General features: G+C 35.2%; 1 protein-coding gene and 1 pseudogene across 2 annotated transcripts; both read right to left on the bottom strand.

Moving 5' to 3' along the window:
- Positions 1-17,286: 17,286 nt before the first annotated feature.
- On the bottom strand, positions 17,287-47,726 carry Eed (embryonic ectoderm development). Of its 2 annotated transcripts, none has more exons than XM_026382468.2 (12): positions 47,313-47,726; positions 42,499-42,651; positions 40,638-40,730; positions 37,277-37,342; positions 35,764-35,889; positions 34,835-34,916; positions 30,799-30,890; positions 29,502-29,635; positions 27,270-27,375; positions 18,817-18,975; positions 17,998-18,071; positions 17,287-17,622 (listed from the first exon to the last, which is right to left on the bottom strand). In XM_026382468.2, exons 1-12 carry the CDS (start codon positions 47,424-47,426, stop codon positions 17,496-17,498), a joined length of 1,326 nt encoding a protein of 441 aa, XP_026238253.1. In that variant the 5' UTR covers positions 47,427-47,726; the 3' UTR covers positions 17,287-17,495. The 2 variants fall into 2 exon arrangements, with proteins under 2 accessions (XP_026238253.1, XP_026238254.1); XM_026382469.2 differs by having other exon boundaries at positions 17,534-17,622; positions 18,906-18,975; positions 47,313-47,526.
- A 12,967-nt stretch (positions 47,727-60,693) lies between these two features.
- LOC113177991 (mitochondrial import receptor subunit TOM20 homolog pseudogene) lies at positions 60,694-61,110 on the bottom strand (annotated as a pseudogene).
- Positions 61,111-72,089: the final 10,979 nt, after the last annotated feature.

Below are 72,089 nucleotides of genomic sequence, written 5' to 3'. Positions count from 1 at the left end.
ATCACCTGGAAAAGTTTTTTAAAAATTCTTAATTCTAATCTCTCAGGTTGGGATTTAAATATGTCATGTATCTTCCCTAAATGATTCTGATACATTCACTTTTTTTTTCTTTGTACATAAGAATTGAACCCACATATGCTTTATCCCTAATCCTTGCTATGTTTTCAATTTTGATACAGGGTCTAAATTGCCAAGGCTGGCCTTGAACTTGAGATCCTCCTGCCTCAATCACACAAGTTGCTGGGATCACAGGTGCGTGCCCACAAACACAGCTCTTTGCACATTTGAAAACCACTGTACAACAGGGGCCTGGTAATGAAATGTTTTGCACACCTAGCAAATCAGATATATGCTGCTTTGCACTAAATGCTTAAATGTTAAGGCAAAGGTAAGAAAGTATTTTGGAGGGACTTCAATAGAGGGTTTTAACCTCCAAAACTCACAAACTTCTTATTTCAACCATATTTACTCCAGGAATGAGGGAAATAGGAGAACTCTTACAGAGGTTGCTACTCAGAATTGCAGTACTTAAGCCTAACTTTATAAGCAGACTGAGAAAAAATACACCAAACACTTTTATACTAAATTTTACATTTAACATTTTGCCAGGGCTGGGGATGTGGCTCAGCAGTAGAGAGCTCACCTAGCATGTGTGTGGCACTGGGTCCAATCCTCAGCATCACATAAATAAAATAAAATAAAATAAAGATATTGTGTCCATCTATAACTAAAAAAGAAATATTTTTAAAAAGATATATATATAAAATTTTGCAATGAATAAAGAAAATTAGATAATGGCCAATACATAGCACAGGATGTCAATTCAGTACTACATTCAAAATTTAATGGTTTCAGAATTCAACACATGCATTCTCTCACCCATTACAGAGAAATATAACAGAAATCTGCTAAGAGCCACAGCCAAGTAATATGATGCATGGCATTTTTGGTTGAAAGGTGACACCAGCAAGGCATTGAGATGATATGATTATGTTAATATCTGCATTCATATGGATATTGGACTCCTGCTGTCCACCTTGGCCTGCTATGGGACTCCTGGAGAGTTCCCATTGGTTGGGGAAGTGTGGTAGGAGGGAATTCCAGAGGAGGGACTTCCTGTTGGGGTCCGAGAGAACACCAAGTGGGTTGGTCGGAAATCTTCCCGGGAGCCTACAGGGCATTGGCGGCATTTTCAAAAATAAAGTTTGTTCCTGCTTGAGTGGCTCGTGATTTGTGCCCAGGATGAAATCACCCAACATTTTTTGTTCCACATCAGCCTGGGGTAACTAAAGATAGAAAGGTGAAATGAGTCTGCTTTCATTCACTGGTAGTATTCCTCTGCATTTAGAAAAACAGCAACAAAATACCAAAAATCTTTGTAGAACTCCACCAGCTCAATTCCAAAATGATAGTTTCTACAAATCACTACAGGGGAAACCCAGAGGTAATAAATGAAACTAGGGCAAGGTACAAACTTTACAGTGTCAGCTCTCTCGGTATCTGGTTAAAGAGACCATGCGGTATTTTTTATTTATGCTTATATTTCTGACAGCATGGGTTCTGCTCCCAACCCCCTTGTTAGAAGCCATCTAGACCAATTCCCCCCAGATCAGTGTGTTTCAAACTGCTTGGTGGAGATCCATTAGAGGTTGTGAAATCACTTTTTTGAGTCATAATCAGCATTATGAAAAAGAAAAAATTCAGAATGTATCATACATGGGAAGTGCATTGTTTCATGGAACTTTTTGTTTCTTTTGTGCATCTGTGTATGTATGATTGGACTATTATGTCTGTCTTACTGTGGGTTGCATTTAAAAAGAAAAATTTTGAAATTATTATCCTGATGATACCTCATGCAAGTCTGAAGATGCAACTAAGCAGAATGACTGACTACCCCCTTTGCCTCAGGTAAGCATTTAAATCTTTTAAGCATTTCTGGACAAGGAAACCATCAGTTTTTTAGACTTTTATCCTTCTCAGGCATTTGCTTAAAATCACCTTTAATTTCTATGCAACCATTTTTCAACATTCTGTAGTAGGATACCCCCAAAATGCCTTTTTTTTGGTAAAAGCCTGAGATTTCATTCTGTTTGTCATCCTTAAAATAGTAAACATCTCAACACACAGAAATCAATAAATGTAATTTATCACATCAATAGACTCAGAGATGAAAATCATATTATCATCTCAATAGATGCAAAGAAAATATTTGACCAAATATAGCACCTCCACTGCGTCTGATAGAAGAAAAAGTTGGCTACGATCTACATACTGTGGGGTCGGGCTCCAAATTCCTTAATAGGACACCCATAGCCCAAGAGTTAATAACAAGAATAAATAAATGGGACTTACTTAAACTAAAAAGCTTTTTCTCAGCAAGAGAAATAATAAGAGAGGTAAATAGGGAGCCTACATCCTGGGAACAAATTTTTACCCCTCACACTTCAGATAGAGCCCTAATATCCAGAATATACAAAGAACTCAAAAAATTAAACAATAAGATAACAAATAACCCAATCAACAAATGGGCCAAGGACCTGAACAGACACTTCACAGAGGAGGACATACAATCAATCAACAAGTACATGAAAAAATGCTCACCATCTCTAGCAGTCAGAGAAATGCAAATCAAAACCACCCTAAGATACCATCTCACTCCAGTAAGATTGGCAGCCATTATGAAGTCAAACAACAATAAGTGTTGGCGAGGATGTGGGGAAAAGGGTATACTTGTACACTGCTGGTGGGACTGTAAACTGGTTCGGCCAATTTGGAAAGCAGTATGGAGATTCCTGGGAAAGCTGGGAATGGATCCACCATTTGACCCAGCTATCGCCCTCCTCGGACTATTCCCTGAGGATCTTAAAAGAGCGTACTATAGGGATACTGCCACATCGATGATCATAGCGGCACAATTCACAATAGCTAGACTGTGGAATCAACCTAGATGCCCTTCAATAGATTAATGGATAAAAAAAAAAATGTGGCATCTATACACAATGGAGTACTACGCAGCAATGAAAAATGACAAAATCATAGAATTTGCAGGGAAATGGATGGCATTAGAGCAGATTATGCTAAGCAAAGCTAGCCAATCCTTAAAAAACAAATGCCAAATGTCTTCTTTGATATAAAGAGAGCAACTAAGAACAGAACAGGGAGGAAGAGCATGAGAAAAAGATTAACATTAAACAAAGATGAGTGGGGGGAGAGAAAGGGAGAGAGAAGGGAAAGCATATGGAAATGGTAGGAGACCCTCAATGTTACACAAAATTACATAGAAGAGGATGTGAGGGGAAAGGGGGGGAAACAAGGGAGAGAATTGAACAACAGCAGATGAGGTAGAGAGGGATGATGGGAGGGGAGGGGGGATAGTAGGGGATAGGAAAGGTAGCAGAATACAACAGTCACTAATATGCCATTATGTAAAAATGTGAGTGTGTAACCAATGTGATTCTGCAATTTGTATTTGGGGTAAAAATGGGAGTTCAAAACCCAATTGAGTCAAATGTATGAAAGATGATATATCATGAGCTTTGTAATGTCTTGAACAACCAATAAAAAAATATAAAAAAAATATAGCACCTCTTCATGTTCAAAACAGTAGAAAAACTAGGGATATCAGAAACATATCTCAACACTGTAAAAGCTATTCTAAGCCCCAGGCCAACATCATTCTAAATGGAGAAAAATTGAAATCACTCCCTCTAAAAACTGGACCAAGACAGGGATGCCCTCTTTCACTACTTCTATTTAACATAGTTCTTGAAACTTTAGCCTGAGCAATTAGATAGACAAAAGAAATTAAAGGGATACAGATAGGAAAAGAAGAACTCAAATTATCACTATTTGCCAACAATATGATTCTATACACAGAAGACCCAAAGAATTCCACCAGAAATCTTCTAGACCTAGTAAATGATTTCAGCAAAGTAGCAGGATATAAAATCAACACCCATAAATCAAAGTCATTTCTGTACATCAGTGACAAATCCTTGGAAACAGAAACTAGGAAAACCACACCATTTACAATAGCCTCAAAAAGAAAAAAAAACTTGGGAATCAACTTAATCAAAGAGGTGAAAGACTTCTACAATGAAAACTACAGAACGCTAAAGAAAGAAATTAAAGAAGACCTTAGAAGATGGAAATATCTACCTTGCTCTTGGATAGGCAGAATTAATATTGTCAAAATGACTATACTACCAAAAGCACTATACAGATTAATGCAATCCCATTCAAAAATCCCAATGACATTTTTCATAGAAATAGAAAAAGCAAAGCAATCATGAAGTTCATCTGGAAAAATAAGAGACCGAGAATAGCCAAAGTAATCCTTAGCAAGAAGAATGAAGCTGGTGGCATCACTATTCCAGACCTTAAAGTATACTACAGAGCCATAGTAACAAAAACAGCATGGTATTGACACCAAAATAGACCTGTAGACCAATGGTACAGAATGAATAGAGGACACAGAGACAAACCCACATAATTATAGCTATCTAATATTAGACAAAGGTGCCAAAAACATATATTGGAGAACAGATAGCCTCTTCAACACATGGTACTGGGAAAACTGGAAATCTACATGTATCAAAATGAAATTAAACCTCTATCTCTCACCATGATCAGAACTCAACTCAAAGTGGATCAAGGACCTAGGAATTAAACCAGAGACCTTGCGCCTAATGGAAGAAAAAGTAGGCCCAAATCTCCATCATGTCAGATTAGGCCACAACTTCTTTAATAAGACTCCTATAGCATAAGAATTAAAACCAAGAATCAATAAATGGGATGGATTCAAACTAAAAAGCTTCTTCTCAGGAAAAGAAACAATCATTGAGGTGAAGAGAGAGCCTACATAATGGGAGCAAATTTTTACCACTTGCACATCAGATAGAGCACTAATGTCTATGATATATAAAGCACTCAAAAAGCTAAACATCAAAAAAACAAATGACCCAATCAATAAATGGGCCAAGGAGCTTAATAGACACTTCTCAGAAGAGGATATACAATCAAGAAATGTATGAAAAAATATTCAACATCTCTAGCAATTAGAGAAATGCAAATCAAAACTACTCTAAGATTTCATCTCACTCCAGTCAGAATGGCAGCTATTATGAAGACAAGCAACAATAAGTGTTGGCGAGGATGTGGGGAAAAAGGCACACTCATACCTTGCTGGTGGGACTGTAAGTTGATATAGCCAATCTGGAAAGCAGCATGGAGATTCCTTGGAAAACTTGGAATGGAACCACCATTTGACCCAGCTATCCCACTCCTCGGTCTATACCCAAAGGACTTAAAACAGCATACTACAGAGACGCAGCCACATCAATGTTTATAGCAGCACAATTCACAATATCTAAACTGTGGAACCAACCTAGATGCCCTTCAGTGGATGAATGGAAAAAGAAACTGTGGTACATATACACAATGAAATATTAATCAGCAATAGAAGAGAATAAAATCATGGCGTTTGCAGGTAAATGAATAGAGTTGAAGAATATAATGCTAAGTGAAGTTAGCCAATCCCCAAAAACTAAATGCCGAATGTTTTCTCTGATATAAGGAGGCTGATTCATAGTGGGGTTGGGAGGGGGAGCATGGGAGGATTAGATGAACTCTAGATAGGGTAGAGGGGTGGGAGAGGAAGGGAGGGACATGGAGGTAGAAAAGATAGTGGAATGAAATGGACATCATTACCCTAAGTACATGTATGAAGATATGAATGGTGCGAATATACTTTGTATACAACCAGAGATATGAAAATTGTGCTCTACATGTGTAATATGAATTGTAATGCATTCTACTGTTATATATAATAAATTAGAATAAAAAATAAATTAATTTTAAAAATAAAATAGCAACCATCAGCTCTGCCTCATAGATTCTCCAGGTCCAGGTTATTCCCACAGAGCACAATATGGCTCCTGGATTCTCCCCTATTTCCTATTGCTGAAAAAAGGAGGAAATATGGGGTTTGTGTGTGTGTTGCTGGTGTAGGATATTTTTTTTTATTCATTTCACTTAAACTGAACAAAGAAATCCAGAATCAAAAAGAAGTGTTGACAGTTCCAAGAACCTATGAACAGATGTTCGTTCTAGATGGTGCTGTTGGGAAAAGGGAAGCATGGGACCTGGGGGCAGGCAGGGTAGCTTTTGTAGGCACACATGTGATCTAGGCAATACAGGGCACTGAGCTCAGAAAGTCCCTATGCTTGGTTTATTGTTCTGCTGTCCCCATCTAGAAATTCTTAATGATTTTATCTTTGCACTCACATCATATGTGAAATCTAATGGAACAGTGTGGCATTTGTTTACATACAGGGGATACATGCAATATGAAGGTTTCTTGCTCCCCCCATAAATATACAGCACTCATAATTCGCCATGAGCACAGACTTTCAATGGACCCACAATGTGTAGAATTCAGTGAGGCTAAAAACAAGTGCAAGATAAGCAGTTATCTACAACTAAGCAAGAAGAAGTGTTGACAGTTTCAAGAGGCCATGCTTTCAGTTTGAACCAGATCTTAATTTGAATGTAGAAAAAAGATATAGCATTTTAGTACTACTAGAATATATGGTATAAAGTAAAATAAAAACAGTTGAGCTATTTTTGTGCAACACTTCTACTGCACTGGTATGAACAAAATATACATATATACAAACACAAAACAATAACTGTGTGATTTCTATAATTTTTACATAGGAGTTAGATGCTCTTGTGTTTCTCTTTAAAACTGTCATAACAGAATGTGAAGATAGTAAACTGTGTGCTAATAATTTAAAATTTAACTTTATTTAGTGAAGATCTTTTTTTTTTGGCGGGGGGCAGTGGTACCAGGGATTGAACTCAGGGGCACTCAACCACTGAGCCACATCCCCAGCCCTATTTTATATTTTATTTAGAGACAGAGTCTTACTGAGTTGCTTAGCACCTTGCTTTTGCTGAGGCTGGCTTTGAACTCATGATTCTCCTGCCTCAGCTTCCTGAGCCACTGTGATTACAGATGAGCACCACCACACCCGGCTTAACTTTACTTAGAATGGCATTAAATAACAAATTTTTTAAAATGTCTTAAATTGTTGGTTGGCCTTTATTTATTTACTTACACATGGTGCTGAGAATTGAACCCAGGACTTCACACGTGCTAGGCAAGCATTCTACCAACTTCGCTGCAACCCCAGCCCTTAAATATCAAATTATAAGACACCACAAGTTGAGAAAGAAATTGTAGGAGGAAAAATGATCATCTCATTTTTTTTTGTTTTTAAACAAGGGACTTGCACTTTCACTTTGTAACATGCAAATTATGTAACCAGCTGTCTTCAGGACTAAAAACATGACCAGCAGCATCCTCTGTTTCTCTTGAATTGAATTATTCTTTCACAGATGAAGTTCAGGGGGCTCTAGGATGATTGCTTTCTGAAATCAACTGACAAGAGTCTCACTGTGTTCCCTATCCAGGCTTTGGCTCATTTGGGGGCAAAGAACATGCTCTTTCCCTGAAAGGGTATTGACAGTGTAGGGGTCCTTAACACTTCTGTTGAACAGGGTATTTTTCACATTTTTTTTAAAGAGAGAGAGAGAGAGAGAGAGAGAGAGAGAATTTTAATACTTATTTTTTAGTTTTCGGCGGACACAACATCTTTGTTTTTTTTTTTTTTTTTTTTGTATGAGGTGCTGAGGATCGAACCCGGGACTCACGCATGCCAGGCAAGCGAGTTACTGCTTGAGCCACATCCCCAGCCCTCTTTTTCACTTTTAAGTTGAAGTCCAGGTGAACTAGGTTTACACTTTCAGGTGTCCTCATTATGCAAGGTACATTTGTAATCCGGGAAGAAAACAGGCTGCATGATGTAGAAATACATGGCGAGCTGAAGGGTTTCACAGCACTGGTACCTTTTTTTGTAATGCGTGTGTGTGCTAGTAATTAAACCTAGACTCTTGAGCATGCTAAGAATTTGGCTGTGAACCATCTGGTTGACCTTCAACTCTTAACCTTGTTAAGAGTTCTCTTGTTTTAATAACTAGTAACCACCAAAGGGGTTATCAAAAAAATGGCTGGTGGACAGGAAATAGGCCCACTGTCTGTTTTTATCATTGTTTTCTTGGTACATAGCCATGCCCTGTCATTATATGTTGTCTATTGTTATGGGCCAGGCTATATGGGCAATGACCAAACAGACTTCATTTTACTGAGACTCCATGTCATATAAGAAATGCTTCTCGTGGATGGGGTTGTGGCTCAGTGGTAGAGTACTCCCCTAGTGCAGGTGAGGCACTGGGTCAGATTCTCAGCACCACACAAAAATAAGTAAATAAAAATAAAGGCATTGTGTCCACCTACAACTAAAAAATATTTTTAAAAAAGAAAAGAAAGAAATGCTTCTCCTATGGGAAAACTCCACCCCCTGCCATTGTGTTGATCCTGCTTAGCATAGTCTGTTTAGAAACAAAATTGTTTCTGTTCTTCTTATATAATGTAAATTGTCCTCTTTTTAGTTCCCATTTTTCTTGGACAATGTACCCTGTCAGAGAATGATTATCTAGATGTTAGTTACCGTTCTTCAACTTGTACTCAAAATGACCCACTTCCCCTTCTGCCTATGATTTTAGATCTCATGATGTTTGTTTATGGTTTTGATTCATAGCTACAGCCATTTATGTTTAATGTGGTTTTAGACTATAAAGGTGTGCTGTAACCCTTGGAGAAGATTGAAGGGTATAGACTTGTAGCCTGCCCTTTGGCCCGTCAGCTGGTGAATAAAAATGGTTCCATCTCCTGCTTCAAGTTGACTTGGTGATTTATTGAAATTTTGCCATAACACTAAGGCTGCTTTCATGCTATAGGAGCAGACTCAAATAGTTATAACGGAGACTATAAGATCTATATTTCCTATCCAGGTCTCTGTAGAACAAATTTGTTGACCCCTGATCTACAGAGATATAGACTAATAAACAAAAAAAGAAACTGACATAAGCTCTAATATATACTGTTGGGGCAAATATAATTTGCAACAGTAGAGAAAAATGCCCTTTCATTCAATAATTGATTCTGATGAATGAATCTGAGGAATCACAGAGGCACACAAAGATTTGCATGCTGGGCAGTTAATAAAACATTATAAAAGCAAAAAAAAATGGAAGTAATGAACATGTATAACAAGGCAGTCAACAGATAAAACTGTATTAATGGAAATGTATCAAAACATGCAAACAAATAACAAAATAATCTAATATTTGAAATATCAGAAGCAACCTGAAAATAAAGCATATAAACAACATTTTTAGTAATATCATTTGTTTAAAATTATGCACACAAAAAACATCTCATAAATAAAAGCAATCATTTCTGGGAAGTAAATTAAAGGTGGATTTTACCTTTTCTTTTTTTTCTTTTTGTGATGCTGAGGATTGAAACTTAGACCTTTTGCATAATAGGCTATTCTTTATGCTTCTATATAAACAGCACATGTGATTTAGAAATTATTAAATTGGAGCTGGGGATATAGCTCAGTAGTACAGTGCTTGCCTAGCCTTGGATTCAATTCCCAGGCACTATAAAAAAAAAAGTGAGAATGGTATTGATTTTTTTTATCTTAACAAAATGTTTATAGATGAAATGACATGGTGTGCTTCAAAATAATCTGGGGTGGATGTATGGGCAAAACAAGTTTAGCTATGCATAAAAAATCTTCTTTATTTATTTATTTATAGTTGTTGATGAGCTTTATTTTATTCATTTATTTATATGTGGTGCTGAAAATTGAACTCAGTGCCTCACATATGCTGGGCAAGTGCTTTAAACTGAGACATAACCCAGCCCTAAAAAATCTTAGTATTATGACATTGTATAAGAAATATGCTGAACAATTATCAAAGAAGAAATAGGGAATTTTAAAAAAGATATCTTGAATCAAATAAAAATTGAAACATAACATACCAAAACTTATCAGATGCAATAAAGGTAGTTTTAAGAGGGAAATTTATAGCATTAAATGTTTACTTCAAAAGAGATCTCAATCAACCTAACATTATACCTCAAAGAACAAGAAAAATGGCGAAGGTCAATAAAAACAAGAGTTTGTTTTTTAAAACATTTAAAAAGCCAGGTGTGGTGATACATACCTACAATCCCAACAACTCAGGAAGCCGAGGCAGGAAACTTTCAAGTTCTAGGCCAGCCTCCACAACTTAAGACCCTGCCTCAAAATAAAAAAATAAAAAGAACTGGGGATGTAGCTCAGTGGTAGAGAGTCCCTGAATTCAATCCCCAGTACTGAAAACAATAAATAAATAAAAGTAAAAAGCTAAATAAAATAAAAAATCCCTGAGCTAGACTAAGACAAAAGACAGAATACTCATAAATAAAATCAGAAACAAGAGACATTACACCTGAAACACAGAATGCTGAGCATTATGAGAACGCTATGAACAATAATATGCCAACAAATTAGATAACCTCGAACAAATGAATTACTAGAAACCTATAATGTACCAAGACTAAATTATGAAGAAATAAAAAATCTGAACAGACCAGTAATAAGTAAGATTTACTCAGTAACAGAAAGTCTCCCATCAAAGAAAAGCCCAGAATTGAATGGCTTCACACCTGAATTCTACCAGACATTTAAAGAACTAACACCAATTCTTAAACTCTTCCAAAAACATGAGGAGGGACTACTTGCAAACTCAATTTACAAGACTAGCATTAACTCTAACACCAAAGCCAGACAAGACAAAATAAAAAGCTAATATTCCTCATGAACATAGATACAAATATCCTCAACAAGACTAGCAAACCATATTCAACAGAACATTTAAAATATCATAAGCAATTGTCAATCAAAAATAAAAATTAAAAAAATAGTTACCAGGAACAGGTATCACACAGGTGTAATTCCAAGGATTTGGGAGGCTTGAGGAAGGAGGATCTCTAGTTTGAGGTCAGCCTCATCAACTCAGTGATTTCCTAATCAAAAATGAAAATGGGCTGGGTGCACACCTGTAATCCCAGTGACTCAGGAGGCTGAGACAGAAGAATGAAAAGAGCTAAGAAACTCAGTGAGATCCTGTCTATAAATAAAATACAAAATAGGGATCGGGATGTGGTTCAGTTGTCAAATTCTGAGTTCAGTCACCAGTACCCAAAGGGGGAGGGGAGAGAGAGAGAGGGAGAGAGAGAGAGAGAGAGAGAGAGAGAGAGAGAGAGAGAGAGAGAGAGAGAGAGAGAAGGAAAAAAATGGGCTGGAAGTGTGGTCAGTGGTCGAGAGCCTCTCGATTCAATCCCCACTATGGGGACACACATACACAGCCATATGTAGCTCAACAAAGGGCCACATTCTAAAGAATGTCATTGATTTTGTCATTGTGCAAACATCATAGAGTGTGCTTACAGACAGCTATAATGTTACCAGGCTTTATCATAGGGGACCACCATTATATATATATAGTCTGTTGATGTTGGCAAAGTTTTTATGAGGCAAATGATCATTTTTGGTCTTGATCCCCAGTTCCTGACACAAGGTTCTAGAATCATTTTGTATATTGAGATAACTGGCAATTAGGAGTTTGGGGATAGCTTCAGGATGGGAGCTGACCATCAGAAAACCAAGGCATGATTAGAAGGTTTCAGCTCTACCTTGAGACAGAGAGGGCCAGAATATGGCCAGTAATTTAACATGGCTACTAATGGAACCTACTCTCTCTCTCTCTCACACACACACACACACACACACACAAAAACAAAAACAAAAACCTCTAAGCAATATGTTTCAGAAAGATTCTGGGTTGGTGAATGCACCTACATTCCCAAAGAGTGGTGCATTCTACTCCCTGGTATATAATCTCCCCTTTAGACCTCCCCCAATGTACCTCCTTCATGAGGCTGTTGATCTGTAGCCTTAGCTGGTAATACTAAGCAAGCTGTTTTCTGGAGTTCTTTGAGCCATTCTAGCAAACTATTAAAGCTGAGGGGCTTACAGTCAGTCAGAAGTATGGGAGATCTAGACTTAAGGATGGGCATCTAAAATATGTGCAGTCTGGTGGGACTAAATCCCTAACCTGTGGGGTCTGATGCTAACTTCAGATAGTGTTAGAACTGAATTGAATTACTAGAAACCAGTTGATGTCCAGACTGGTTGGTAGTGTGGAAAGCACTCACACATTTGGCATTAGAACTGTTGAAAATAGTTTGGCTATTGTAAATTGTGCTGCTATAAAAATGGTTATGCATATATCACTGTTGTATGACTTTAATTCTTCAGAGTAAATACCAATTGGTATATGTGGGTCTAATGGTGGTTCCATACCTAGTCTTTTGAGGAGACTCCATATTGATTTCCATAGTAGTTGTACTAATTTAGTCCAACCAATAGTGTAAACGTGTTCTTTTCTCCACACCCACTCTAGCATTTATTTCTATTCTTGATGATTGCCATCCTGACTGGTATAAGATGAAATCTCAAGTGTAGATTTGCATTTCCCTAATTGCTAATGATGCTGAACATTTTTTGATGTATTTATTAGCCACTTGTATTTCTTCTTTGAGAAGTGTCTGTTTAATTCTTTTTCCCCTTTATTAACTGGGTATTTTTGGTGAAGTGTTTTTTAGCTCTTTATATTTTCTAGATATTAATCCTCTGCAAGAGTTGCTAACAAGGATTTTTCCCATTCTCTGGGTTCACTCTTCACATTGTTAATTGTTTCCTTTGTGGCACAGAAGCTTTTTAACTTAATGCCATCCCATTTATTAATTCTTGACCTATTGCCTGAGCTTTAGGAATCTTACTGAGAATGTTGTTGCCTGTGCCTAAAATCTGGAGTGTTGACCCTACATTTTCTTCTGCAAGTTGCAATTTCTGGTCTAATTCATAGGTATTTGACCCATTCTGAGTTGACTTTTGTGCAGGGTAAGAGATAAGGGTCTAGTTTCTTTTTTTTTTCCTTTAATTTTTGTTGTTGGTTGTTCAAAACATTACATAGTTCTTGACATATCATATTTCACACTTTGATTCAAGTGGTTTATGAACTCCCATTTTTACCCCGTATACAGATTGCAGCATCACATCAGTTACACATCCACTGTTTTACATATTGCTATACTAGTGTCTGTTGTATTCTGCTGCCTTTCCTATCCTCTACTATCCCCCATCCCCTCCCCTCCCATCTTCTCTCTCTACCCCATCTACTGTAATTCATTTCTCCCCCTTGTTTTTTTCTTCCCCCAAGGGTCTAGTTTCATTCTTCCACATGTGATAACCAGTTGTCCCAGAACCATTTGTTAAAAAGCCTGTCTATCCTTGCATCTCCTAAGTATTTTTTTGGCAACTTTTTCAAGGATTAGATGATTTTATCTGTGTGGATTTGTCTCTTGTGTCTTCTACTCTGTGCCATTGGTCTATGCGTCTGTTTTTATGCCAATATCATGAAGTTTTTGTTACCATAGCTCTGTAGTATAATTTGAAGTAAGGTATTGTGATGCCTCCAACATTGCTTTTTTGGCTTAATATTGCTTTGGCTATTCTGGGTCTTTTATTCTTCCTAATGAATTTTAGGACTGTCTTTTCCTGGTTTTGTGAAGAATATCATTGTTATTTTGATAAGGATTGCATTGTACGTTGCCTGTGGTAGTATGGGCATTTTAATATTCATTCTGCTTATCCAGGAACATGGAGGTCTTTCCATCTTCAAAGCTCTTCAATTTCTTTTAATGTTCTGTAACTTTCATTGTAGAACTCTTTCACCTCTTCAGTTAGATATATTCCTAGGTATTTTATTTTTGTTTGGGCTATTGTAAAACTGTTTTCCTGATTTCTAAGAAGATTCATTGTTGTTATATATTGTTTTATAACCTGCTACTTTGCCAAATTTGTTTATTACCTCTAGGTCTTTTGGTGGAGTTTTTTGTTGTTGTTTTTAATCTTCTAGGTATAGAATCAAATCATCCACAGTGATAATTTCCTTTCATAGTTTTATCCTTTTCATTTGCTTCTCTTGCCTAATGGCTAGAATTTCTAAACTGCATTAAATAGGAGTGGTGAGAGTAGACATATCTTTGTCCTGTAGAGTCTAAAGTAAATGCTTTCAATTTTTCTCCATTTACTATGAGGTTGGCTTTGAATTTTTAACATATAGTTTTATGATGTTGAGGTAGGTCCTTCTATTACTAGTTTCTTCAGTGTTTTTGTTATGAATGGGTGCTGATTTTTTCGGACTTCTCTGCATCTATTGAGATTACTAAGTGATTTTTGACCTTAATTATTTTAATGTGATGAATTATTTATTGATTTATATATATGAAACTATCCTTGCATCTCTGAAATAAACCCAACTTGGTCATGGTGTACAATCTCCTTGAAATGTTGTTGGACTCAATTTGCTAAATTTTATTAAGTATTTTTGCATCTAATTTCATTAGGGATATTGGTCTATAGTTTTCTTTCCTTGATGTATCATTATCTGGTTTTGGTGTGTGATACTGGTTTCATAAAATGAGTTTGGAAGGTTACGTCCTTATTTCATGGAATTATTTCAGGATTATTGACATTAGTTCTTCTGCAAAGGTTTGGTAGAATTTGACTGAGAACCCATCTGGTCCTGGAACATGGAGGTCTTTCCATCTTCAAAGCTCTTCAATGTCTTTTAATGTTCTGTAACTTTCATTAAAGTCTTTTTATTACTGCTTGTATTTCAATACAAGTTATTGACCTGTTTAGGTTTCTGATTCAGCTTTGGCATGTATTCATCTAGAAATGTATCCATTTCTTGTAGGTTTCCCAGTTTTCAAAATAGTCCTAATGATATGCTGGATTTCTAACATCTGTGATGAGTTCTCCTTTTTATCTCTGATTTTCATTAATCTTACTTTTCTCCCTTTTTTAGTTTGGCTAAGGATTTATCAATCTATTTAAAAAGAACTCTACTTCATCCATCCTTTGGATTGTTTTTTTTATTCTCAAGTTCATGGATTTTCAGCTGTGATCTTAAGTCTTTCCTTCCTTTTACGGGTTTTTGGAACTGGTTTGTTCTTCCTTTCAAAGGGCCTTGAAATGCATCATTAGGTCATTTATTTGGGACCTTTCTAATTCTCTTCAGCTATAAACTTTCCTTTCAGATCTACCTTCGAAATGTCCCAGATGTTCTCGTATGTTGCATCACTATTCTTATTTAAGAATTTTTAAATTTCTCAATTTCTTCTATCACCCATTCCTCCTTCAGAATATTGTTCAATCCCCATGCTGTTTATATAGCTTTCACAGGGTTTGGTTGTACTGACTTTTAATTTCATTCCATCATGATCTGATAAGATGCAAGGAATTATATCAAATTTTTTTGGTTAGGTAAGAGTTGCTGTATGGCCTAAAATACGGTCTATCTTGGAAAAGGTTCCATGAGATTCTGAGAAGTATATTGTTATTGTATGAAATACTCTATAGATGCCTGTTAGGTCCATTTGATTTATATTTTTAACATCCACAGTCTTTACTGAGTTTTTGTCCAATTGAGCTATCTAATGGTCAGAGAAATCACCCAGTATTATTGTACTAGCGGTTATCTGGGGCTCCAATTTGAGTAGTGCCTTTTATGTAATCAGTTACGCTCATACTTGGGGCATAAACATTTATTATTGTTATATCTTCTTGTTGGATTGCTCCCTTTACCAATGCAAAGTGACCTTTTTTCCTTTTTCTGATATAATTTTTGTCATATGGGAGTAGCTACTTCTGCTTGTTTTCAGACTCCATTCACATGATCAATTTCCATCCTTTCACTTTCAGGTTGTGGCTGTCTTTGATATGTCTCTTACAGACATATAGTTGGGACTTGTTTTTTAATCCACTCTGCCCACTAACATCTGTTAATTGGAGAGTTGAGACAAGATACCTTCAATGTTGAGATGTTTATTAACTTCTGTCATTTTATTGTTTAGATGAATCAGAAGATCACGAGAGGCAGACATAGCACTATACTCTAGAGATAGTGACAAAGCTGATTGTGTAAGTGAAATTTCAGCCTGTCTTCAGATGACCTACATTGCAGAATTTTCCCTTTCAAGTAGTGAATAATGTTTCTATGAAGGGAACATACTCTCACCCAGTTAGATTGTAACAGGAAGGATTACACCATGCAGTATTTTGCCATAATAAACTGGACCACCTTGCTTTGCTAAAAGGATGTCACAGTACTATCTTTAATGTTTATGCATCAAAATTTATTTGCTTTTGGTTTTCAACTTAAGAAGGATCCACTGGATGCAAAGATGATAAATGTTGATAAAGTTTTCCTGTTTACTAAGAGTTAAAGCACTGTATTATTTCAGGGAGGTAGACCTTGCTTCAGAGACAGGACACTGTCCAATACCATACAAGTATACAATATCAAAACCAAATTTTAAAAATACAAAAAAGAAAATTTTATTAATCCTTTTAAAAACTTGACAAAATTCAGTCTTCCATATTTTACCCTGGCCTGGCTCACCTCACCTTATCTCTACCATAGTTTCATGACTACTCAGGCTTTCTTCATTCTGCTTTAGGTTGGTTAACATTCGACATGTGATTGTGGTCCTCTTTGGAGATTTTGTTGTTGTTGTTCACAAATAAATGCAACATGCTCTATGTCTGAGACCAAAACCCAACTACCTTCCACCCTATGAGATCTACTTAATCTCACTTAGCCTATTGGCTACCATTTTAGAAATGAGGCAATAACTCACTACATGGACATACTCCCTGTATCTTTCATTGTTAGACTGTGCATTTAAACAGTGTGTCCTCTCCTTTGTTCTAATAATAACATTTCCACTAAATTTACTAATGGTCCAATTACAAATCTACTGACAAGAAAACATATGTTCTAATACTACTGAACTTTAAATATAATTACTTGTGGAATCATCACAGAAAAAAAATCACTAAAACTATAAAACCATAAAACATAATAGCCAATAATCATAAAATATACTTAGGGCTTATTATTTGGCAAATAATATTCTAAATGCTCCAAATACATTAAAATAATTTGCTTCTCATTTTTGTGGTAGTATTATTCATTTTACACATGAGCAAACTAAAGCACAGAGATGTTACTTACCCAAAGTTACACAGTGGCAGAGCCAATATTTAATTTCAGCTTAGTTGTAGAGCCTACACTTAATCTCTACATTAAATTGCTTTCTCCAGTTAAGAAAAAAAGATCATCACAAATAGATAAGCTATAATTTTATAACTTTCAACTTGCTTTCATCATAGTGAAAATAAAATAACACACAGCTTACAAAAATAAATTTTTATTAAAAGCAGTAGAGTCTGAGCAGGAAGACAGTACAAAGAATGTAAACAATGTAAACATCACTACATTCAGCTCAGCCTGATTGAAAGCTGAAAAACCAGTCTAAATGCTCTATGTGCTCTTGCTAGCAAGATACATTAATTCTATTTTACACAGACAACACAGTCTAATTTTGAGTAGGAAAAAATATTTTATCGAAGTCGATCCCAACGCCAAATACTGGCATCATCACAAACTGCTATAAGAATGCTGCTATCCCTGCTAAAACTGGTTTGTCGAATAGCAGCACCACATTTATGATGAGTCAGTGTTGTACATCTAGGGAAAAAACATGACAAGAGGTTAAATATTTTACATTATACTACCAATATCTACCTTTAAAATGAATAAGAAAATAAACAGATACCAAGTCTCTTTAAAAAGCATTTAAAACCAGACTATCTTCATTAAAAGTTCAATCTCAAATCTCATAAAATTTGGGTATATTTTAAACTCAAGAGGCACCATATAATTTGTACAAGTATCACCAAGGTGCTCATTATTAAAATAAAAAAATACTTGTAACTCTGAAATTTGTAAATGTTAAAATGTTATTTAAGGATGATATTGCAAATGTCAATATTTCTTCTATATTTGCATAAAACTTTGGGGGGAATAATATTTTTAATATTATAGAAATTTCTCAATACTTACTTGGCTTTATGAGGATCTTCTACTTCTAAATCCCAAACATAAAGTTTGCCAACCTGATTGCCCAATGCAAGCATCTGTGTAAACATTTTTAAAAACATCAAATTAATAAAATCACCATGCTCCAAGGCATTCAACAATCCTAAGACAACTTTCTTACTTCAGAAAAACCTCGGCTCCAGCCTCTGACTGCGCTCTTGACTATTTCTTTGGATCTTATATTCCTGATTTGTAAATAGGAATAAGAGCAATTAATATTTCACAGGTGTCCTGAATAAAATAAGAAGGCACTTCACAATTTTATGAAGGGCTTTACAGTTTACATTGTAATGTGGTACTATTTTTTCTGCCCTGCCTTAAAGAATTATAGCAACAGCTGTGGAAAGCTCTTCCAAAACATGTCTTTTTTTTTTTTTTTAAGAAATGAATACCCAGTTAATTTGTTACCACAGAATCCTAACAACAGATTTCTTTAACATTTTAGGTAACTAGTAACTATTATTTAACCTGTCTTCCATGCTGATTTTCCTAGGAAAAAGCTACAGAAGTAATTTAACACTCCAATCACTAAAATATTAAATGTTAGTAACAGTTATTATGGAATGTAACCCAAATTTAACTACTGATACCAAACTGCCAATTTTATTTATAACAGGTATTGCAAATGGTATACAGAGCCCACAATGGCAGAATATTTTAATCAATACAAAACATCAAGATAGATTCTTAGAGAAAAAAGAACATGGACATAACAGAAAAAGCTAGAATTACAATGGTGTTTTATAAGCCAAATAATTTCAAAATGTAAAAATATGCTGCTACCTTTTGCCAGAAATCCATAGAAAACCTCATGTACCAAATGTCACACTGGCTGTAATCAAATCGCCCAAGAATAGTCACATTAGACTCACTAGGTTTAATTTTATCTATATCATCTTCCATTTTGCCAGGTTTCCAGCATACAATGGCATTTTCACAAGACTAAAAGAGAAAAATGAGAAAAACAAGTATTAATTTTAGAACTGAATTTTAAAAATTTAAAACAAGACTATTATTTTAGAATGACAAGTCAAAGAATGTGGTTAATCCAGTGATACACATTCATTTGTATACAGTCAACGTCCACATTTGAGTATAAGAAATCTGATCAACAAAATTAGACAATACAAAAAAATTATGTTGTTTGGAATATTCATGTTGGAAGTCACAATTTCTCTTCATAATCAAACCACGTTCAGCTCTAGATACTTTGGTACCCAGAGATACTTTGAAATTACATTTCAAAGGTATATTTATAAAAACACTGTATTAGAATACATGGCTTTTCAATATCTGGTCCTTCTTTTTAATCACCAGTTTCCCTAATTTTCCAACTTATTTCTAATCCTTTATTGGATTCTTCAACCACAATGTCTGTACCACCTGACAGGTAACAGATATAAATAATGAACTCATTCAATGTGCCTTGAAGATCAGGTTTGAAGTAGGGCAAAAGGAGGCAATCAAAGCAGTAGTTTAACATCAAGACACCGACATGTGGATGGGCTCAAATGGTATGAAGTTATACTTCTCTTATCATGTAACACTGACTCTTTGTGCACACATTCCTACTTAGGCAGGAACTGGTAAAGAATACAATGAAAAGAAAATTTCAAAACTGTGGGTGCCTTTCATATTATTAATTGGTAGAAGCCAGACATGCTGTCAAAAATCTTCTGATGAATTGGATAGTTCCTCACCAAATTACATTATACAGCACAACCTCAATAACACCAGATTAAGAAACCTTGGTTTAAGTAAACAGTGCTCCCTGGATTTTGCTGTGCAGCTTACACTATCAAAGGTGGCAACCCTGCAGCAAGGGTCACTGGCATTTAAACAGTTTAACCACATGGTCATAAGAAGATCAGAATGGGACAACACTTTTTCTTTTTTTTTAATACCACGGATTGAACCTAGAGAGGCTTAACAACTGAGCCACATCCCCGGCCCTTTTTTATATTTTATTTAGGGACAGGGTGTCACTGAGTCGTGTAGGGCCTTGCTAAATTGCTGAGGCTGGCTTTGAACTAGCAATCCTCCAGAGCCACTGGGATTACAGGCATGCACCACCATACCTGGCAGGACAACACTTTTTTTTTATTCTTTTTCAAATTTTTTCAAACATAATGCTATATGGTATCTGTTACACAAGTTCTTAACTACAAAGTACCCTCAGAGATCACCTTAGCTTGATGACTCTTGAACAAGTGTACAACTAGATCAATAATAACTTGTGGAATTTTCTCAGGAACCTCATCATGACCCCAACCCCAATGAATCAGAATCTCTAAGGGGAAGGCAGAAGCATAAGAATTATAAAATTGTTCTTCATGTACTTCTTACTGTGCTGATAAAGAATATTTTCCCCCCTGTGGTGGGGGATCAATCCCAAGGCCTAAGGCATGCCAGCCAAGCACTCTACCATTGAGCTACATCCCCAGTCAAGAATTTTAATTATTAGAGTCCCGCCTCATGGAAAACTAAAGTAAGGGAAGATAAAAAGAATTTACCAGAGCTGATTCATTACCTTCAAAATCATCTAGGGAGCATTTTAGAATCACAGATTTCTAGGGTTCTTGTGCCAAATTTAGAATGTTTGGGGGATAAAGTATAGGAATCTATTTTTACCATGTTCTTCCAGTGATTTTTAACACAGCCAGATTTGAGATGACCATTAATATTTAGTCCAACCTCCCACCTAAATTCAGAAATCCTGTCCTTAAGTGTGATTACTATTCCCAGTATGGGGAAATGAACCCAGGAGTATGGGTTCATGAACCACTGAATTATATCACTGGTCCTTTTCATTTTTTTGAGACAGTGTCTTACTAAGTTGCTAAGGGACTCAAACTTGTGTTGTTCCTGCCTCAGTCTCCTGTGTTGCTGGGATTATAAGTGTGCACTACTGAACAACTGGCCAGATTAAGTTTAAAGGGTAGAAATTTAAAGCTACTGGCTGTTTATTGCTGCTACAAAAAAAAAAAAAAAGGAGTAGATTCACTATTCTCTATTAATTCCCCTGAATGTAACTTAAAAGACTAAATATCATATATAAAGCAAACAATCTTAAAGGTGAGAAAAGGCAGACAAGTTATGAACTCAGGAATGTGAACCATAAGAGTGTTGAGTTCTCTGGATTTTCTTTATATCCCAGACTGGATGCTAGAGAAGGCAACAAAGCAAGAATACTAACAAGTAAAGACAAGCCTCTCAAAACAGCACAGAAAAACCCATGACTCATCTTCACTTGAACCTACAAAATCCTGGTAAGGAACCATTCTTAAGTCATAACTAAGTACCTTGATTACATATCCACTGGTATCCCATACTCTTAGCATCAATAAGGTGACTTTCTGGCTGGCCTAGTATCAGAGAAGGCCTAACAGAGTCAGGACAGTCACAACCACTCAATGGTAAGGCCACAACTAACTATCCACACAGCAGTGGAGACTATTAGATCAACACTAATGAGGCATCCCAACCCCTCCAACTATGGTTGTATTAACTGAGGCCTAGTAGAAAGTCTGGTAACCACAAGGCTGTGCTCTCCTTCCCCAGCTGAAAAGTATCAAAGAAGCCTACCACAAGGGAAGCTTGAAAGAAGATTTAGAGTCTCATAATACCCCAAATATCCACAAATCAATAAAAAATTACTGGGATACTAAGAATCCGAAAAATCTCAACTTGAAAAAAGAAAAAAAGATACCAATACTGAAGCAATAGATGTCATAATTATCTGATAAGGATTTTAAGGCAGCAATCATATAAACGCTTCAATGAGTACAAATACATTGTATTATAATCAAAATTAAAACTTCAATGGATGGGCTGAATAGCAGAAGACAGAGGAGAGTTAAGAATTTTAAAAAGAGAATAACAGTAATTATCCAATCTGAGTATAAAAAAGAAAACAGAACTTAAAAAAAGAAGAAAAATCCGAGAAACCAAATTGAAGATCTCACATTTCATCAGACTCCAAACTAGGAAGAGTGCAGGGTTAAAAAATAGCTCAAATAATGGTTGAAAGGTTTCCAATCTGAGACAAAAATATGCCCCCAAAACATAAACCTAGGGCTGGGCTTGTGGCTCAGTAGTAGAGTGCTCCTGTAAGCATGTGTAAGTCTCTGGGTTCAATCCTCAGCACTACATAAAAATAAAAAAATAAATAAAATAAAGGTATCATGTCCATCTATGACTAAAATAATAATAATAATAATAATAAAAAATCTATCAAAGATTCAAGAAGGTAGTGAACGCTAACAAAATAAATCTCCACTCAAATTATACTCAAACCCCAAACTACAAATATATTCATGTTCAATCTAAAAACTAAAGACAAAGGAAAAATGGTGAAAGCAGAAACAAAAAGAATGCCTTATCTACAGGAGAAAAATTTCCAGAAGATTCCTCATCAAACCAAAGAGGGGAAAAACACTTTTTCAATAGTTAAAAAAAACAAAACCTAAAAAACTGTGAAGCCAGAAAACTATATTCAGTGACTACATCCTTCAAGAATGAAGAAGAAATAAAGCCATCCTTAGATGAAGGAAAACTAAGAGAATTTTGTCAACAGCAGACCTACCTATAAAAGAAGTTTCCTGAACAGAAGGAAATTATTTAAGGAGTCATCTTGGCATTATGAGTATGGAAGAACAGAAAAAGCAAGATGAGTAGTATGTAATACACTCTCCCTTTTCTTTTGGGTTTTCTAAATTATATTTGATGACTGAAGCAAGATTTTGATGTGGTTCTCAATATAAAGCAAATATTTAAGAGTTATAAATGAAGAATAAAGAATGAAAAGTCATACATTTCACTTGAATTGATAAAATACCAATACAACATGACATGTTACACATATATAGTAAAGCAACCACTGAAAAAAACTACAAAGAAATATACTCGAAGATATAATACATAAATAAAAATGGAATTCTAAAAAATATAATGTACAGGAAGTAAGAGTGAAAAAAACCCAGAGAGAGAAATGAAAATAAAAACATATAAACAAAAATAACCAATCTAGCAGACTAATATAATTACCTATGTTAAGGCTTAAATATAAATGGTCTAAATAAATCAAATAAAATAAACCACCAGAGAGGATTAATAACAAAATGACTCAATGATATGTAATCTATAAGAAACTTACACAACTATAACAAACAGATGTTAAAAAGTAAAATATTACATAACAATAAAAGGGTAAGGCCACCAGGATACAGCAATACCAAATATATATGTACCGAGTAACAGAACTGCAAAACGTGTAATAGAATTGTCAGGAGAAAGAAAAATCTACAATATAGTTGGAGATTTAATCACTTGTCTCTTAGTAAGTGACAAAACAGTATACATAAAATCAATAAGAACTTAACACCATCAACCAATAGTATCTAATTTTCACTTATAGAACATTCCATTCAATATCAAAATACTTTTCAAACTCCCATGAAACATATCTAAAATAAATTCACAGAACTTCTTTAAAAAAAGAAGATACCAATAAAAATTAAAACATAAAGAGCAACAAAATAAAAAGTTCTTTGAAAAGATCAATACTGATAAAGCTCTAGAAAATGACAAAAAACAATACAAATTTCAAGAATAAAACAGGTTTTATCATTAGAGACCCAGTAGATAGTCCCAATTCATTTATATAAAGTCATTATTACTGATACCCAAACCATATTAAAATAACAAGGAAAAAAATTCAGGTAAGTTTAATACTTCATGAATCATCCACAAAAATACTTAGAAAATAGAATTTTATGACATATAAAAGAAATTATACAGCATGACCAAGTAGGGTTTATTCTAGAGAAACAAGGCTGGATCAATACTCAAAAAATAGTACAATCCACTAAATTAACAGGCTACAGAATAAAGAAAAAACATAATTTTAATCAACTTATGAAGAAAAAGCATTTGACAAAAATGAAACCCATTTGTGGAAAAACTCAAAAATTTAGGAAGAGAATACAATTCTCAACTTGACAGAGAATACCTAAAACAAAACAGAACAACAACAACAACAAAACCCAACTAATAATTATGAGACTATAGTCAAAATGTCTGTTCTTAACATGGTTATTCAAAATAGCACCAACAGTTGAGTTCATCAGTGCAATAAGGAAAGAAAGAAAAGGCATACAGATCATATAGGAAAAAGTAAAATTGTCCTATTAATAGATGACAAGATGGTCTACATAGAAAATCCCAAGTAATCACAGAATCAACAAGAACAAAAAAACTTCTTAGAAAAAGCAATTTATTTAGGTTGTAGGATTCAAGATTAATATTCAATCAATTGTATTTCTATAGACTAGTTATGAACTCATGGAAATAGAAATTTTAAATACAATTTATAATAGCTAAAAAAGAGAATAAAGAATACTTAGATGTAAATCCAACAAAGCACAAACAAGGACTTGTATGCTAAAAGGCATAAATGCTGATAAATACAATTTAAAAACTAAATAAATGAAAGACATACAGTATTTATGGATTATAAGACTCAAGATATTAGTGCCCCTCAAAATTACATATAAGTTAAACATAATTTCAATCAAAATCTCCTTCATCCCAAAAAGAAATCCCATTAAGATTTTCTTTTTTTTTTTGGGTAAATGTAGACAAGATTCATTCTAAAACTTATATGTACAGGCAAAAGAACTAGAATAGCTAAAAACAATTTTGAAAAAGAATAAAGCGAGAAATCAACCTATCCAATTTCAAGACTTATCATAGTGCTACAATAATGAAGACCATGTATGTAATGATGGCACAGAGACAGACATACAGTTCAATGGAACAAAGTATGTTCAAATAATTTTTGACAGGTACAAAAGCAATTCAATGGAAGAAGCATAGTCTTTGAAAAAATAATACTGGAGTAACTGGATATGTATAGGGAAAAAACTAACTTCAACTTGAACCTCTTTTTACAGAAATTAACTCAAAAGATCATACATTTGAGGGAAAACATAGCAAGAAAACAAATAAAACAAAAGAGAAAATCTTTAAGGCCTAGGACTTAGTGAAGAGTTCTTAGATACAACATTAAAAGCATTGCCTACAAATTTTTTTTTAAAAATCAAAAATTGAATTTCATAAAAATTGAAGACATTTTAAAGACCCTGTTAAGAGGATGAAAAGCTACAGACTGGAAGAAAATATTTGCAAACTATGTATCTGACATAGGAGTCATATTTAGAATATATTAACAACTCTCAAAACTCAACAGTAAAAACAAAACAAAACCAATCCAATTAGAAAATGAGTAAAGATATGAAGAGACATCACCAAAAAGGATATATGGATGATAAATAAGCACATGAAAAAGATGTTCGACAACACTAGCCATCAGGGAATGCAAATTAAGACCACGATGAGATATCACTACACACCTATCAGAACAGCTAAAATAAAAAATAATGACAATACCAAATGCTGGCGAAGATTCGGAGACACTGGATCTCTCATACATTGCTGGTGAGAATGTAAAATGGCACGGCCACTCTGGAAAATAGTTTTGGCAGTTTCTTAAAAAACTAAACAAACTTAACCATGACCCAGCAATTGCCCTCCTAGGCATTTATCCCAGAGAAATGAAAAACAAGTCCACACCAAATCCTGTACAAAATCATTAATTAGCAGCTTTATTTGTAATAGCCCCAAACTGGAAACAACCAAAACAACCTACAATAGATGGTTAAATAAACTGTGGTGGTATACCCATACAATGAAATGCTACTTATCAATAAAAAGGAGAATTACTGATATAAGCAACAACTTGGATGGATCTCCAGGGCATTACATTGAGTGGGAAAAAACAATCTCAAAAGATTCCAAACTGTTACATTCTTGAAATGACAAAATTCATGTGATTAAAATAACAAGAAACTACACACACATTATAATAACAGTGTCAATATCCTGGGTTTGATATTGTGTTATACTTATGTAAAATATGACCATTAGGGGAAATTGGGAATTGATCACACTGAACCTTTCTGTACTTACTATCTTTGAAATTTCCTCTGAATATAACTATTTCAAGATCAAAAGTGTAAGGGGGGGGGATAAACAAGAGCAGTAAAACTATACCCATAGGAAAAGAAAAAAAATAAATTAGGTTCTGGCCCAAGAATACATGAATATCCTGAAATCCGCATCAAGAAAAGAAACCAAATAGCATTTTTTTCCAAATCTGGCAATCCAAATGTTCAAATAACATCACCAATAACTTCTCTCAATTGCCATCTTAAAATGTGTGTGTGTGAAAATTGAGCCCTCAGTATCTGTAAGAGAATGGTTTCAGGACCCCCCCAAATACCAAGTACTTTATATAAAATGGCACAGTATTTGTATATACCCTACACATATCCTCCCATAGACTCTATTTATCTTTTGGCAAAGGGGATTGAACCCAGGGGTGCTTTACCATTGAGCTACATTCCTATACCCTCCCTTTTTTTTTAAATTTAAGACTCAATCTCACATCTCACTAAGCTGCTGAGGCTGACCTCAAACTTGCCATCCTCCTGCCTTAGCCTCCCAAGTGACTGGGATTACATGGGTATGCCACTACACCCAGCATTCCCATATATTTAAAATCATCTCTAGATTACTTATAACATCTAATGCAATATAAATGCTATGTAAATGACTGTTATATTGCATTGCTTAGAGAATCATGACAAAAAAGTCTGTACATGTGCAGGGTTTTGTTTTTTTTCCAATCAATGGTTGGCTGAATGCAGGATGTGGAACCCATGAATATGGAAGGGTATACCTACATCCATCAACATGTTAGAGCAGGATATGCAGGATGGGGCTATAGCCTATAAACCAACCAACTCCAGCCACCTGTTTTATGAATAAAATGTTATTGAAATAGACACAAACATATCAATAAAAAAAGAAACACTGTTGGTTTTAATGATTGGTTATTTTGCAACATCATCAAATATCAGAAAACACTATCACTTTATAAGCTACATTTCTCTTACTGGAGCACAAATAATTGTATTATTCCTAAAATAAGTTTTCAAATCTACCAAAATATTAGACTTTGAGAGTCTAATATTTTTCCCTTCTAGTATTCATTTTAACCAAATGAATTTGCAAAGTTTCAAACACACACACACACACACACATACACACTCACACACTCGCACTCTCTTTCTTTCTCTCTGAAAGTACAGCTTAACTGCAGTTTCTTTTCATACCTTGGAAAGTATCAAATCGCCTAACCATCGCACACAATCAACATAATTCCTATGTATGTCTCTGGTAGAAAAGTCAGGAAAGTGGATTTTCTGGGAAATAAATGGCCTGAAGGAAAATAGAAATGTAAAAAGTTAAAAGAAAAAAAATATTAGAAATGACACTGGTTTTAATTTTTGAATTTATAAAACTCTTTTTTGTGGTATGGCCAGGGGCCTTTTGCATGCTAGCCAAGTGTTCTACTACTGAGCTACATCTGTAGCCTGACTTATAAAACTTTTAAAAATAAAATGTGACTATCAATCCCTCTGTTTCCAGACAACTTATATTTCAATCTGTTTACTGAAGAGTAAGTCTCCATTTTTCTTTCTCTATTTTCTTCCGTTATCAATTTTCAATCTTATTTTTGTCCAATGATATTTAAAAAATAAAACTGTACTACATATGACCCCAAATTAATCATTCAATTCTGAGTATCCTAACCAATAAAAAAGAAAGAGATCTGATAGCAGGGGTGAAATTTTCCCACAAAAGTACACTAAACTACTTATTCAATCCTTTAAAATTCAGCATTAATGGTCTATGAAAGTTAACATACTTAAGATAGCCATCTTTCTGGAAGCAATGAAACATCATCTCAAAGTCAGCTACAAATAAATTTACAGTCCTGCCTCAAGAAATAATTTCTGAAAAAGCCTTGCTGAAATCTGATAAAGACCTTTCCAAATAATTTCTATATTTCGGAAACTAAAATGTGACTCCATTTCTTCCCTTAAAGACACTTGCAAGAAGACAATGAATAAGATAAGCTGCTACCAATTCTGAAGTTACTGGTTTTAATACTACACCTAATATTTCTAATCTAGTAAATAATTCAGTTTTGTGTGTTATTGTTGTGCTATGTATAGAACCCAGAATTCATATATGCTAGGCAAGTACTTTACCAGTGACTGCTTCCCCAACCCCAAGAGCCGGTTTTTATACTGAAATAATTATAGAATTACACATCATGAATTAATTGTCTTAGTCAATTGACATGTTCTCTTCTTACATTTGCCCTCATATGTAAAAAGAATGTTGGGCTGCATTATCTGGTATAATGCTTCCAATTCAAATTCTGGGAATTTGTTAAAACATTCAAATGTTATTGATGATTTAACATAAATTTTTAACTGTTACACAATTACATTAAATGCCTTTAAGTCAAGTACATATTAAAAGTCTTATGATTAAACTCTTTCAAGGAGAAAACCAACACAACTCAATATTATTTTCTGTAAACTAAGAAATATAATTTGTATTTATTTCAGAAATATACAAAATAATTTCAAAATACAAATTCAACACCATATTAGTCTATGGTCTTTTAAAATAGAATTCTAAAAGTTGTATTTATTCTTAAAAGTCACTAAGGTTTGATAAGTGCACTTAAATGTAGCTTACAAATTTAACTATTATTAATATAGTTTGCAAACCAGAAGATAACCTCCAGCTTTTTGCTTAAACAAAAAGGCAAAATTAGTATATGTAAACATACGTTTAAAATGAAAGTGTTAATGATAGCCTCATGTAATGCTTAAAAAAGTTAGCTGCATTAAGAATTCAGACATTTCCAAAACTGAGACATTTCAAAAACACAAGGAAGTTACAAAATTGCCCACCACACGGTATCATGGAACAAGACTTCTGAATTTAAATTTTCTCTATTTAATGAAGTAAGATTCATTAAAAAAAAAAATGTTATCATTATTCTTTTTAAATACGTTCTATTATCTTGAATTAGAATTTACTGATATGTCTTTTACTTTAGTCTAGTAAAACTGTTAATATGTGGGCCTGGGGTTGTGGTTCAGTGGAACAGCACTTGCCTAGCATGCATGAGGCACTGGGTTAGATTCTCAGCACCACGTACAAATAAATAACAACGTCTAAAAAATATTTTATATGTTATATGTGTAAATTTAAAAGGTCAAGTATATGCATAGCTAAATAAAAATCAGTAAAATATGCTACTAAATGAAGGCAAAAACAGTTCTAAAGGGATTGTAAAAACTGAGCCATAAGCATTAAAAATAAAAGGTTTCCATTTAAAAGGGGTGAATTTTATGGCAGATAAATTATACCTAAAGCTTATTAAAAGACTTCTAAACTTAGTGTTGGGGGTTTATTAAACAATTCAGGGAAAAAGTAAAACACATCTATTCAACAGCACAATAAAGCATATTAACTGTTACCTGTTAGTTTTATTGGGGTTATAATCATAAGATTCCTTAATTGCATTCATCATTCTCTTTGAATTGATTCTCCAAAGTTTAAGGGAGTGATCCATACCACAGGACATTATTTTTTCACCCAAAAGGTCATAATCCTATATGTAAAACAGAAAAGTTTAAATTAAGTATAAAAATTACCATCACAAATTATATTTGTCCAATTTTCACCTAACACAGTGAAAATTGTATTTCAAATCAAAATACTAACTCCATTTTGTTTTTCATCTATGTAATCCATAAATCACAGTTTACTACTTCCAAGATTTAAAGTTTTATTTGGTTTGTCACCAGAGTAAATGAGTTCTTATAATATGGAAGGCCAGAAAGTAAATTATGTGAATTTTACTTTTATCTATTCCATTATATTAAAGTATTCCCTTTGCTTGATTTTCAAAGTATATATTGAGTGCTGAGGTAAAATTATTATGACACAAAAAGCTGAAAAGTTACATTGCTTTTCTTGTCCAACTCCAATCAAGAAATTCAACTGATATCTGAATTTGAACCTATGAGTCCTTAAACAACTCAGATTTTATTTTATACTAGTAAATCAAAATATTTCAAAGTTACATTGGTGTTAGAATTCACTTTTTAAGTGAATAAAGAGAAAAAAACACGAGAGTTGGAAAAAAGTCACCTTAAACTCAGTGTGAGCACAATAAAATGCTTTCTAAAAAGTAGATAACTTACTTCAAAGAAAAAGGGAAAATATATTTTTTTATTTTCTGCAGTACTCTGGATTGGACCCAGAAGCCCCCTATCACTGAGCCATATACCCAGACCTTTTAATTTTGAGACAGGTTCTAAGTTGCCGAGGATGGCCTTGAACTAGCAATCCCATCTCAGCCTCCTTAGTTGCTGGGATTATAGGTGTGCACTACAGTGCCGAACAAGAAAATGTTTCTTAACTAGTGTAATGTGTTCCTTCAGTAATTAAGAAACACGAAAAAGAAAAAAAGTTACCTTTTTTGGGGTGATTTTAGATTAAAGATAGAAAGGAATAAGTTCATATTATTCTTACATGAGAATCTAGGCACTGGTAAGATACACTACAGGTAATTTTTAAAAACAAACACCAAAAAAACTCTTGCTCTATTCCTTCACCAGTAAGATTAAAATCTTACATTTTCAATAAATAAAATGCCTGCCTGGCAGGCTGTATGAAACAAACATATGCTTTCTATTAAGAACAGAGTTCCATGGGGATTGTTCACAGCTTATAAACCTGAACTTTACTGTCCTGTAGCTTTCAACTTACAGCACTTAGGACTTCATCTCTGTGCCCTTCTACACCTCCAAATATTGCCACCAGCGTGTCCGTTTGGATATTCCATAATCGTAAAGCATGATCTAGTGTAAACATACAAAAAATTAAGATGAACTTTTATCATTCATTTACTCTGAACTTTTTCAGCACCTCCTTAGAGAAGCAAACACTATAAAAGTTTAGACTTAAGTTACACACAGTAAAGAGTAATAATGAAATCCATATTATATAGCAACTTAAAATATTTATAACATTTATAGTATTAACTAGACAATTTTTTAAATTATGTAATTTAAAAAATATTTTTAAAATATTTTAAGCTTATTTATGTCAAATAAGATTCTTTAAATAATATCCTAATTTGATGGAGAGATACTTTTGAGATTAAAACAGAGATTTAACATAATTTTATACTACACCACAGAATAAGGTACTAGCTCTTCCCTTCACCACACTCATATTAACAAATCAAAAGGGATTTAACAGATTTATAAGATTTCTACAGAAAGCCAAAAATGACTGAAAATAATATGCATTGTAACACGATTGTATAGTATGACAGTTTTCCTTTGAAAATTACGTAACTGTAATTTGAACTTCTTTTTTTTTTTTTTTTTGCAGCCCTGAGTACCAAACCCAGGGCCTTGCGTATACTAGGCCAGCCTTCTATCACTGAAATATACCACCCCCTGTCCCGTCCCAACTTATTCTATTAAACAATAAAGAATATATAGCAAGCACCAGTGAAACTCCACATCATGTACAACCACAAGACGGGATTCTAATTAGAGAAGTTACACTCCATGTATGTATAATGTCAAAATGCATTCTACTGTCATGTATATATAAAAAGTTTTAAAAATATATAGCAAAAGAATGCCACGTAGAGCTTGAAATATAACAATACTCATATTGTAAATGAGTATTAACATACTATATGATTACCACCAGGAGGCAATAGTACATTGAGAAATTAACATTGCTATAAAACTGATTTCTTGATTCCAATCATGTACAAGTTTTTGAGTATACAAATGTTTTTCACTAGTACAAGTATGTGCACATGCACGAGCAAACCCACACCCCTACCTACAATTCATAATTTTATGTTTAATATTAAGGACCTGCTAGCTTGTTTTACAAAATGGTTACACTTTACATTCCAACCAGCAATGTTTGATCATGTTATAATTTCTCCACATCTCAATCAATACCTATCTGCCTTTTTTATTATAGCTACCCTAACTATCTGTGAAATGGTTCTCATTGTGCTTTTGATTTCAATTTCCTTAGTGATTAATAATGGTGAACATCTTTTAATCTGTTTATTGGTCATTTGTGTGTATTTTCTGGAGACATGTTTATTTGGAAAATTTGTCCATTTTTAACTGGGTTGTCTATTTATTGTTGAGCTGTAAGAGCTCATATGCTCATGACATATATTTTCTCCCATTCATAGGTTGTCTTTTCACTTTCTTAATGGCATCATTTACAGTAAAATTTCTACTCAGCTTGAAAAGGTTGTATGCTTTTTTAAAAAAAGCTATATAGATGAACACGATGCTATTATTTGTTTACTTATTTTATGAGGTACTGAGGATCCAATCCAGTGCCTCACATGTGCTGTGCAAGCACTCTACCACTGAGCCACAACCTCAGCCCAAGGCTGTATGTTTTTTTAAAAACATTCTTGCTCATACAATAGGGAAAGACCAGGGTTAAAATTGTGATATTTAAACAAGGAGAATTAGTCTACTCAGCTGTACAGGAATATTTGAGCTCAATTACTGTCACCAGGGGACAAAAGTAACTTCTTTTCCTAGCGGTAATTTTTCTTTCTTTCTTTTTTTTTTTAATATAGAGGATTGAACTCAGGGGTGGTTAACCACTGAGACAAATCCCCATCCCTTTTTTATATTTCAAGACAGGGTCTTGTTGAATTGCTTATATATTAATATTGCTGTAAAACAGCTAAATTGCTGAGGCTGGCTTTGAACTCATGATCCTCTTGCCTCACTCAGACTCCCGAGCTGCTGGGATTACAGGCTTACACCACCATGCCTGGCCTAGTCATAGTCATTTTAACTTCAGCCTCAATATTTACAGAAAAAATTGACACAATTTTCATATGGGAGTTTTTTTGTTTCTGGGGAATCAAACTCACAGCATTACACATGCTAGGCATGCCCTAATGTTAGGTAGTAGCTACCAATGAGAAGTGAAATGCATGGCAAGGTCACAGTGTTCCTTAAATTACTTTAGGTCCTTCTTTAAACTATTTCAAAGTAGATGAGAAAGAAAAGTGTGGTAGTTAATTTGTAGACAATAAACAGAAGAAAAGGAGCTAATGGGAAATATGTCAAAAGAAAAGGATTAATGGGATGGGACTTGACAGGGTCCATTGATGGTGATGTGAAGCTAGGAATTATGGCTATAGGTGTCTTCATCTGTCTGGGAAGAAAGTTTCCTTTAGTAAAACAGGCGCACTAAGGTAACTTCTGACCAGCTAATGACCCCAGTGCCCACATCAACATGGGATTGACTTGTAGATGAAGCCCCCCTAAATAGGATGGCCACCATGACAGTTCCAGAGATGAGCAACTAAGGTCAAAAACTCCACTGCCTTGGGACTGGGGATGTAGCTTCAGTTGGTAGAGTGCTTGCCTTGCATGCACAAGGCCCTGAGTTAAATCCCCAGCAACACACACACACACACACACAAAAATGTAAACAAAAACAAAAAAACCCCTCCACTACCTGAAAGAAGTTGAACACCTGATTGGCAAAGAGTACAGAATGGTCTCTAATTCTGGTTAACATCAAACACTAATAAATTTGTAGACAGCATTGTCTCCTTTTATCATTCTCTGCTCAGATGCCCTAGTGTCTCATTGTAAGAGTGCTCTCTGCTTTAAGTTTCACTTTGCTTATTTACTTTAATTTCACTTACTTTCTCTTTAAAGTCCTCTTGAATAGCTTTTGGTGTCTGATTTTAAATTTTGTTATGTCAGAACACAAGAACTGAGATTTGGAGTTTCAACTCCTTGCTTTCCTATAACACTACCACTGAGCTACATTCCCAGCCCAAGTTTTAATTTGAGGACTGATATGCCTAAGAAAAAACTTGACTAGAATAAGTAGAAGCATAAGAGAAGGCAATGAAAAATAGAAACAACACAACCTAATTCATTTTGGAAAGCTCAGAAATGATTTAGAATGATTAAGTGGCCTGTTTAGACCCAGAATAAACTTATAATGTCAGCACAAGCATAAGAGCAATACAAAGCTTTATCTTCATAGAAAATATTCTTAAAAGTTTATGCTGGAGAAATAAGAATTTTATGGAATTCTACAAAGAATCCTTTATACAACAATCTTCGAAAATTAAAACAGTGATTGTCATATGCTGTTTTGATTACATGATTAGACAGAGTGATGGTAACTGGTAAAAATGTTTTTAAAACTATCTTTAAAAACTTTTTAAAATGCTATAACTTTGAGCCTGTGTCACTTAAAACCCGACAAAACTATAATTATTCATATGAGGACAAAGTTCTAGAACTACAACAATACCATATGCTAAATGAGAAGGGTAACATATACTTCATTGTCAGTACCAATTATTTTACTAAAGTCTGATGTCAATGCCATAAGTACATTTCACTGTTCCTTTCTTTAATTCTTGGTTTGTGAAATACTAATGTAGCCTAAGATTTTATAAAAATTCACTGTTACAGAATGACCCCGCAGATAGCATAGGTTTTAAATGGGCCATTAAACCTGCTGGTGACCCTGTCCACCTTGGCCACATTCATCTGATGGACACGTGGTCCTGGCACCAATGATGCAGCTACTGGTGAAGCATTTCTGTGGCATGTACAGGTCCACGAACTCACCAGCATCATCCTGCATGTTGAAGCGCACTAGCTGCCTCCACCACAAGTGCAAGCGCAGAAAGGAAGTGACCTACTCTTTAAAATTGTTATTTCCGAAGAAATAAGACTAAAGAAACATTTGCTTCTCTTACCTTTACTTACTGACAGGAGAAGATTTGGATCTCTTGGGTGGAATTTCAGCTCATTGATGGCATTTCCATGACCAACATAGTGCTACAATAAATTTAAAATATTTCAAATTTCATATCTCGAAAATCAGTAATTTTTTTTTTATAAGTCTTAAGAAAATGGAAAAATAGTTTTACTCATTAAAGTAGTGGTTTTCAACCTTAGCTACAAATTAAAATTGTCCTGCAGACTGAAGGGGGAAAAAGATGCTCAAGTCTCACTTGAAGATGTTCTGATAGGACTGGATAGCAAAGACTCATTTAAAAGATCCTTAGGTAATTTAATGTGCCCCCAGGGTTAAAAACAGTTAATTAAACCAGTCTCCATATCATCTTCCTAGGCTTTACCATTCAGTTAATCACAAGGTGTCCTTCAATCTACAACTCCCAGTTTGGGTGTCTTGCAAAACCTGGTATTTGTCCATCAAAAGCCTCTCAAAAGAAAGGCAAGAAGGAAAATTATTTTAAAAGAAAAGCATTACAAGCCTGGTGGTGGCATACCCCTGTAATCACAGTGATTTGGGAGGCAGGAGGATAGCAAGTTCAGATGCCAGACTCAGCAACTTTGTTAGGCCCTAAGCAATTTGACAAGACCCTGTCTCAAAATAAAGCATAAAAAGCAATGGGATGTAGCTCAGGGTTGTCACCCCTAGGTTTAATCTCTGCCAAAGAAGAAAAGAAAGAAAGCATTACAAATATTAACATTTTTCCCACTTATTCCTCAATTTAATTACACAACTTTCACAAAGGACTCAAAAAGATTTGTCTAAAGAAAACAATAAAAATGCACAAATTGTAAATTTTGTAGTCACTGATTAGATTAATTTTACATTGAAAACAGTATGTTTTCACCAATTTACATTCAAAATATGCAATTTAGCCATAAAACCCACCTTTATACATTGCATTGTTATAGGATTAATTATCCTTATTATGCCTCTTGATCCAGCTACTGCCAGCAGAGGATGGCTTGTATTACTATCATAGGTCCATGCACAAGTGTAAAAGTTTTCATCAGCCTAAGAAATGCCACAGTTAAGAAATATATTTTTGAAATAAATGTTAATAATTGTAATATGTAGAATCCTCTCAAAACACTGCTGTATTTTTTTTTTTTTGCGGGGGGTGGGGTGTACCAGGGATTGAACTCAGGGGCACTCAACCACTGAGCCAATCCCCAGCCCTATTTAGTATTTTATTTAGAGAGACAGGGTCTCATTGAGTTGCTTAGCGCCTCACCATCGCTGAGGCTATCTTTGAACTCGTGATCCTCCTGCCTCAGCCTCCTGAGCTGCTGGGATTATAGGCATGCGCCACTGAGCCCGGCAAAACCGGTATAGTTTTTGACATATAAGTTCTGATTTTTTATTATACAACCAAATTTATAAAATGGTAATTTTAGGTCTAAAATCCATGCCAAATGAGTAAACAAAACTAGTCCCTTCACTCAACTGTATTTATTATTTATCTGTTTGTATAATTCTGTTCTTATAGTGTCACTGTAGTGCCAAAACAGCTACAGACAAAATGTTAACAAGTGGGCATGGTTGTGTACCAATAAAATTTTATTTACAAAACTAGGCCAAGATGTAGGCTCTACTTTGCTGACCCTCTATCTTGATAGTTCTGTCCATCTCCAAATAAAAATAAATATTCCACTTTCCACTTTTTCTGTGTGAGATCTTCCCCAACTAGCAATACTTCTTTCCATTATCACCTAGAGAAGACTGTCTTTATCTTGTTTGCATGGTTTTTCAAATGGATCTGGAAGAAGCTTTTACTGCTCCACCTAATCCTCTGCCTTTTAAATTTTTCCTTTTATTCGATAACTCGTGTTTTGTAATATTTTATTTCCTAAGCAGAGCATGTTAATTTTTTCCATCTAAGTTTTTGTTGATCCAATACTTGGAATGACTGACAGTTACAGCTTCTGATCAACTCAAGTTCATTATTAAAACTATGCTGAAATTTAAAAATTCTAGGCAAAGTCAAAGAAACAAGAAGTTTTAGCTAGTCCTAGTCTCAGCTAATATTTTCTATTACCAGATTTTTAACATTCCTTTCTCCAGTTTGATTCTGAGGATCAGGAAAATCAGATACCAAGATTCTATTGGGTGACAATGACAGTGAAGGAATAACACTGGCTAAAGAAAGGACAGTAACTTGGGGCTGGGACTGGGGCTCAGCAGTAGCACACTTGTCAGGCATGTGTGAGGCACTGGGTTCGATTCTCAGCACTGCATATAAACAAATTTTTTTTAAAAAGGCCTATCAACAACTAAAAAAATAAATTTAATTAAAAAAACAAAGGACAGTAATTTAAGGGAATTAATTTAGAAAAGTTTTGGTTTATTTATTGAAAATAAATGTCTTTGACCAAAGATACTAAAACCCAGGAAAGGATACATCAGCATCCACATAAGACTGCAATAACCGGATTTCACCTTGTGAATGACATTCATATAATGTAACCTAATGAAAACAAAAATAAAGTAAATTTCATCTCAAATACAGAAACACACTCTTTAGCTTCTAAACATTCTAATCACAATATTATCTTAAAGACTCTACAGAAACTATTGCCCTAAAAATAGCTCCTTTAAACTTATAAATTTATGAAAATCATTATAAAGCCTAATACGTTTTACATAATATCCAGAGTATATTAAATATTCTAGTAATGTTTCTATTTATTAATTTATAAATTATATTTATAATTTTATAATAGTTTACAAATATTTTATTTCACATCATTTAAATGTATTCTTCATCCTTATAATTGCACCAACCTCTCAAAGTGAATAATGTTGAACACCCAAAGTAATTGTGGTTTATCATCCTTTATTTAAATCCATAACAAAAGTCTTTGGCACCATAAAGAAATAACAAATATTCAGAAACAGATACATTTACCATGATTAAAGAGTATACAATGTATCCATGTACCAACACATCAGCTGATACCCAATAAATATGTATAATTTTTGTGCTTTTTTGTATCAGTTAAAAAAAATTTTAAAAAGACTTTATGTAGTTATAGGCCATTATTAACATAAAAAAGTCTACAATTTGCTAACAATGAATTGCTTTTCCTTGTATGGTAGCCCTTTTCATTTGATTCATATTCCAAAATTTAAAATATAGCAACATATACAACTTTAAATTTGTTTCATTTTTCTTATACCTTAGTCACATTAGCAAAAATCTATTATTAAAATTTAATAGTAGCATATACTATGAAGATCCTATACATCACTTATCACTATTAAATTCATAAAATAATCTCCCCTAGATCATAATCTAAAAACTAATCTTCATGTGGTTGTTAATTATATCTTAAAAGATAATTGTTTTCCCTTTCTTCTTTTAAAGAAATCCCAATGGCAGGACTTTTTAGAATTCAATAAACTATATGTAATACACTTCAATGTCATTTTAAATGATTCTTTTACTTAGAAAGCTTAGAACACTGCAATTAGCATACTTGAGCAGAAATTATACCAATTCTACTACTATCATGGCCAAGTTGAAGAATTATAATGGTAGGTTTATGGGGATATCTTAAAAATGGATTCAAATTTAATTAATGGGCTTCATGCCAGTTAGAAAATCTTTCTTGAAACTACACTTTTCCACAAAGAATATGAGAACTAAACAACTACAGAAAGACTACATATCACACAACCTATGTTTGGCTGAACACTAAGAAAAGCTGTTATCCCATGTTATCAACTTCACTAGTAACTTTCAAGTACTTTAAAAAAATTTTTTAGATGTAGGTGGACACAATACCTTTATTTTATTTATTTTTATGTGGTGCTGAGAATCGAACCCAGGGCCTTGCACATGCAAGGCGAGTGCTCTTACCACTGAGCCACAAGCCCAGCCTAAGCACCAGAGTCTTAATGTAATTAAAACTTTCTCAAGTCAAAATTTATTTTTTAGAAAAAAAGAACTGGAAGGATGCAGCCCAGAATGGCTGATATTTGAATACTGAACGGACAATTTCCCTGTTATCAAGTTAACTTACTAAAACAAAAAAATATTAATAAAAGGAATCAAAAATATAGAAAACAAGTAGTGCACAGTAAAAATTACAACTCTCAATGAATTTTAACACAATTACTAAAGACACATAAGATGTCATTTTACTCAATCAAATGACTAATGAACATCTCAGATTCATTTCTTTCCTTTTTGAGCTAAGGGTAGATAGAGTAAGTGACTTGTCAACAGTCCATATCCAATTAGTCTATTTTCTTCCTATTTCTTTTTCTGAACACATCAATCTATTTCTATGCTATTCATCTTAATTCCCACCACAGTATTAATGGATAACCAAAATGTTAGCTACTTATAGACTTAAAGAGGAAAATTTTTCCTTGAGATGATTTCAATTTTTAAAAGAAAACCTGTGAGGACTCCCTGGAAATTCTAACTAGGGAATTCCTAGTTAGAAATGAATAGAATGAGTACATCTTTGCAACCCAGCTATTTAATTTAGCCCCTTATTTAATTAAAACCTTAGAGGATGCGGCTGTAGCTCAGTGGCAAAGCACATGCTTGGCATATGTGAGGCACTGGGTTTGATCCTTAGCACCACATAAAATAAAGGCATTCTGCCCATCTACAACTATTTAAAAAAAAAAAAAAAGTTGTTGATGCCATGGTGTGTGCCTATAATCCCAGCAGCTTGGGAGGCTGAGGCAGGAGGATTGCAAGTTCAAAGCCAGCCTCAGCAAAAGTGAGGCACTAAGCAACTCAGTGAGATTCTGTCTCTAAATAAAATACAAAATGGGGCTGGGGATGTGGCTCAGTGGTCAAACGCCCCTGAGTTCAATCCACAGTACTTAAAAAACAAAAAAAAAAGTTAAGTGATGGTTTATGTTAATATGTGCCAGCATTGCTCTTCTCACCCATTTCTCTCAATTTAAGATAACTCTGGCTTTCTTAAAAGCAAACTCAATGGTAAAGTACTGCCTAGCATGCTCAACGCTCTGAGCTGGATCCCTAGCACCACAAAATAAATTAGTAAGAAAATAAGTAGCAAACTCAGATATTTATTGCAAATAATTAAAACACTTGCAAAACTGTTATTTAAATCCACTGGCTTTATGCTTTCATTTATAGAGCCATTAATTACTTTATTTTTTTAAAAAATCACAAATTTCTCATCCAATTCAATACATAAATAACAAAATAAATTTAAAAAAAGAGAAAAGTAGTCAAATGTGGTAGCATAGGTCTATAAATTCCACATACACCACAGGCTGAGGCAGGAGGACCAAAAGCCTGAGGCCTGCCTAGGCAACTCAGCAAGACACTGTCTCAAAATTTTAAAACAGAGCTGAAGACATAGTGCAGCAATAGAGTACTTGCCTAGCATGCATGAGGCCCTGGTTTCAATCCCCAGCACCACATCACACACACATACAAATACCCACACCACACATACAAATGCACATGCACACATGGACACACACACACACACACACACACAGAGCAAGAGAGAAGTTAGTTCTTTCAATCACCCAAAATACTTATGAAGAAATATAAAACCTGTTTGATGACCTACTTTAGTAATAAATGTATTTTCCAATAATAAATATTAGTTTTAAATTGACAATTTCTAGAAAGTTTTACTGTTAGATAAAAGAATCATATTGTTAAATCATTGTTAAACACAAAATTTAGTTCAAAATCATTCATTCTATAATAACAAATCCAATAATCTAGCAGAGGGCCAAAAAGACCCCATAACACTCACTCTGTTGCTTCCTACAGTTGCAAAGACTAATGGATCTCCTTCTTTACTGTGCCAGTTAAATTGAACTCCAAACAATGGTTGGTTATGATCTTCCTATAAAATAATCATGAAATAAAAATTCAACAGTGTCTCTTAGAAATAAAAAGATAGTGAACTAACCTTTACCCTTTCTCTAAAATATAATTTGTTATTTTTGTGAATCATACATAAGCTGACTTTTGACTATAAAATTAAAAAATCTTGACTAGACCAGTTTTCACATCTTTATATACTGTATATGATAAAGTTTTATAACAATCAAAGACTTTGATCACTGCCTCAGTAACATTTATTTAGGTTACAATTATTTGTCTATAAAAAAACTTTGATATGTACCTTTCATTTTCTTTAACTCAAATCGTTTTTTCCAGAATCACAATACATTGGATAAATTTTGATAGACATATTTAACATATTGGGTCAAGAGGATAAATTTATTTTTCCAAAAGAGGAAACCAACAAATGGCTTTATAGAGGTAATATAACTTTTTGGCAATCACTAAATTTTACTAGGCTTAAATTTTCCTTTGTAAAGTGAAATATTATCAAAACTCTATTTAAATTACTGCTTTCTATTAACTCTATATAAACAATTTTAAATAATCTTGAATTTGGGTCTTTAAAGAAAAACATTCCAGGAATTTTATAATGAAAAAGAATACCTGAACAGTGAGGGCCGTGGGAATAAATGGACTATACCTTCAGAGACATACAAACAGATAGATCATAAGATTACTCACTTTTGTTTACATGGTTATTTTTCAGTTTTAGGACTTCATTGGCAATCTCCTGGCATTTAACATTAAATTTCAAGTTTACTGGAAGGTACTGTTTTCACTTTAAAATTTAACAACTTTTATTTTCTTATCATTTGAAAAGCCATAGCTTTAGGCTTTTGAATTATTTAAAGGCAGTTAAAAACATCTTCCAGATATAGTAACTAACTCTTAAGCTAATATAATATCATCGTAATATTTTAATAAACACTTTTTTGAGAGGCTGAGATTAATTTCTCTTTTACACACTAAGCACTTAATTTTTGCTAGACAGGAAAACATCATGTAGCCATAGCATCTTAAGCTCTCCTAAGCCTTTACCTAAAAGTATAATTAGTTATCTACATTTAAACACATATATATGAAGTAACATAATGTTTATTTTCCTTCAGGAAAAATAACCCCAAACTTAAAAAATAAAAAACACAAAGTGGAAATACATCAGAAAACATTTAAAATAAACATCAGTAATCCTTTTTATAAAGTAAATGTTACTGAGGCAGTAATTTAAATAACCCTAATCTCTTATTTTCCCCAAATATTGACTACTGAAGTTTTTAAAATTGCACACCTTTTCCTTTTAAGACAAATATAAATAAAGCAAAGGACAAAAAGATTTTTTTTAAAAACTGTACAAAGTAAGACATCTGTTTCAATTTATACTTCTTAGTTAATGGGTAACATTCAGCTCTTTTTAATAACTGGTGCCAGAAGTAGCTCATGATTTTTAAGGTTCACCAGAACATAAAGAGTTACATTTCCTAAAATATTTTATTTGAATTAACAAACAATAAAGCAAAACCACCTGCAATACTCAGTATTACACATTTAAATTAAAATAAAAAACAAAGCCAAAAAGCTGAATGTGGGAGATTGTATTATGGTATTTGAACCTCAAATTTAAAAAAAAAAACAAAAAAAAAAACACCTTAAAAACCCTCTAACATTAAAATATTTTTTAAACTTAAAGGAGTATCTTGTATGTCATTGAGAAATAATTCTAAAGCCTAACATTCAGCCCAAAAAACCTGTCTTTCTGAACATACCTTGAGGCTGTTTACACATTTGAAAGAATATTTGCATTTCTTCGACTTCCATTTTCCCTTTCCCCAACTTTTCCTTCCAGGTGCATTTGGTGTATTTGTAGGTGTATCAGGGCGTTCAGTGTTTGTACCACTTTCTATACTGACAGCATCATCCTATAAGCAGTAAATTAAGAAAAACTACATGAGACAGTGATATTTTCAGGCAAGTGACTTTATACTGGAAAGATCTAATGGACCTAAAGTCTGCAAAAAAAAAAAAAAAAAGAAAGAATGAAAGAAAAAATGTACTTCTGTCTTCAAATAAGGATACAAAACACCAGAATTTTTGTAGGTATTTTTATATTTCAGCAAAAATGAAAACAAAATACTAATCAGATTGATAATGGAAAAGTAATATTGCCTTTACATAATAAGGTACTCTCCTACGCCAGCTACTTTAATGCATGGGATCATTTCATCTTTAGGGCACTTGTTAGATAAGGAGGTGTTGAGAAAGCCTAACTGTTCTCATTAATTAGAGTTGCTGGGATTCCACCCTAAAACTGTGACTACTAAATCTGACTGATCTACATGTCTTTATAATTTCCTTGCTTGTTACTCAATTTGGAGCATAGAGGTAGGTGGCCATTTGAGGCCAAAGTGTTAATGCTTCCACTTTGATGTAGTTTTTACAAGTCCTGATATTCATATGCTGTATATTGACAACAAACTATTCAGAATTTAAAGTCTCAATGGCTTCAAATGGCTATTTGTAAATAAAATGTGCCTCATAGTCCTAACATAATCAGAACTCTGAAGACAATAGTTAAAAGTAAAATCCTTCCAAATACAGAAATGAATGCAGAAATCTTAAAAATTCTTCTAATTTATTTCTTATCTCTGGTACAGAAGACATACTAAAGGCCCTTTAATCTCAAGAGAATTTCACTACCTTCTTGGATTCCAATGTCTCTTTAGGAATAAGATGATTTATTTACATCTATGACCCTAAATTCATTCAAGGGAAAGTTTGTTTTGTTTTGATCTTTCTTTCTTCAAGTGCCTACTAACATCTGCTAGAATAGTCTAAAAAACATTGCCTTTAGGGTCTATTTCTAAATTACTGCTTCCTAAAGCTGGTTTATATTACAGAAGGTTAAAATTAACTGAAGTATCAAAAGGCATAGTAAAAAAAAAATCATATTAACTCACTTGAAAACAACAATATATTTCCTGGGGATTTCAAACTTCATATGACTCCAAAATGAAATGCATTTTTAAAAAATACCCTATTCTGGAAAATACTAATTATCTAGCATAAAAAAAAAATAGATGGAGACAGGTGGCACAAAGTGCTCAACAAATATTTGAACTGTAATTTAATGTGAGTGCAATTAAACATTATGGAAATAGAAAATGTAAAATTTTAAAGTTGGGTTCCTAGCTTGAAATGTTTTTTATGTCTCCCTATTCTCCCCACTTGTCAGTTGTATTTACATAGTTAAAATCCAGGATAGATAAATGTATCAATGAAAAACCATGCTTGTAGTTCCAAATTATCAGATTACAGTCTTCCTCACTTTCTTTTAAGTACTTTTGCAATTCTTTTTAAATTATAGATAACTGCTAGACATGCAAATTTTGTCACCACAGAATAAATTCAGTATAATTCCCTTTCTGTTAGTGTAAAAAATATTTTCTCTCCATTTGCAATTCATCCCTTCATTTCTTTATTTTATATAAATTTGTACTGTTTGGACTTTTTTGGTTTTCAAGTTATAACATTTACCTAATTCCTTCAAGTGAGTAAAATAAAAATGTTAACAATGTTCACACACTTTTTTTCTGAAAAATTACCTTTTAACAGAAGAAAATGAAAGAAAACGAACAAACTCTGGAGTTGGGAATGTGGCTTAGTGGTAGAGTGCTTGCCTAGCATGCATGAGGTCCTGGGTTCAACACCCAGCACCACAGAACAAAATAACACAACTTCTTTTTATTTTGGCTAAACACTGAGCCATTAGCCAAGAGGCCATACAAAAACATTGTCACACTGCATATTTTATCTCTTGATCACTTAATTTACCCATCTATCTCCTCCAAAGGCAAGATGGAATCAAACGGAAACAAAATGCTTTCATTTTGTCTTTAAATTAAAATAAAATCTTTGTTTAATATGTACTCAGGCTGACTCCCACCCTACTCCTTTCTCAAAGTGCAGAATGACAATGCCCAACAAGAAAACAGACTCAGGAATAGTAATTTGTCCCTTAATCTTGTCCCATTACTCTAGCCTTCTGGTATCATTAACCACAATAACCATTAATACTCTTTCAGACACTAACTACTTTACAGTCATCTGATCTTAAAAAGCTTGATAAAATGACAGAAATATATACAATAAATCTCAAATATGTTCTTCAATTCTTTTAATAACTTTTTAAAGAGTGTTAGCTGGGGCTGGGGATGTGGCTCAAGCGGTAGCATGCTCGCCTGGCCTGGGTTCGATCCTCAGCACCACATACAAACAAAGATGTGTGTCCGCCGAAAAACTAAAAAATAAATATTAAAATTCTCTCTCTCAAAAAAAAAAAAAAAAAAAAGAAAAGAAAAGAAAATTAAGATCAATGTAGCTAATTAAAAGAGTGTTAGCTGCTCAGGTTACCTAACTCCAACTCAAAAACACTTTCTTCCCCCACCTGCTTTTGGTCTTATTATTATTCCCTCCCTATAGAGTAAAACCACTGTCCTTGTTAGTTTTTCTGGAACTTATTTTTATAAAATGTTCTCTACTCTGTGTTGTATGGAATTCAGAAGGTCTGTGAATTCAAGTGGGGAAAAAAATTACATCTTAATTTCCACCACTTTGAAATTTTACACTTCCTCTGTTATAATGGAGGTAATATAGATGCCAATGTTAGCATAGTTATGACTCTGTCACTAATAGAAATTAGATATTTCTTTTTTTAATATTTATTTTTTAGTTGTTTTTTTTAGGTGGACACAATATCTTTATTTTACATTTACATGGTGCTGAGGCTCAAATCCAGTGCCTCACTCATGTAGGCGAGTAAATACTCCACCACTGAGCCACAACCCCAGCCCGGAAATTAGATATTTCTACATCACACTGGTTAAGTGTCCTTTATCCAAAATACATAGGACCAAAAGTGTTTCAGATTTTAGAATATTTGCATATACTTTACCATTTGAACATTCCTAACCCAAAAATGTTAAAAGCTCCAAAATTCTAAACATTTTGAGTGCCAACAACAAATTTCAACTCAAAAAACCCATTCCTCCCCTACCTGCTTTTGACCTTATCATTATTCCCTTCCTCTAGAGTAAAATTACTACCCTAGTTGGTTTTTCTGCATTTCAGATTTTGCATTTTCACATCAGGAATGCCAACCTGTATTACAGTTGCTATGGATCTTGAAAAATAAGCCTGTTACTACCCTCAAATCCAATGCTAGATTCTGTTGTTAAAAGAAATACATATTATTAAATCTGATTCCACACCCCCCAATCCCATGGAACCCAGGGCCTCCCACATGCTAGGCAAGTGCTCTACAATTGAGCTATCCCCCTGGTCCTAAAAAAAACTTTAAAAATATATTATACAATTTTATAATTGATCATGTTTTGTAACCCCATATACTGTATTTCGTACATTTAAAAATGTTATTTTGGGAAGACTCCACAGGCTTCATTGAGGGGTCCAAGCATTAACACCAAAAAAAAAAGTTTAAAATCTCTGTCCCCTATTTGGAGGAAACAAAACAAAAAGCTAATCCAATCATTTGGTTTTGAATTGCTTCAGAAGGTACCAAAGAATATATTCCCCTCAGGGGTCTACAAAAAAGAAAATAAGCTTTCACTTTATTTTGTCCCCTGAATTTTTCCTCACTCTAAGTAGGTTTCACATTTTCATTATATTTTGCCCGATTATTAAGCATATGAAATGGGCAGAAATATAACTCTATATGATCACAAAATAAGTAACGGTAATTATTATAAATAATTAACGAACATTTGTGTACTATTTATTATGGGACATATACTCCTTAACCACTTTACTTATATTACCTCATTTAATCCTCACACTCCGTTTAACCTTCATCTAAATAAATCTGTCTTTACCAATGTTGCCTAAAATCTTCCAGGTCGTTCCCTTTACAAACTGCCAAAGGAGAAACTACCCCAACCCATACCTAACTCAAACGTGGTTCCCCTCCTAGTCAGAAGAAGACCCTCTCAATTATGCCTTTACAGAAAAGGCGACACTCGGGCACACCCCACCTCCACGGACAGGGCAGAGGCAGCCACAAGACCTCCTTTAATAAAGTCATCTAAACCCCTATGTCAAAGATCTATACTTTCCATCCTGGAGTTTCTATTGGTATCTAAGGGTGGCACAGACCCTAAACTCCTTGAAAGGGGTGCCTAACAGACTCAGCCTCTTCCTTTCAACTCTTAGGAAAATCTCTAACATGCCTTTTAAACCTACATGAATCTCAGATCCGGAATCTTCTCTATATCCCCCAAAGACTCAAACACTTCTGCATCACATGTAAAAGGAACTCAAAAGAGACCTCTCAGACCCCTGTAACCATTTAAATCCCTCTCCTTCACCAAGTTTCTGCCCGTTCTCAGCCCCAGCTCAAAATCCCCCCAGACAAGTTCAATTTTCTCCAGCACGCCCGCGTTTTCCCGAGTACAGGGTGACACCTCTCCCTCCCCCCACAGTCGCCCGCCCGCCCCCGCGCCTACAGTTTTAAAAGAACTTAAAACTTCTACTCCGGAGTCGCGTGACTGCTAGGGGCTGCACTCACATTCTCATCTCCAGAGAGATCCGGGTTGCTGTTCTCGTCGCTACTCAGCTTCTGTTTCTTTGCCGAAGGCATGTCGGTTCCCGCCGGCGCTGTCGACACTTCCCTCTCGGACATATTCCTCCGCCTCCCTCCAGGTTCCTGCCGCCTCGGGCGGGGCCTCCGCCACACCGCCGTCAAGCAAGCCCGGCCCGAGCTTGCCGCAAAGTTGCCACTGCCGCCGCCACCTCCACCGCTCCCCCCACTGTCGCAAATCGCGCCCAGCCGCCGAGGCGGGCGTGCGTGCGACCCCGCCACACTGCTGAAAAAGGGGCGCGCGCGCGCGCCCTCCTGCGCGGCTTCCTGGCTTCTTCCCTTTACCCACTCCCGTCTTGCTGTTTTCCCGCCGCCCTCCCGGCAGATTGCACGGAGACGTATGATCCGTTGGTTTAAGAGGGCAGTATTTAGTAGGTCCCCTTTCCCCACCACCGCCTCGAAAAGAAAAGGCGGAACTCAAAGGGATGCTCCCTCACCCCTTTCTTCCTTCCAAAGACGTTTCAGCCGCAATTGGCTCAATCCTTCGATCTCCGACCCGCTGCAAGGGAGCGAAAGTCTGTGGAATGGACTAGACCACCAATGTCCCAGAGAAGGGGAAGGAATACAATAAGTCACCTATTGCTTTACCTGTGTATTCCAAGTGTCCTTAATATTGAACTTGGAAGATAATGTTTTCCCTAAATCATGGAAGCATGGACACCCTACTTTTCGCTTGAGGATAGAAATCGAAAAACTGTACACAGTTTCCGAATCGCCACCCCTATCAAGCAAATGGAAGGCACTCACCAGAAGATGCGCATGCGCCCAGGCGTATTCTCGCGCTGCGTTGTCGGGAGCCACCTCCTCCAAGCCCCTCCTCTTTTCGAATTCTTGTTTGCTGAACCAGGTAGTCTATCGGGTGTTCAAAGTCGGGCTGGATTTCGAAATGCTCTTAGATTCAAGTCTGGATGTACCCTAAATTCTTGACGAATATCTTATTCTGATGAATATTTGTTGCAATGAATTAATGATTATCATCACCTAGTTGGTGCCAATATTGGTTAAGGTTCAAGTAGAGATATCTTTAAATTACCTTACTCTAGATTCCAGTGTGTTACAAGCGAAGTGCCCCCTTTAACTTAGAAGATTATCAAGGCCCTGGAAAACGCCAAGACCTGTAAATCATTGCTCGTCGCTAACTGTGTATGCGATTGTGAGACTTGGGCAACGGTCCTTTTTTTTGGTTTTGCACGTCAGATACGATAAAAAATTTTAGAAAAAGGCAACAGAATTGTTTTATGTCGCTGAAATATTTGGCCCTGTTGCATGTATCTGGACTCTTGACCCGTGCCAAATACACCAATGAACCTGTGGATTTCTTGGATGGGTAATTAAACCATATAACTGAATGAGTATCAGGAAGAGGAAAATGATGGCAATAAAATAAAATACAGCATTCCCCTGTTTCAGAACGTAATTGTGATTACTTATCTTTCTGGGTGTCAGTGTCCTCATCTGTAAAATGAGGAAATAGGAAGGGACCTAACATTTCTTGAGCGCCCACTTGATAGTGTATATTTTTTCTCATTTAGATTTCAATGTATCTTCCAGTGGATAACCAGTCTAGAATGCTCCATCCTAATATTCTAGCATACTTAAATTACTTATGCATGCAGATTGCAAGTCACACTTTCTTTTAGATATAAGCAGAGTACTGGTTGAGAATGAGAAAAAAGGAGATAAAGCAATGAAAAAGATTTTTACAATGAAGTCTCAGGAAAATTAAGCGGGAAAAAATTCAAGTTCAGGTCTTAATAATTGCAGTTATTGTTGAGCACTTCTAGTGAGTCAAGCACTGCAAAGATTTCTTCAGTATGTAAGAGAAATGAGACAAATATAGAGCCAGTTACTGAGAAAGTAAGAAGTCTTTGGTGCTATCGCTTTTATGGACAGAAATGCACTCCCATTATTGGGAAGGATATTCGTGAAATATAGCTCTACAGATAAAGGATAATCAACAGAAGCATTTCAGGTACAAATTACTGTGGGAGCTGGGAAGTGGGAATCAACTTCTAGATGAAAAGTGCTGAATATTTGAATAAAGGACACATGGGAAGAAAAGACATTTTCAGCATTTCATGTTACTGTAACAAAGCAAAAATATTTTTAGAGTCTTATTAAGGTTTGGAGGGATTATTTTAAAATTTATTTTCTGATGAATCAGGGTTGATAAATAGAAATTTATCAATGTTTTTTATTAACAATGTTAAAAAAAACTTATTCTGAAAGTTGTTTAAATGGTTAGGAAAATACACTCAGGGCTGTCTTGATAGATGTCAAAATATAATGGAGAAAAGAGATCATGCTCAACTCTAAATACAGCAAAGACAAGTGAAGATGAGATGGGGGAATGTGGTTGAAAATTATGAAAAGGAAGATAGGCATGAGCATTCTAGCTAAGCCAACTTAACAGGATTGTTGCTGAAGGTAGCCACAGTAATGAAACATGAAGGATTGGGAATTCTTTCTGAACTGACTTACCAGAACTCTAGTACAACTGAATTAGACAAGCTGAAGACAAGGTCCAAGGACAAGACCTAGATAAAAAGTGGGTGCAAAGACTCCTAACTAAAGCTAAGGAGAGAGCCTTTGTCACTATTTATTTGTCACTTAATGAATATTTACTGAGTACCCTCTATATGTCAATATCACAGATATTCTATATAAAGTACTACTTTTGTAGTATTAATATGTAGACATCTACCCAGTTTCTCAATACCGAATTCTACCATGAAGGATTTCAGAAACCATCACAGTTGGAGAGATCTTACCTCCTATATTTTACAAATGAGGAAACTGAGGCTTAGGGTAATTAAAAGTTTGAAAATCAAAGATGAAGAGCTCATGTAGCAGAGCTAAAGATTGTATTCATCAAATGAAAAGCCAAAGAAACAACAGCTCTAGACTTATGTAATTATCCTCACAGAGCTTGTTTGGTCTTTAAACCACACAATCTTTTACACACCATCAAAGAACATCAAAAAGTTTTCTCAGCCAGGCACAATAACATAACACCTGTAATCCAAGTAACTTTGGATGCTGAGGCAGAAGGATTGCAAGTTCAAGACTAGCCTCAGCAATTTGGCAAGGCTATAAGCAACTTAGTGGGACCCTGTCTCAAAACAGAAAAATGGCTGCGGACTTAGCTCATTGGTCAAAGCACCCCTAGGTTCAATCCCCCCCCCCAAAAAAAATAGCTATCTCACTTAGGACAGAGGACATAGCTAGACAAACCTGGGAAAATACAAACAAGTCTGGAACATAGTTAATAGTAACATGTATTTTAGTTTCTTAATTTTGACTTGCACACTATGATACTATGTTAACAATGACAGAAACTAGATGAGGAGAGTCCAGGAACTACCATGTTTGCCACTGTTCTGTAAAACTATTCCAAAAAAAATTTTTTTTAAAACTTAAAATAATGCTATCTCAAGTGGCCTATTGAGAACTCAGTAAGAAATACTCTCTGGGTCCACACAATGTCACATGCTTGTAATTCCAGACACTCAGAAGACTGGAAAAGGCAGAAGAATTGATAATTCAAGGCCAGCTTCAGCAAACTTAACAAGACCCTCAGCAACTCAGGGAGATCCTGTTCCAAAATAAAATTAAAAGGACTGGGGATGTAGCTCAGTGGTAAAGCATCCCTACATTCAATTCCCAGTTACCCCTCTTCCCCCCAAAAGAAAGAAATACCCTTTGGCTTCAGATAAATGATTGGTTGATCTTGAAAAACTTTCCAAGATCATTTGGTTATATAAAAAGAAAATTCACATTCTTCTTTGGCATTGTCTTCTGTTATAAGTTTCATATCAGGAAATGAGTTTCAAAAGCTAAATTAAATCCTTCCCATTTCCATTGAAGTTTATTTTTCATTCATACAGTATTTTTGTCTCTTCTGCTTCATAAATAGCAGCTGTTCATCATCATTCATGCAATCTCATATGCTTGCAGATCTAGTATTCTATGAACAGAACATCATATGGCTTCTTTAAACATTTAGAAATGAATGAGGAAAAAAAGGAATGAATGAGGAAAAATTTATTGAATGCCATTTATGTGCAAAGCAGTATATAATTTCAAGTATGGAGGTTCAATAAAAGGGAAAATAGGACACAGGACCTGCCTTTGAAAAGCCTGATATTCTTCCATTATTAAAAAAAAAGTTTCTCATGCACTTAATAAATATTTACTGAGTACCCTCTATATGTCAAGTACTGTTCCAGATGCTGAGGAGACTTGATAATAAGGAAATAAAATAGATTCCTGCTGTCAGAGTTTATTGTCTAGAAAGAGAAACAAACTTAACCAGACAATCACCAAATAGATGTAAAATTACAACTGTAGTAAGTGGTATAAAGAGAAGTAGAAAGTCAGGGCTGTTGTTTGCCCATATGGTGTCTTATTTAAAAAAGGCATTACCATAGGCAAAAAGAGCCCAGAGAAGGTAAACCTTGGCAAGCAGACTGTGCCTTTGGTGAATCAGAAAAAGATGCTCCTTTATACAGTTTGATACAGCCTTGTTCATGAACAGGTCTTTGTGAGTGGAGCACAAACTGGATTTCACCCCCATTCATCACCTCAGGTGAGAACCTAGGATTATATAAATAACCTGCATAAGTGTAAGTAGCAGACCTATAAAAGGTTCTAGATTCATATAGTAAAGGAAGGCTTCAGAGTTTCCCTGAGGAACAGAAAGAAGAGTGGAACTTCAAGAAGAATGAGTTAACCAGGTGAAAGAGAAGAAGGACAACATTCTAAGGAGTGATAACAGCATCTACAAAAGGCCCTGGGGGCAGGAATGAAAGGAACAAAGGTCATTGGTAAGCTTAAACAGTCAGTGCTGGTGAAGGACTGGACAAATGATGAGAATATGATAATATATAAAGCTAGAAAAGTAAGTAAGAAATCAGACCATGCAGGACATTGTAGACCATATTAAGATTGTTGTGTTAAAATGTATATCCAGCTGATAGGACATATACAGAAGGAATTATAATGGCATTACTTTATTTTAATTTTGTTGATATTTCATTTATATATAGTGAAATGCACAGGTCTTAAACATACAGTTTGATGAATATACATCCATGTAATCCATATCAATAAGATGTGGATGGAATTTCTAGCACTTCAGAAATTCTCCTATTGCCTCTTCCCAGGCACACCTTTCTTCTCCCCAAGCAATCCACTGTCTATATTTCCTATATTTGTATATTAATTTTGTTTTATATGAGCTTTTCCTATTCTCAAGTCTCACATAAGTGGAATAATTCAGTATGAGCTCTTTTGTGTCTGATTTGTTTGGTTACACATAATGTTTTTGATATTTATAAAATGACATTAACATATAAAGAAAAATACTGTCTAGGTCACAACTTTCACATTTCAACAAGCATAAGAATCATCTGGACAGCTTGTTAAATGACAATTGTCTGGACCCCATTTCCAGAGATTCTGATGTACTAGGTTGGAGTATAGTTTTTTAGTGTATATCTCTAACAAACTGAGTATTCAAGTATTCAAGAAGCATACTTTGAGAACCTCTGATCTAGACAACAAAAATAGTTCCTAAGAACCTATTTCTTTAAAAAAATTATTTTAAAGGAACTTCTATGTGCCAGGAACTGTCTAGGTTGATGAGATTTAAAAATAACTAAAATGTCATGCCTGTCCTCTAGTAACTTGGAGTCTGGTAAGAGAAGACAAGGGTAAACCAAATAAGTAATTCTAGATCGCTTAGTCTATTCATTAAATAGTGGACACAATATTAAAACCATTAAGAATAAAAACTGTATAATGAATCCCATCCTAGATGGGATTCCTCACTTGGCAGCAGGATTCCTCATTTTGCCAAGCTGACTGCAAAGATTGAGTGTTTTACACATGTTTGCTACTGCACAAAGTGTTTTCTGTGCAACACACCATCTAATCCTCTCAATTACTCTTTGAAGCTGGTACTACATAATCCACATTTTATAGATGAGGGAACTGTAGATTAACAGTAGAGTGATTAACAGACTAGACAAAGACCTCAGTAAGTGGGAGAATCAGAATTCAAACCCAGATTTGGTTGACCCAGGTGCTAGTTCTTTTAAATGCCAGCTCTCAGGAAAAAAGCAACCTTATTTAGTTTTCATGCTGAAATATTACTGAGTAATATTTCATATTAGAAACATTTAACAAGAATACTGTATTATTACAGGATGGGTAGGAGAGTAACTAATTTTAACTTGGTTGAAATAGGAAGAGTCTTAATGAAGATGTAGGAATTAGTTTAGAAGGTAAGTTTTTGTCTGTGTTACCCTAATATAGTCCTAGAGACCAAGACAATCCAATGGGTATACATGCAGTACTAGAAAAACACATTCTATTGCAGATAAGGAAAAATTTATTGGGGTCAAATATAGCTTGAATGAAATCTCTCATGATTACATAATGCTTTTTCTTATCAAGTATAGACCTTATGATTGCTAATTTAGCTTTCTAATTACCTCTACAATAAAGAGGAAGGGTTCTAAGGACTGACTATTCATATCTAGTCACTAGAGAAGTATATTCTGCATAACTTTGGCCTATGGTTCATATAGGTTTCTTTTTAGTTTGGGAGGTGCTAATCAAGAAAAGCCTAAGACTGTTGATCAATAACGTAAAGGTAGCCAAAGAAGAGTTTTTGCTTAGAGTTCTGCAGAAAAAAACTGGAGGCTGGCAGATGAGCTCTGAGACTATTTTAGTACTGCAGACCTGAACTAAGGCAATAACAATGAAGATGGAAAGCAAGAAATTATTTCCAGAGATGTTTAAGAGTACAATCTATAGGATTCCCTAATTCAAGGAATGTGAAGACTAAAGGGAGAGGGGCAAAAAATGACTCAGATTTATAGTTTAGCTGACTTCCTGAATGGTGATATCTCTAACTAAGATAGAAAAAATAGGAGTACATAGAATTATTAACTTTGTTGAAAAAACAGGTACAGTATTATTTAATTTCTCAAATTCAAATAGTCTCAAAAACAAATGCAAAGGATTTGTTCACTAATTTAAGTGAAGAATTAGCTCAAACAATGGAGATAATTTCAATGTCTTAATCTTTCAAAAAAAATTTTTTTGAAGGGTACTGGGTGTTTAACCCAGGGGCATTTTACCACTGAGTTACATCCCCCAAGCCCTTTTAATTTTTTTTTTATTTTGAGACAGGATCTCACTAAGTTAAATTGTTAAATTGCTGAAGCTGGCCTGGAACTTGTGATCCTCCTGCCTCAGTTTCCCAAGTTGCTAGAATTACAGGAGTGAGTCACCAAGTCAGAGAGGTTTGTGTAAGCATTAAATAAGACAATGTGTGTGGAGGAGCTAAAAACATTTATTAAAGGAAAATTTGTTAAAAAATAAATTTTGGTTTTTGAAACAAAATTTGATCCTGCTTTAAAATTGCCATCTTCGATTTTAAGAATGGTAGGATTTTATCTGCAATTTTCCCCTTATACAATAAAGAAAGGATGCAGGAAAATATATTTTAGTTAAAAGTAGCTATCTTTTGAGATACTCAGGGCTCTTTTCAAATGTAAATCAAAACTAGCAATGCTTCCATTTAAAGTGCTAAGACAAAAAGGATTCAGAAAGTTGCACTAAGAAGTAACATTCATTGCAGGCTTGTTATATGCCAGGCACGTTGCACATTTTATCTCATTTAATCTTTATGATATCCTTGCATCTGTTTTTACAGATGAGGAAGCTGAGACAGAGAAGTTAAATTAACTCAGAGTCGCAAAGATGATATGTGGGGTAGCAAGTTTTGAGTCCACATAGCCTAACTCTGGGACGGAGTTCTTCAACCCTGCACTATGTAGCTTTCCACAGAATTGTCAACATGTTCTCTATGTGAATGGACTTATATATTGGTTTTTCTCTTTCCTTCCTTCCTCCCCACCTCCCATTCCTTTCTGATTTTCTGTATTTTTGGTAATATGCATATATTACTTTTGAGTTAAGAGAAAGGATTATTTTAATTTAAAAAGCAATCAGATACATTAATTAATTTTAAATAATCCAGTTCTCCTCTCTACCTAATTTTGATTTTAAGTATTAAGTGCATTGCTGTTTGAAGGCAAAGTCTTCCTGGGTGCATGGTATATATATATATATATATATATATATATATATATATATATATATATATTGATTGTACATTTAATTCCCTGAAGACTACAATTTCTGCCAGATCAATTAACTGTCATTATTTTAGAATCTGGAATATGCAAGTAAATCCCCAATTCTGAAATAAAATTTTAGGAATTAAAGCTAGATAAACAGGGGGCTGGGGATGTGGCTCAAGTGGTAGCTCGCTCGCCTGGCATGTGTGCGGCCCAGGTTCGATCCTCAGCACCACATACAAACAAAGATGTTGTACCAGCTGATAACTAAATAATAAATATTAAAAATTCTCTCTCTCTCTCCCTCTCTCTACCTCTCTCTCTCTTTTTTTTTTTTTTAAAAAAAGCTAGATAAACAGGAGTTTTGTTGTTGCTGTTTATAAACATTTGTAATCTTTATGTCACCTGAAATTTTGTTAATGAACCATAAGAAATTCACTATTATCCATCAGTTAAAGTCAGGGCCCAAACAGTTCTGAGATCTGATATTTAACTTATAACTGTAAGGCTATTCCCTTAGAAGTATAAAACTGTATTTCTAATATATTTGTGAAGATTTGGTCTTCCCTTTTGCTGTGTTCATTCTGGTTTGTTATTATGTGATGTCTCAGGAGAATTAATCTGTTGGATCAGATAGTGCTGTGTGTGCAGGAATAAGTCAACAACGAGAAAGTTTTTGTGTTGAAAGAGTAATTACATAGATCAAATTACATAGACTCCAAAACAACATGAGGCACTTAAAGAAAAAATAAAAAACAAAAATACATCTGCTCTCTATAGCAGGTTGCATTCAGATTCACTGACCTTGATGTCAATTCACCATCAGTGCAAATAACCAAAATAAGAAAAGATATATACTTAATATATTTTATGCAAAAATTACTTGCTGCTTTTGGTTTATAGATACATTTAAAAATATGCCTGGGAGAGAACCCTGAATAGGATCAAAATAAGAGTTTTTCAAATGAAGATTTGATAATAAAAATGAATACTTTAAAAAGAGAGGGAACTAAACTAAATTAGAAATTATACATTTTGAATTTATTCCAACATGGGGTTTTATTTTATTTCTTTGATGGAGCAAAAGGTGACTTGTGGTTCTTCAAACAAAATTTTGATAGAGCTAGTTTAAGCATTCATGAGGTACAGAGTGTCAATGAACAGATTTTGATGAGTCAAGTGTAAATAAATCAGAAACATATGGATTATATTCCTCTAAATGCACATGAGTTTCAAAGTGTAGAGGAAAACCTGCTCAGCAAAATGCTCGGGGACACTTTGAAATCCAAATATTTGGAATGTTGAATTTCAACATTTGAGGTATTCACTAAATGAGGCCATGGCTATTTGTATGGGGTAAATACTGGAGATCAATTTTCCTTAACTTCATTTCTCCTCACTTTTCCTAAATCTTCTGCCCAGGAATAAGAATGTGTATTTTAGTCAGGGTGCTCCAGAGAAAAAGAACTAATAAGACCTGTATATATACATATACAGATTCATTTTAAGGAATTGGCTTATGCAATTATGAAGGTTATAAAGTCCAAAATCTGCAGTTTTAGCCTGAAGGCCATCTGCTGGCAGAATGCTCTCTTGCTCAGGGGAAGGTCAGTCTTTTGTTCTATTCAGGCCTGCAGATGACTGAATGAGGTCCACTCACATTATGGAGAGCAATGTGCTTTGCGCAGTACCCACTCATTTACATGTTAATCTCATCCAAAAACCCTCAAAGAAACATCCAGAGTAACATTTGAACAAATAGCTCAGCACTGTGGCCCTATAAGTTGACTCATAAAAATGAACCATCACAGGGGCTGTGGTTGTGGCTCAGTAGTAGAGTGCTCACCTAGCACGTGCGAGGCCCTGGGTTTGATCCTCAGTACCACATAAAAATATATATATAAAATAAAGGTATTTTGTCCAATTACAACTAAAAAATAAATATCAAAAAAGAAATAAAAATTAACCATCACAGATGCCTAGTTGGTTGATATGGACCATTTGTTAAATTTGATATTTAGAATACTAAAGCAATGCCAGTTCAAAAGAATGAATAAAATTCACTAACAAACTTTTAGAGCTAGAAAGCTATTGGAGACCCTCTAGTAGTATTTCTCAAAAGAGATGCTTTTAGCATTTGGGGTAGAGTAGTTTTTGGATGAGTATCCCAGGTCACTCAGGCTCTCTGACCTCAACCCATAAATGCTAATAGCTCTCTCAAACATTGTGACAATCACAAACTTTTAACTGACTTAACAATGCAATTATTAATTTATACCAGACTGTTTTGCAGTATTAATGAATCTATAATTATACAACCAAAAATAAGATTTAAAATGTCAACTCTGAATGTTATCAAATGTTATAAAAAACTGTAATGTAGAAAGTTGGTAAGGATTTTAGGCATAAAATTACCAGGGTTTTGGTCAACACATAAGTGCAATTTGGGGTGTTAAATCAAAAGCATAGATAAATTACCTCCTATTTTGAAAACTTTTTGAAAAATAGGAAATATTAGTTGGGGAAGCATTAATCCAAAAGAGTAAACATGAACACATTGGATACCATTGTCTATAAGGAAAGGGAGCATTTCTGAAACAGCAATTAGCTTTGGTTTGAAACTCACACCTTTAAGATAAGAGTGTGATTGTCTCTTGCTCCAGGAAGCCTCCCCCAACCATGCAAATGCATTTCATTGATATTCACAGAAGTCATCATCCTAGTTTATAGTTGGTGTTGCTTTGCTGTCCCCCCCCCCCCCTTAAACTATATGCTTTATGAGGTCAGATACATTGTGTTGTTTGTCTGCCTTGAACTCCTAACATTCAGCCAAATACCTGGCATATAATAGGAGTTCAATAAATATTTGTTGGCTAGGGGAATAAGGAGGGAACAGCATAAAGAAAACAAATTCTATCTTTACGGAAACTATGTATAAGAGAGAAACGTCATTGCTTTTCCTCACCCATTGCAGAGTTCATGCCTGACAAATTTGGAAAATCTGGCAAAAAAAACAGTTAAATAAAAGAAAAGAATAGACACTAATTTCATACAAATTTTATGTGACATGGGAGTCATCTAAAATGGATAAAGACCCAAAGGCCAGAGAAAACTGCACTGTAGAAGTGTGATTGGAGAACAAAAGGGAATACTGTAATGGTGATAAACTGAGGGGAGCTGAGCAAGTACTGTTTGTTCAGATTCTTTTTGGCCTCCAGGTATAGGGTAGGACCACTCTAGAATAAGGATCTTATAACCTACTTTCAGGAAAGGTAGGTCAAAGAATTTTTTTTTTTAATGGTCTGCTTCAAAGGAGAAATGTGGGAAGAAGCTTCTGTGTATTTTTTTTCAATTTCCTTCACTTTAAAATAGTCAGTATGCCAAGGTGTCATATTTTAGAGTAGGATTTCCTGCATCCCATCACAGGCATATATCATTTCAATTATGACACCTATAGGACAGGAACCATATTTTATTATTCATGTGTTTACCAAGTCCTTAGCATTGCACCTGGTACACAGGAACCATATTTTATTATTCATGTGTTTACTAAGTCCTTAGCATTGCACCTGGTACACGTAACAGTTCTCATACTTCATTGAGGTATGATTTATATGCAATAAACTGCATTCATTTAACATGAACAGTTGATAGTTTTGAGGCAAATGAGTTTTGACAGCAGAGTAACGGCCAATTGAAATACAAAACATTTCCATTATCCAAAATTTTCTTCATTCCCCTTTACGGTTATCTTCCCGCTTCACCCCAGACCCGTGAACACTAGAGATTAGTTTGCATTTTCTGGAATTTTATATAAATAGAATAACACAGTATATACTTTTTAAGCTGTATGTATATTGCTGCACAGATACTTAGTTTGTTCCTTTATATTGCTGAATGATATTTCATTGTATGGATGCACTGTGATGCATTTACTAATCTACCTGTTAATGGACAATAGGGTTTTTTGTTGTTGTTGTTGTTGTTGTTGTTTGCCATTAAGTACCAAGGATCTTTATTTATTCTCAGTTCTGAAATGGAGTCTGTAACTCAGATAATATGCCACTATTTGAAAATAAAAGGTCCCACCAACCCCAGTCTTCCCATATTTTTAGTCACAAGATCACACTTCATTCACGGCAGAAGACAATCAAGCTGAAGAATTAAGGAGGTACACTGAAGATAAAAGCAAAAAAGGAATAATCTTACAAGCAGATCATCTCAGTTACTTAAAAGGTTAAGTTTCAGATTAATTTACACAGTAGTGACAAAAATGTTTAGTCTCAGTGAAAATGAAGACAGTCATACCATTTAGAAAAGATCAATTTAGAAATACTAATTCAAGCAAGCATGCAAAATTCAGAATATTAAAAAAAAAAAAAAGCAAGGCCTGGCTGCACAAATACACTCAGGTGAATTGCAAACTGAAAGGGACACTTGAGGATCAGCAGGCCAGTCTCTCCTTCTATGAATGAGGAAAGTGAGCAGACACCAACTGGCGAAGCTCATGTGGCGATACCAGGTGCACACAGATGTAACTCCTGGTGCCATCTGCAACCCCATATACTTAAAATAAGGATATAATACCCAGAACACAGAAGCCCACTGATTTAAATAAAAGATTTTAGAACTGATACACAGGGAGGAGGTAAAGTTAACACAGCACAGTAGCACACTTCACATTTCAGAGATGAAATGATCTCTCAAAGATTTAATGCTCCATTTTCACAAACAATAAAGTTTCTATCCAATTTTCTGATTTATAGTAAAATGTATTAGCTTAAAAAATGTGCACTCTTCACACTTTTTTGCCTAACTTTTAAAACTGAGAACTGGCTATTTTTTAGCCCAAGAAACCTATGCCATGCATATACTTTAACTGCACGTCTTAGGAATACATAAAATCTGTTATATTTCGGTAACTTATAGTGTATTTACAAAATGAAAAGCTCTCTCAAAATACACTTTTCACTGGGAAAAATAAATAAAACAAATGAATGGATCTACATAAAGCAAACAATAACTTTGGTAGACTTCAGTGTAGGACAGTCTATAACAAAAACATTTGCCCTTATTCTCCCAGAGCTGCTCATCTTCCAAGTTAACAATTTTTAACATTTTTTTATCTGAGATTTTATTATATTGACGTTTGTTTCTCATTCTACATCATCTTCAGCTAAGCCCTGAGCACTCACAATTCTCTAATTGTTGGAAGCTTAGTCAGAAGCATCTGGAACACTGGTGGTGGAAGAGTTTGCTGTAACACTTGCAGCAACTGCTGTGGCTGTCCACAAACAGCGATTGCATTTGTCAGATGGTCCACACCTTTCTCATATTCACCTGAGCTAGCAGCTCTTCATTGAGTTGTATTTCTTCAAGGAAAAACTTCTGAACAGCTTCAGCATCTTGGAAAGCCCAGCTCTCTCCTTGTCAAGCTTCTGTTTCTTTCTTCGTTCCCAAAGCCTGTTCTTGAAGTTGGGGTCGCTGGGCCTTTTGCAGTAGAATTAGATGCAGTAGCCGATGAAGAGTGCCCCACACACGCAGGCGGTGATGGTGCTGTTCTGGCCCACCATCTTCCTTCAGTATGACCAAGCCGCTGCAAGCACTCCAATGAGCCTCTCAGCCTGTCGCTCTAATAGGGTTGTTTATAGTTTTGAGCTATTATGACTAAAGATGCTATGGTGATTCATGGATAAGTATTTGTGTAGAAGTGTGCTTTCATTTCTTTAGGCAAATACCCAGTAGCAGAATTCTGCATCATATAGCTAGTAAATTGTCAAAACCATTTTCGAGATGGTTGTACCATTTTTCATTGCCACCAGTAATGTTTAAAAGTTCCAGTTGATCTACACCCTCCTCAATCCATGATATTGTCAGTCCTTATAATTTTAGCCATACTGAAGGTTACATAGTCGTATTGAAAAACTAATGTGACTCCATTTTTGAGAACCAGCCTCTACCTCAGAGCAAAGCCTGTCCAAGGAAGGGGGCGTGACCCTTGTCCTTGGAAAAACCCACAGAGCACTCCTAAGCACATATCCACCCTGCTGAGTTGTTTGTCTGTAAATAACAAGAGAGGTCTGAGATGCCAGGTGTCCCTGACTCAGTTAGGTTAGGTGAGGACCCATAGCAACCCCCTAGCAACCACCAATCAGCATGAGACAGGGAAAATACCTGGGATGCCAGATGACCCCCAAGTAGTTTATGTTGGTTGATAACATGTTGGGAAACCATGTAGTTTAGCTCGTACACCCCTCGTGGTTTAAACCAATCAGTTCAAAGGAATCTCCCTCTTGTACTAACCAATCACCCCTACCCAACTTGTTCCCACCATTGAATGTGCTAATCAATGTTAAGAGTTGTTGTTTGACTTTCCAGCGGTGGTATGGAATGATTTGCTGTGTGATGTTGTGACGCATAGAATATCCCCCCAAAACCTATACAATCTCACTGAACAAAGGACTGGGACTCACTCCCTGGGACCGCTGCGTCGGGAACGGTTGTGAGTCCAGGCTTGAACTTGCAATAAAGACTCTTGTGTGCTTGCATCATATTCAGCTCCTGGAGGTCTATTGGGGTCTCACGAATCTGGCAAAACAGTATCTATGGTTTTAAAATGAATTTCTCTGATAAAATGATGTTGAACACTTAACATGTTCAACATTCCATATATACATCACATATATCTTCTTTGGTGAAGTGTCTGTCCAAGTGTTCAGTCCATTTTTGCTTTTTGGTACCGGGGATTGAATCCAGGGGCACTTAAACACTGAGCCACATACCCCAGCCCTTTTTAAATTTTTATTTAAAGACAGGGTCTCACTAAGTTGCTGAGGCTGGCTTTCAACTCACAATCCCCCTGCCTCAGCCTGTTGCGCCTCTGGGATTGCTAGTGTGTGCTACCCTACCCAGTTCAGTCCCTTTTTAAAAATTTGATGTTTTACCTTTGTTTTATTGAGTTGTAGGAGTTCTTTATATATTCTAGATACAAGTCCTTCAGCTAATAGGAGTTATTTATGTATCCTCGATATACATCCTTTGGCTAATATATACAAAATGTTTTGTCCCAGTCTGTGGATATCTTTTCTTAATGGTATCTCTTAATAGCAAAAGTTCAGGTTTTTTAATCCAATGATCAATTTATTCTTTTTCTTTCTTTCTTTTAAAATTTTGGTTCTGAGGATTGAACCTAGGGGTACTCTACCACTGAGTTACATCCCCAGATCCTTTTTTTTTTTTATTGGTCGTTCATAACATTACATAGTTCTTAATACATCATATTACACGGTTTGATTCAAGTGGATTATGAACTCCCGCTTTTACCCCGTATACAAATTGCTGTATCACATCAGTTACCCTTCCATTGATTGACATATTGCCTTTCTAGTGTCTGATGTATTCTGCTGTCTGTCCTATTGTCTACTATCCCCCCTCCCCTCCCCTCCCCTCCCCTCCCCTTTTCTCTCTCTACCCCTTCTACTGTAAATCATTTCTTCCATTTGTATTCTCTTGTCTTACCCCTCCTTTCCTCTTATATGACATTTTGTATAACCCTGAGGATCGCCTTCCATTTCCATGCAATTTCCCTTCTCACTCCCTTTCCCTCCCACCTCTCATCCCTGTTTAATGTAAATATTCTTCTCAAGCTCTTCGTCCCTACCCTGTCCTTGTTTACACCCCTTATATCAAAGGAGTCATTTGGTATTTGTTTTTTAAAGATTGACTAGCTTCACTTAGCATAATCTGCTCTAATGCCATCCATTTCCCTCCAAATTCTATGATTTTGTCATTTTTTAATGCAGAGTAATACTCCATAGTGTATAAATGCCACATTTTTTTTATCCATTCATCTATTGAAGGGCATCTAGGCTGGTTCCACAGTCTTGCTATCGTGAATTGAGCTGCTATGAACATCGATGTAGCAGTGTCCCTGTAGCATGCTCTTGTTAGGGCTTTAGGGAATAGACCGAGAAGGGGAATAGCTGGGTCAAATGGTGGTTCCATTCCCAGCTTTCCGAGAAATCTCCATACTGCTTTCCAAATTGGCTGCACCAATTTGCAGTCCCACCAGCAATGAACAAGAGTGCCCTTTTCCCCACATCCTCGCCAGCACTTATTGTTGTTTGACTTCCTAATGGCTGCCAGTCTTACTGGAGTGAGATGGTATCTTAGGGTAGTTTTGATTTGCATTTCTCTGACTGCTAGAGATGGTGAGCATTTTTTCATGTACTTGTTGATTGATTGTATGTCCTCCTCTGAGAAGTGTCTGTTCAGGTCCTTGGCCCATTTATTGATTGGGTTATTTGTTATCTTATTGTCTAATTTTTTGAGTTCTTTGTATATTCTAGTTATTAGGGCTCTATCTGAAGTGTGTGGAGTAAAGATTTGTTCCCAGGATGTAGGCTCCCTGTTTATCTCTCTTATTGTTTCTTTTGCTGAGAAAAAACTTTTTAGTTTGAGTAAGTCCCATTTGTTGATTCTATTTGTTAACTCTAGCGCTATGGGTGTCCTATTGAGGAATTTGGAGCCCGATCCCACAGCGTGTAGATCATAACCAACTTTTTCTTCTATCAGATGCCGTGTCTCTGATTTAATATCAAGCTCCTTGATCCATTTTGAGTTAACTTTTGTGCACAGCGAGAGATAGGGATTCAGATTCATTTTGGTGCAAATGGATTTCCAGTTTTCCCAGCACCATTTGTTGAAGATGCTATCCTTCCTCCATTGCATGCTTTTAGCCCCTTTATCAAATATAAGATAGTTGTAGTTTTGTGGATTGGTTACTGTGTCCTCTATTCTGTACCATTGGTCCACCCGCCTGTTTTGGTACCAGTACCATGCTGTTTTTGTTACTATTGCTCTGTAGTATAGTTTGAAGTCTGGTATCGCTATACCGCCTGATTCACACTTCCTGCTTAGTATTGTTTTTGCTATTCTGGGTCTTTTATTATTCCATATGAATTTCATGATTCTTTTATCTATTTCTACAAGATATGCTGTTGGGATTTTGATTGGCATTGCATTGAACCTATAGAGAACTTTTGGTAATATCGCCATTTTGATGATGTTAGTTCTGCCTATCCATGAGCAGGGTACGTTTTTCCATCTTCTAAGGTCTTCTTCTATGTCTTTCTTTAGGGTTCTGTAATTTTCATTGTATAAATCTTTCACCTCTTTTGTTAGGTTGATTCCCAAGTATTTTATTTTTTGGGGGGATATTGTGAATGGAGTAGTTGTCCTCATTTCCGTTTCAGAGGATTTGTCGCTGATATACAGGAATGCCTTTGATTTATGCGTGTTGATCTTATATCCTGCCACTTTGCTGAATTCATTTATTAGCTCTAATAGCTTCTTTGTAGACCCTTTTGGGTCTGCTAGGTATAGAATCATATCATCTGCAAATAGTGATAATTTAAGTTCTTCTTTTCCTATTTTTATGCCTTTAATTTCTTTTGACTGTCTAATTGCTCTGGCCAGTGTTTCGAGGACTATGTTGAACAGAAGTGGTGAGAGAGGGCATCCCTGTCTTGTACCAGATCTTAGAGGGAATGCCTTCAATTTTTCTCCATTCAGAATGATGCTGGCCTGTGGCTTATCATAGATTGCTTTTACAATGTTGAGGTATGATCCTGTTATCCCTAATTTTTCTAGCGTTTTGAACATAAAGGGATGCTGTACTTTGTCGAATGCTTTTTCTGCATCTATTGAGATGATCATATGGTTCTTATTTTTAAGTCTATTGATGTGGTGAATAACATTTATTGATTTCCGTATATTAAACCAGCCTTGCATCCCAGGGATGAATCCTACTTGATCATGATGTATAATTTTTTTGATATGTATTTGAATCCGATTCGCCAGAATTTTATTGAGGATTTTTGCGTCAAGGTTCATTAGAGATATTGGTCTGTAGTTTTCCTTCTTTGATGTGTCTTTGTCTGGTTTCGGAATCAGGGTGATGTTGGCCTCGTAGAATGAATTTGGAAGTTCTCCCTCTTTTTCTATTTCCTGAAATAGCTTGAAAAGTATTGGTGTTAGTTCCTCTTTAAAGGTTTTGTAAAACTCTGCTGTATACCCATCCGGTCCTGGGCTTTTCTTAGTTGGTAGTCTTTTGATGGTTTCTTCTATTTCCTCTATTGTTATTGGTCTGTTTAGGTTGTCTATATCCTCCTGGCTCAATCTGGGCAGATCATAGGACTCAAGGAATTTATCTATGCCTTCACTATCTTCTATTTTATTGGAGTATAAGGATTCAAAGTAATTTCTGATTATCTTCTGTATTTCTGAAGTGTCTGTTGTGATATTGCCTTTTTCATCCCGTATGCTAGTAATTTGGGTTCTCTCTCTTCTTCTCTTCGTTAGCATGGCTAAGGGTCTGTCAATTTTATTTATTTTTTCAAAAAACCAGCTTTTAGTTTTGTCAATTTTTTCAATTGTTTCTTTTGTTTCAATTTCATTAATTTCAGCTCTGATTTTAATTATTTCTTGCCTTCTACTTCTTTTGCTGTTGTTTTGCTCTTCTTTTTCTAGGATTTTGAGATGAAGTATGAGATCATTTATTTGTTGGTTTTTTCTTTTTTTGAGGAATGAACTCCAAGCAATGAATTTTCCTCTTAGAACTGCTTTCAATGTGTCCCATAGATTCCGATATGTTGTGTCTGTGTTTTCATTTAACTCTAGGAATTTGTTAATTTCCTCCTTGATGTCTTCTAAAACCCATTGATCACTCAGCAACCTATTGTTCATTCTCCAGGTGATGCTTGCTTTTTCCTTTCTTCTTTTATCATTGATTTTCAGTTTCATTCCATTATGATCAGATAAGATGCATGGTATTATCTCTACCCCTTTGTATTGTCTAAGAGTTGCCCTGTGACATAGTATATGGTCTATTTTTGAGAAGGTTCCATGTGCTGCTGAGAAAAAAGTGTAGCTACTTGATGTTGGGTGGTATAGTCTATATATGTCAATTAAGTCTAGGTTGTTATTGTGTTATTGAGTTCTATAGTTTCCTTATTTAACTTTTGTTTGGAAGATCTGTCCAGTGGTGAGAGAGGTGTGTTGAAGTCTCCCATGATTATTGTATGTTGGTCTATTAGACTCTTGAACTTGAGAAGAGTTTGCTTGATGAACACAGCTGCACCATTATTTGGGGCATATATATTTATGATTGTTATGTCTTGTTGGTGTATGGTTCCCTTGAGCAGTATGAAGTGTCCTTCTATATCCCTTTTGATTAGCTTTGGCTTGAAATCTATTTTATTAGATATGAGTATGGACACTCCTGCTTGTTTCCGCGGTCCATATGAGTGATATGATTTTTCCCAACCTTTCACCTTCAGTCTATGTATATCTTTTCCTATCAAATGCGTCTCCTGTAGACAGCATATTGTTGGGTCTTGTTTTTTGATCCATTCTACTAGCCTGTGTCTCTTAATTGGTGAGTTTAAGCCATTAACATTTAGGGTTATTATTGAGATATGGTTTGTTCTTCTATCCATATTTGTTTATTGATGTTACTAAACCTGATTTGTTATCCTCTTTGACTACTTTCCCCCCTTTACTGTCCTACCTCCCATTGTTGGTTTTCAATGTTATTTTCCATTTCCTCTTCCTGTAATGTTTTGCCAAGGATTTTTTGAAGAGATGGTTTTTTTTTTTTTTTAATTGGTCGTTCATAACATTACATAGTTCTTAATACATCATATTACACGGTTTGAATCAAGTGGATTATGAACTCCCGCTTTTACCCCGTATACAAATTGCTGTATCACATCAGTTACCCTTCCATTGATTGACATATTGCCTTTCTAGTGTCTGATGTATTCTGCTGTCTGTCCTATTGTCTACTATCCCCCCTCCCCTCCCTTCCCCTCCCCTCCCCTTTTCTCTCTCTACCCCTTCTACTGTAAATCATTTCTTCCATTTGTATTCTCTTGACTTACTCCTCCTTTCCTCTTATATGACATTTTGTATAACCCTGAGGATTGCCTTCCATTTCCATGCAATTTCCCTTCTCACTCCCTTTCCCTCCCACCTCTCATCCCTGTTTACTGTAAATATTCTTCTCAAGCTCTTCGTCCCTACCCTGTCCTTGTTTACACCCCTTATATCAAAGGAGTCATTTGGTATTTGTTTTTTAAAGATTGACTAGCTTCACTTAGCATAATCTGCTCTAATGCCATCCATTTCCCTCCAAATTCTATGATTTTGTCATTTTTTAATGCAGAGTAATACTCCATAGTGTATAAATGCCACATTTTTTTTATCCATTCATCTATTGAAGGGCATCTAGGCTGGTTCCACAGTCTTGCTATCGTGAATTGAGCTGCTATGAACATCGATGTAGCAGTGTCCCTGTAGCATGCTCTTGTTAGGGCTTTAGGGAATAGACCGAGAAGGGGAATAGCTGGGTCAAATGGTGGTTCCATTCCCAGCTTTCCGAGAAATCTCCATACTGCTTTCCAAATTGGCTGCACCAATTTGCAGTCCCACCAGCAATGAACAAGAGTGCCCTTTTCCCCGCATCCTCTCCAGCACTTATTGTTGTTTGACTTCCTAATGGCTGCCAGTCTTACTGGAGTGAGATGGTATCTTAGGGTAGTTTTGATTTGCATTTCTCTGACTGCTAGCGATGGTGAGCATTTTTTCATGTACTTGTTGATTGATTGTATGTCCTCCTCTGAGAAGTGTCTGTTCAGGTCCTTGGCCCATTTATTGATTGGGTTATTTGTTATCTTATTGTCTAATTTTTTGAGTTCTTTGTATATTCTGGTTATTAGGGCTCTATCTGAAGTGTGTGGAGTAAAGATTTGTTCCCAGGATGTAGGCTCCCTGTTTATCTCTCTTATTGTTTCTTTTGCTGAGAAAAAACTTTTTAGTTTGAGTAAGTCCCATTTGTTGATTCTATTTGTTAACTCTAGCGCTATGGGTGTCCTATTGAGGAATTTGGAGCCCGATCCCACAGCGTGTAGATCATAACCAACTTTTTCTTCTATCAGATGCCATGTCTCTGATTTAATATCAAGCTCCTTGATCCATTTTGAGTTAACTTTTGTGCACAGCGAGAGATAGGGATTCAGATTCATTTTGGTGCAAATGGATTTCCAGTTTTCCCAGCACCATTTGTTGAAGATGCTATCCTTCCTCCATTGCATGCTTTTAGCCCCTTTATCAAATATAAGATAGTTGTAGTTTTGTGGATTGGTTACTGTGTCCTCTATTCTGTACCATTGGTCCACCCGCCTGTTTTGGTACCAGTACCATGCTGTTTTTGTTACTATTGCTCTGTAGTATAGTTTGAAGTCTGGTATCGCTATACCGCCTGATTCACACTTCCTGCTTAGTATTGTTTTTGCTATTCTGGGTCTTTTATTATTCCATATGAATTTCATGATTCTTTTATCTATTTCTACAAGATATGCTGTTGGGATTTTGATTGGCATTGCATTGAACCTATAGAGAACTTTTGGTAATATCGCCATTTTGATGATGTTAGTTCTGCCTATCCATGAGCAGGGTACGTTTTTCCATCTTCTAAGGTCTTCTTCTATGTCTTTCTTTAGGGTTCTGTAATTTTCATTGTATAAATCTTTCACCTCTTTTGTTAGGTTGATTCCCAAGTATTTTATTTTTTGGGGGGATATTGTGAATGGAGTAGTTGTCCTCATTTCCGTTTCAGAGGATTTGTCGCTGATATACAGGAATGCCTTTGATTTATGCGTGTTGATCTTATATCCTGCCACTTTGCTGAATTCATTTATTAGCTCTAATAGCTTCTTTGTAGACCCTTTTGGGTCTGCTAGGTATAGAATCATATCATCTGCAAATAGTGATAATTTAAGTTCTTCTTTTCCTATTTTTATGCCTTTAATTTCTTTTGACTGTCTAATTGCTCTGGCCAGTGTTTCGAGGACTATGTTGAACAGAAGTGGTGAGAGAGGGCATCCCTGTCTTGTACCAGATCTTAGAGGGAATGCCTTCAATTTTTCTCCATTCAGAATGATGCTGGCCTGTGGCTTATCATAGATTGCTTTTACAATGTTGAGGTATGATCCTGTTATCCCTAATTTTTCTAGCGTTTTGAACATAAAGGGATGCTGTACTTTGTCGAATGCTTTTTCTGCATCTATTGAGATGATCATATGGTTCTTATTTTTAAGTCTATTGATGTGGTGAATAACATTTATTGATTTCCGTATATTAAACCAGCCTTGCATCCCAGGGATGAATCCTACTTGATCATGATGTATAATTTTTTTGATATGTATTTGAATCCGATTCGCCAGAATTTTATTGAGGATTTTTGCGTCAAGGTTCATTAGAGATATTGGTCTGTAGTTTTCCTTCTTTGATGTGTCTTTGTCTGGTTTCGGAATCAGGGTGATGTTGGCCTCGTAGAATGAATTTGGAAGTTCTCCCTCTTTTTCTATTTCCTGAAATAGCTTGAAAAGTATTGGTGTTAGTTCCTCTTTAAAGGTTTTGTAAAACTCTGCTGTATACCCATCCGGTCCTGGGCTTTTCTTAGTTGGTAGTCTTTTGATGGTTTCTTCTATTTCCTCTATTGTTATTGGTCTGTTTAGGTTGTCTATATCCTCCTGGCTCAATCTGGGCAGATCATAGGACTCAAGGAATTTATCTATGCCTTCACTATCTTCTATTTTATTGGAGTATAAGGATTCAAAGTAATTTCTGATTATCTTCTGTATTTCTGAAGTGTCTGTTGTGATATTGCCTTTTTCATCCCGTATGCTAGTAATTTGGGTTCTCTCTCTTCTTCTCTTCGTTAGCATGGCTAAGGGTCTGTCAATTTTATTTATTTTTTCAAAAAACCAGCTTTTAGTTTTGTCAATTTTTTCAATTGTTTCTTTTGTTTCAATTTCATTAATTTCAGCTCTGATTTTAATTATTTCTTGCCTTCTACTTCTTTTGCTGTTGTTTTGCTCTTCTTTTTCTAGGATTTTGAGATGAAGTATGAGATCATTTATTTGTTGGTTTTTTCTTTTTTTGAGGAATGAACTCCAAGCAATGAATTTTCCTCTTAGAACTGCTTTCAATGTGTCCCATAGATTCCGATATGTTGTGTCTGTGTTTTCATTTAACTCTAGGAATTTGTTAATTTCCTCCTTGATGTCTTCTAAAACCCATTGATCACTCAGCAACCTATTGTTCATTCTCCAGGTGATGCTTGCTTTTTCCTTTCTTCTTTTATCATTGATTTTCAGTTTCATTCCATTATGATCAGATAAGATGCATGGTATTATCTCTACCCCTTTGTATTGTCTAAGAGTTGCCCTGTGACATAGTATATGGTCTATTTTTGAGAAGGTTCCATGTGCTGCTGAGAAAAAAGTGTAGCTACTTGATGTTGGGTGGTATAGTCTATATATGTCAATTAAGTCTAGGTTGTTATTGTGTTATTGAGTTCTATAGTTTCCTTATTTAACTTTTGTTTGGAAGATCTGTCCAGTGGTGAGAGAGGTGTGTTGAAGTCTCCCATGATTATTGTATGTTGGTCTATTAGACTCTTGAACTTGAGAAGAGTTTGCTTGATGAACACAGCTGCACCATTATTTGGGGCATATATATTTATGATTGTTATGTCTTGTTGGTGTATGGTTCCCTTGAGCAGTATGAAGTGTCCTTCTATATCCCTTTTGATTAGCTTTGGCTTGAAATCTATTTTATTAGATATGAGTATGGACACTCCTGCTTGTTTCCGCGGTCCATATGAGTGATATGATTTTTCCCAACCTTTCACCTTCAGTCTATGTATATCTTTTCCTATCAAATGCGTCTCCTGTAGACAGCATATTGTTGGGTCTTGTTTTTTGATCCATTCTACTAGCCTGTGTCTCTTAATTGGTGAGTTTAAGCCATTAACATTTAGGGTTATTATTGAGATATGGTTTGTTCTTCTATCCATATTTGTTTATTGATGTTACTAAACCTGATTTGTTATCCTCTTTGACTACTTTCCCCCCTTTACTGTCCTACCTCCCATTGTTGGTTTTCAATGTTATTTTCCATTTCCTCTTCCTGTAATGTTTTGCCAAGGATTTTTTGAAGAGATGGTTTTTTTTTTTTTTTTATTGGTCGTTCATAACATTACATAGTTCTTAATACATCATATTACACGGTTTGAATCAAGTGGATTATGAACTCCCGCTTTTACCCCGTATACAAATTGCTGTATCACATCAGTTACCCTTCCATTGATTGACATATTGCCTTTCTAGTGTCTGATGTATTCTGCTGTCTGTCCTATTGTCTACTATCCCCCCTCCCCTCCCTTCCCCTCCCCTCCCCTTTTCTCTCTCTACCCCTTCTACTGTAAATCATTTCTTCCATTTGTATTCTCTTGACTTACTCCTCCTTTCCTCTTATATGACATTTTGTATAACCCTGAGGATTGCCTTCCATTTCCATGCAATTTCCCTTCTCACTCCCTTTCCCTCCCACCTCTCATCCCTGTTTAATGTAAATATTCTTCTCAAGCTCTTCGTCCCTACCCTGTCCTTGTTTACACCCCTTATATCAAAGGAGTCATTTGGTA

Source organism: Urocitellus parryii, chromosome 4 (genome assembly GCF_045843805.1).
Source record: "Urocitellus parryii isolate mUroPar1 chromosome 4, mUroPar1.hap1, whole genome shotgun sequence".
In the NCBI taxonomy this organism is placed as follows: domain Eukaryota; kingdom Metazoa; phylum Chordata; class Mammalia; order Rodentia; family Sciuridae; genus Urocitellus; species Urocitellus parryii.
This window is presented reverse-complemented; position numbering and strand designations above follow the sequence as displayed.

Excerpts from the sequence above, each read along its gene's own strand:
- Eed (XM_026382468.2), bottom strand. The coding sequence starts at position 47,426 with ATGTCCGAGAGGGAAGTGTCGACAGCGCCGGCGGGAACCGACATGCCT. Across the intron at positions 35,890-37,276 it reads AGTCTTATGTGGATGCTGAT|GCTGATGAAAACTTTTACAC; the intron begins GTATCCTTTCCT and ends GGCATTTCTTAG. Across the intron at positions 18,072-18,816 it reads CTATGGATTTCTGGCAAAAG|ATGCTTGCATTGGGCAATCA; the intron begins GTAGCAGCATAT and ends ATGTTTACACAG.